The 72,089-nt window shown below is 43.3% G+C and overlaps 1 protein-coding gene across 2 annotated transcripts; it reads right to left on the reverse strand.

Annotated features, from left to right (window-relative positions):
- Positions 1-13,228: 13,228 nt before the first annotated feature.
- LOC122942276 (collagen alpha-1(XV) chain-like) lies at positions 13,229-49,540 on the reverse strand. Of its 2 annotated transcripts, XM_044299793.1 has the most exons (16): positions 49,493-49,540; positions 41,377-41,475; positions 40,522-40,584; positions 36,786-36,809; positions 33,552-33,689; positions 32,917-32,955; positions 27,950-28,021; positions 26,989-27,030; positions 26,874-26,901; positions 26,672-26,706; positions 20,810-20,944; positions 19,113-19,172; positions 18,787-18,855; positions 18,020-18,214; positions 17,054-17,169; positions 13,229-14,526 (listed from the first exon to the last, which is right to left on the reverse strand). In XM_044299793.1, the coding sequence occupies exons 1-16, from the start codon at positions 49,517-49,519 to the stop codon at positions 14,316-14,318; spliced, it is 1,353 nt and encodes a 450-aa protein (XP_044155728.1). In that variant the 5' UTR covers positions 49,520-49,540; the 3' UTR covers positions 13,229-14,315. The 2 variants fall into 2 exon arrangements, with proteins under 2 accessions (XP_044155728.1, XP_044155730.1); XM_044299795.1 differs by lacking the exon at positions 36,786-36,809.
- Between the last annotated feature and the right edge of the window lie 22,549 nt (positions 49,541-72,089).

Here is a 72,089-nt window from a genome sequence, read left to right on the forward strand (position 1 = left end):
GTGATGATCACGATCCAATTGGATATCTGCTCTATCAACTTTCGATGTTCTTTTCTGAGCCTACCATCAAGGTTAGCGGCGAATCAGGGTTCCACGCCGGAGAGGGTGCGTGAGAAAGAGAGACCACATCCAAGGGAGATCAATGGATGAAATTTAATTGTGATCGAGCGGAAATGTGAGAGAAGCTATTAAAACGGAAGAATTGAATGAAAAGGAGGGGGTGCACAGCAATTACCCACTCCCGACTCGGGGAGGTAGTGACAATAAATAACAATACAGGACTCTTAAGATGCCCAGTTATTGGAACGATTAATAAAAAATTATAGGGAATGACAGTGGGGTATTTTGGATTTGGAAATGTTAGACAGGAAAGGCCCTGCTGCCACTTTGTTGACTCTAGATAACTTCTGCCTGATCACACGTCCCTGTGACGTCCACCATCCATTTGGATATCTTCTCTATCAACTTTCGATGTTCTTTTCTGAGCCTACCATGTTGATCATGGTTATCGGGGAATCAGGGTTCCACACCGGAAGGGGAGCGTGAGAAAGGGAGACCTCATCCAAGGGAGGTCAATGGCTGCAATGGGATGAACGGGAAAAGTGGGACAAGTTATTAAAGCAGAAGGATCGAAGGAAAGGGCCAATTAAAGACGAATTTTAGAAATTTAAGTCCCTGTCAACTATGCAGAGCAGGGGTTTTTCATTGCCAGAAATGGGTTAATGTCACCCACCTATGGAACAGATTATTTAAAAAAATTCGGTCCCTGTCACCTATGTAGAGCGGGGGTTTATTCACTGCAAAAATGGTAAAATGTCACCCAAGAGTGTAACAAAAAAAATGTGTGAAATTTATTAACCTGTCTACTAGGTAGAGCAGGGGTCTATCACAGCCAAAAATTCTTGAATGTCATACGAAAATCTAACAGACAAATTAGTGATTTTTTTTTACCTGTCTACTAGGTAGAGCAGGGGTATATCACACCCAAAAATTGTTGAATTTCACCTGAAAATGTAACAGACAAATTAGTGAATTTTTAATACCTGTCTACAAGGTATAGCAGTGGTATATCACACCCAAAAATTAGTGAATTTCACCCAAAAATGTAACAGACAAATTAGTGATTTTTTTTTTACCTGTCTACTAGGTATAGCAGTGGTATATCACACCCAAAAATTGCTGAATTTCACCCCAAAAATTAACAGAAAAATTAGTGAATTTTTTTAAATATGTCTACTAGGTATTGCAGTGGTATATCACTCCCCAAAATTGGTGAATTTCACCCTAAAATTTAACAGACAAATTAGTGAAATGACAAAATATACATGTCTATTCTGCACAAGGTACGGACAAGTCCTGTGGGATCCATGCCTGGTTCATTTTAATGAACGTGAGCTTGTCCACATTGGCTGTGGACAGGCGGCTGCACTTGTCTGTGATAACGCCCCCTGCCGTGCTAAATACACGTTCAGATAATACACTGGCTGCAGGGCAGGCCATCACCTCCAAGGTGTAAAGGGCAAGCTCAGGCCATGTGCCCAATTTGGAGACCCAGAAGTTGAAGGGGGCAGACCCGTCATTTAGTACGTGTAGTTGTGTGCACAGATACTGCTCCACCATGTTGGTGAAATGCTGCCTCCTGCTAAGATGTTTCATATCAGCTGGTGGTGCTGGTTGTTGTGGCGTGCTGACAAAGCTTTTCCACATTTCGGTCATGCTAACCCTGCCTTCTGAGGTGCTGGTGGTGCCCCAGCTGGGTTGGCGACCTCTTCCTCGTCCTCTGCCTTCGCCTTGTGCTTCCACTATGCCCCCGCTGTCAGGTGGGAATGCCACCAGCACCGTGTCTACCAGCGTGCGCTTGTACTCGCGCATCTTACGATCACACTCCAGTGACGGAATTAAGGATGGTACGTTGTCCTTGTAACGGGGATCCAGCAGGGTGGCCACCCAGTAATCAGCGCAAGTTAAAATGTGGGCAACTCAGCGGTCGTTGCGGAGACACTGCAGCATGTAATCGCTCATGTGTGCCAGGCTGCCCAGAGGCAAAAAAAGCTGTCCTCTGTGGGAAGTGTATCATCTGTGTCCTCTGTATCCCCACAGCCATGCTCCAGTGATGGCCATGAGCTGGTCTGGGTGCCACCCTGCTGTGAACATGGTTCCTCCTCCTCCATCTCCTCCTCATCATCCTCCAGAACTGTGCCCTGGCTGGACAATTGTGTACCTTGGGTTTGTGGGTGCAGGAACCCACCCTCGGAGCCACTTGTGAATGATTGGCCGGAAACCCTATGAAATTATCCCTCTTCCTCCTGTGCCACATCCTCTTCCATCATTGCCAGCAGTGTTTTTTCAAGGAGGCATAGAAGTGGGATAGTAACACTGAGAACGGCATTATCGGCACTGGCCATGTTGGTAGAGTACTCGAAACAACGCAACAAGGAACACAGGTCTCGCATGGAGGCCCAGTCATTGGTGGTGAAGTGGTGGTGTTCCGCAGAGCGACTCACCCGTGCGTGCTGCAGCTGAAACTCCACTATCGCCTGCTGCTGCTCGCACAGTCTGGCCAGCATGTGCAAGGTGGAGTTCCACCTGGTGGGCACGTCGCATATGAGGCGGTGAGCGGGAAGGCCGAAGTTATGCTGCAGCGCTGACAGGCGGTGAGAACACCGAAAGCACGCACAGATGGTACCGCTCTGACATATCGGGGTACTTTTTAAAGAATCTCTGCACCACAAAATTCAGCACATGCGCCAGGCAAGGGATGTGTGTCAAACCGGCTAGTGCCTAGAGCAGCTACGAGATTTACCCCATTATCGCACACCACCAGGCCGGGCTTGAGGCTCACTGGCACCAACCATTCATCGGTCTGTTGTTCAAGGCCCGTCCACAGCTCCTGCGCGGTGTTGGGTTTGTCCCCCAAACAGATACGTTTTAAAACTGCCTACTGTCGTTTACCCCTGACTGTGCTGAAGTTGGCAGTGAAGGTGTTACGCTGACCGGATGAGGAGCCGGTAGAGGATGAGAAAGCGGAGTAGGAGGCAAACTGAAGCGCCCTGCAATCCTTGGTGGTGGAAGGACATGCACCAAACTGCTATCCACCTCTGGCCCAGCCGCCACTGCATTTACCCAGTGTGCTGTATGGAGATATAATGTGCCTGACCGTGCTTACTGGTCCACGTATCCGTAGTGAGGTGCACCTTGCGACAGATGGCGTTGCGCAGTGCACACCTGATTTTGTTCCCCACTTGGTTGTGCAGGGAAGGGATGGCGCGCCTGGAAAAGTAGTGGCGGCTGGGCACGACATACTGTAGGACAGCCCCTGCCATAAGGCTTTTAAAACTCTCCGTCTTCACCAGACGGAATGACAGCAGTTCAAAGGCCAGTAATTTTGAAATGCTGGCATTCAGGGCCAGGGATCGTGGGTGAGTAGGGGGGTACTTCCTCTTCTGATCCAGTGTTTGGTAGATGGAGAGCTGAACGCTTCCGTGGGACATTGTGGAGATGCTTTGTGACCCAGATGGTGGTGTTGCTGGCAGATCCTTTGTTTGCGGGGCGGCAGGTGGCACTGTCACTCTAGAGGTGGATGAAGAGGCTGAGACTGCAGCAGAAGAGGAAGCAGGAGATGCCAGAGACCTTTCTTGGTTTCTGAGGTGTCTACTCTACTGCAGTTTGTGCTTTGCACTTAAATGCCTTAGTCATGCAGGTTGTGCTCAGGTTGAGAACGTTTATGCCTCGCTTCAGGCTCCAATTGCACAGCGTGCAAACCACTCGTGTCTTGTCGTCAGCACATTGTCTGAAGAACTGCCACGCCAGGGAACTCCTTGGAGCTGGCTTTGGTGTGCTCGGTCCCTTGCTGCGGTGGGCAGTAGCAGGCGTACTGTCTAGGGGACGGCCGCTCCGCTTTTGCACCCTGCTCCCTCTTCTGCTGTGCTGATGGCTCTGTGCGACCACCACCTCTTCCGCCGAACTACACAGGTCACTTGCATGACCTTGATTCCATGTGGGGCCAAGGACCTCATCGTCCTCCACATCATCTTCCACCCAGTCTTCACCCCTGCCCTCCTTATCGGTCCGCACACTGCAGAAAGACACAGCAGTTGGCACCTGTGTTTTGTCATTATCCGAGACATGCTGCGATGGTCCTCCTATGTACTCATCTTGAAACATAAGTGGTCGGGCATCGGTGCACTCAATCTCTTCCACTTCTGGGGCAGGGCCCTGGGAAACCCTGCTAACAGAGTCATCAAAAAGCATAAGAGACTGCTGCATGACTTGGGGCTCAGACTGCTTGGCTGATTTGCAAGGGGGTGAGGTGAAAGACTGATGGACATCGGCTACAGGTGCCAACTCAAATTTTTCAGCAGGAGACTGAGTGGGAGACAATGTACTTGTTCTGGCCTCACCATTAGTAGAGCCGCATTAGGCCTGACCAAATACCGCTGCAGGATCTGTCGCCTACTCGCACCTGTGGAAGGTGTTTCACTTGTGCGTGTAGCTGGCACAGATCGACCACATCCTCTTCCTGCAACAGGAGCTCCACCAGCAGCACCACGACCTGGGCCACGTCCGTTATTTGACCCTCTCATATTTCTCAAATGTAGGATCTTTCCCAAAATGGGTGTTTTTTTTAATAACAGAATATGACAGCAGTATATAACGCTTTCATTTCACATGTACAGATGCAGCAAGGGCTTAAAAATTGAGTATTTTGCCCAAAAAGGGTGTTTTTTAAAACCCAAAAAATTATTCTGACTCAGATTGTTATAATAGCGATTTATCCCTAGTAAGATCTCTATGCCTGGCCTGTATAAGCAGATATAATCTCTGCAGACAATCCTTATCAGATAGCTTGAACTCACCAACACCGAGTTTATCCGTGTAAGTTGTTTTATTCTGTAAGCCAGATAACAGAGTACAGCAGAAACAGATGGATTCCGGTATTGTGCGGTTAAAAGATGATGCTTTTGTAAGCTTACATGAGAATACAAGTGTACCTGTTCAATGCCTGGAGCAGTATGGAGAAACAGGAAGTGAGGTACACAGAAGAAGGGGTGGAGCAATGAAATGAATGACAGATATAACAGAAAAAACAAGTGCAATACCAAAAAACGATCACTAGATGGGAGCATATGACCAAATATAGAATATATGACTGGTTCAACGAATGAAACTATATAAATTTTAATTCGCGTAGCAGCACAAAATCATAGCTGTATTTCTAGCTTAAATTGCACACTGACTAATCACAGATGCAGCAAAGGCTGCAATATTAAGTATTGTGCCCAAAATGGGTGTTTTTTTAAACCCAGAAAATTATAGCTGTATTTCTAGCTTAAATTGCACACTGACTAATGCGGCAGAGGCCCCAGATGGAGGGTATTTTAAGCTTGGATTTCAATGTCACAAAAGCACATATGCAGTGCAGGTGCACTGAGATTGCATAAAATGGCCGCCACCGCCTACCTAACTAACAGACGGATAAAAGTTATTTTCCTCTGTCACTGGGCTCAGGGCAGGGTAAAAAGATTGTGCACTGCAGCCACAAAACTACATCTATGTAGAGCGCTGAGTTCAATTGCAGTTCTGATTAAAGTTTCTTTCCTATTCTCTCCCTCACAGCATCAGCATCCTCTCCCTACACTAGTAACAGCAGAGTGACGTGCAGCGCTACGTGACTCAAGCTTATATAGAGGCTGCGTCACATGCTGCACTGGCCAATCACAGCCATGCCATTAGTAGGCATGGCTGTGATGGCTTCTAAGGACACAGAGTTAAACACTTGTTGATTGGCTGCTCTGCAGCCTTTCAAAAAGCGCCAATGAATCATCGAACACCGAACCCGAACTTTTACTGAAATGTTCGGGTCCGGGGTCTAAATATCCTAGAGTTCAGTACAAACCCGAACTTTACAGTTCGGGTTCGCTCAATCCTACTATATACTGATTGGGGGAGTGCCATATACCTTATTCTGCCAAATACTGATTGAGGGGTGCCATATACCTTCTGCCAAATACTGATTGAGGGGTGCAATACAATGGATGTTCAATGTGCATATGAGAGATATTTCTCTGCTGTCCATACATACATGCTACAGACATAGTGCTGTGATGTTACAATAATTAGTGCACCAATCACTAATATCTACTGAGACCTTATAAAATGTGAAGTTGTGTGTACTGCGAAAAAAAATCGCATCATTAGGGATTTTCACAATGGCGCATTTTTTTAAACACTCTTTCTGCATTTAAAGCGATTGCTCTGACATGCATGTGAAATGTAATCAAATACACTACTTTAATGTCAAATTACTTACAGTGATCAGGAGTTCTTCCTCAACGTTGCGAAAATTGCTTCCAACCATCTTTTCTGAACGCATCCAACTTCGGGTCGGTGGAAACCAGTTGCTGTAGTAGGCCATGCCTATTTTGCGCATGTGCATAGGCGGAAATTACATTGCCGATATTTCGCAATGAAAAAATAATGACTGGAGATTGCAAATTAGAAATACTGTACAACTGGTATGTCACTGTCCATGTCGTGGGACGATTTGTGCACTTCTAGTAAGTATTTGGTGGCTGCACATATGACCTGAAGGTTTTTCAGGTTTGCCTGCCATTAAAGTGAATGGGGCCAGCTGCAAACTTGCGGTTCGCGAACATTAGATCACGTTTGCGAAATCGTCCCGGCCGATCTTTGTCCATCACTACTCATAAATGTTAGGTGTGATTGGCAGAATGCATCCCCAACAGCAAAAATGATGCATACACATTGTTGGTTTTTAGTGTAACCGACTTTTTCCAAGTTAGTTACTTAGCTCGTCAACTGTGGCCATTTTGATAGGATATGTGGCTATTGTCTTTCAGCAAATCGTCTGTCCGCTGGGAGTTGCATATAATTCTCCAGCATACCCCTGATTGTGAAGGTGGACACATTGCTCTTGCGCCACATTCCTATATTTTTTCAAATAGGAATGCCTAAATTTGCTGTGTGCATGTTCCTTGACTAGCATCTGACCAGTATAATATGAAAATCTGTATAATTTATATCATGATTAATAACGGATTGTCAGTACACCCTTGGAAATCAAACCAGGGGTTCTCTTACACCATTGTTCTTGGTTTTCCCGAAAAATAAGTCCGTCATGACCCTTGAGCTGGACGAGTAAATGTTGTCAGGCACATCCATACTGGGACACTCTGGCAACATTTAAACTGCAACTCCCAGCATGTGGGGAGTGTTTTCAGCTATTAGGACATAAGGACATGCTTGTAGTGAAATTTTAAACCAATTATGGTGGCACATTGCTTCAGTACGGACGGCCGAGAAGGCCAGAATATCTTCTGTTGGCTAACGCCAAACCTGCAAGATTCCATTCTTGCTCCCAAACAACACCCCTTTGTTTTTTGGTTTAAACGTACGCTACTGAAACACTGTAGTGATGTTTGTCCATCACTACTCATAAATGTTAGGTGTGATTGGCAGAATGCATCCCCAACAGCAAAAATGATGCATACACATTGTTGGTTTTTAGTGTAACCGACTTTTTCCAAGTTAGTTACTTAGCTCGTCAACTGTGGCCATTTTGATAGGATATGTGGCTATTGTCTTTCAGCAAATCGTCTGTCCGCTGGGAGTTGCATATAATTCTCCAGCATACCCCTGATTGTGAAGGTGGACACATTGCTCTTGCGCCACATTCCTATATTTTTTCAAATAGGAATGCCTAAATTTGCTGTGTGCATGTTCCTTGACTAGCATCTGACCAGTATAATATGAAAATCTGTATAATTTATATCATGATTAATAACGGATTGTCAGTACACCCTTGGAAATCAAACCAGGGGTTCTCTTACACCATTGTTCTTGGTTTTCCCGAAAAATAAGTCCGTCATGACCCTTGAGCTGGACGAGTAAATGTTGTCAGGCACATCCATACTGGGACACTCTGGCAACATTTAAACTGCAACTCCCAGCATGTGGGGAGTGTTTTCAGCTATTAGGACATAAGGACATGCTTGTAGTGAAATTTTAAACCAATTATGGTGGCACATTGCTTCAGTACGGACGGCCGAGAAGGCCAGAATATCTTCTGTTGGCTAACGCCAAACCTGCAAGATTCCATTCTTGCTCCCAAACAACACCCCTTTGTTTTTTGGTTTAAACGTACGCTACTGAAACACTGTACATATCAGATTTTCAAAAATGATTAAAGTATGCAAAGTGTCATTTGCTTGAAAATGTCAAATTGAGGGTTTATTAGACCATTTGTGATATACAGGGAGTGCAGAATTATTAGGCAAGTTGTATTTTTGAGGATTAATTTTATTATTGAACAACAACCATGTTCTCAATGAACCCAAAAAACTCATTAATATCAAAGCTGAATATTTTTGGAAGTAGTTTTTTTTTAGTTTTAGCTATTTTAGGGGGATATCTGTGTGTGCAGGTGACTATTACTGTGCATCATTATTAGGCAACTTAACAAAAAACAAATATATACCCATTTCAATTATTTATTTTTACCAGTGAAACCATTATAACATCTCAACATTCACAAATATACATTTCTGACATTCAAAAACAAAAACAAATCAGTGACCAATATAGCCACCTTTCTTTGCAAGGACACTCAAAAGCCTGCCATCCATGGATTCTGTCAGTGTTTTGATCTGTTCACCATCAACATTGCGTGCAGCAGCAACCACAGCCTCCCAGACACTGTTCAGAGAGGTGTACTGTTTTCCCTCCTTGTAAATCTCACATTTGATGATGGACCACAGGTTCTCAATGGGGTTCAGATCAGGTGAACAAGGAGGCCATGTCATTAGATTTTCTTATTTTATACCCTTTCTTGCCAGCCACGCTGTGGAGTACTTGGACGCGTGTGATGGAGCATTGTCCTGCATGAAAATCATGTTTTTCTTGAAGGATGCAGACTTCTTCCTGTACCACTGCTTGAAGAAGGTGTCTTCCAGAAACTGGCAGTAGGACTGGGAGTTGAGCTTGACTCCATCCTCAACCCAAAAAGGCCCCACAAGCTCATCTTTGATGATACCAGCCCAAACCAGTACTCCACCTCCACCTTGCTGGCGTCTGAGTCGGACTGGAGCTCTCTGCCCTTTACCAATCCAGCCATCTAGCCCATCAAGACTCACTCTCATTTCATCAGTCCATAAAACCTTAGAAAAATCAGTCTTGAGATATTTCTTGGCCCAGTCTTGACGTTTCAGATTGTGTGTCTTGTTCAGTGGTGGTCGTCTTTCAGCCTTTCTTACCTTGGCCATGTCTCTGAGTATTGCACACCTTGTGCTTTTGGGCACTCCAGTGATGTTGCAGCTCTGAAATATGGCCAAACTGGTGGCAAGTGGCATCTTGGCAGCTGCACGCTTGACTTTTCTCAGTTCATGGGCAGTTATTTTGCGCCTTGGTTTTTCCACACGCTTCTTGCGACCCTGTTGACTATTTTGAATGAAACGCTTGATTGTTCGATGATCACGCTTCAGAAGCTTTGCAATTTTAAGAGAAAAAAACACCTAGAAATCTCTACAGGGCATGTTCACATTTGCATTTGTTTGCTGCATTATGTTTTCCGGGTTCAAATCCGCATAAAAAACTGCATTGCTTTCAATGGAAAAATGTCCGTGGGGAATGTTTTTTCCATGCATGAAATTTAACTCATAAATACAAAATAGACTTCACATGTTAATTCTTGGCACAGTTTTGCACAATTCTCGCATGGAAATCACGGCGGGTAGCTATGCGCAGTTTCCGCGGTAGTGCAAATTGCAAACCGCTCTGGAAATCTGAGGGTCAGCCTCAGATTTCTGCCGTAATTGCACAGCAAAAATACACACGAGAAAAATCTGTGTGTTCACATGACGTTTTTGCAGGCTGAAAATACATGCGTCTACTAGCTTATATTCATGTGTTCTGGATTTTGCATGTGATACATATGTTAAATCCACATCAGCCCCTCAGTAGGGATATTCCACGTATGGCTACCCGCCACATGCCAATGGCAGTTTTTTTTTGCGCATAACAAAAAAATGCAATCTAAGGGGCCAGATTTCTATTTAATTGTCTTAGGACGCTTATACTAAGGCCTCTTTCACACGGGCATCACGGACATCTTCACTGAAGTTCAGGTTTGGGTTCAAGGTTGTGTAGATGTAATTATTTTCCCTTATAACATGGTTATAAGGGAAAATAATAGCATTCTGAATACAGAATGCTTAGTAAATTAGGGATGGAGGGGTTAAAAAATAAATACAAATTTAACTTGCCTTAATCCACTTGTTCGCGCAGCCCGGCTTCTCTTCTGTCTTCTTTCTTTAGGACCTGGGTAAAGGAACTTTGATGACGTCACTGCGCTGATCGCAGTGACGTCACCACAGGTCATTTTCCTCCTGCACAGCAGAGAAGAAGACAGAAGAGAAGCCGGGCTGCGCGAACAAGTGGATTAAGGTGAGTTAAATAATTAGTAATTTTTTTTTAACCCCTCCAGCACTTATTTACTAAGCATTCTGTATTAAGAATGCCATTATCTTCCCTTATAACCATGTTATAAGCGAAAACAATATAATGATCGGGTCCCCATCCCGATCACCTCCTAGCAACCATGCATGAAATTCGCACCGCATACGCACTTGCTTGCGGATGCTAGTAATTTTCACGCAGCCCCATTCATTTCTATGGAGCCTGCGTTGCGTGAAAAATGCACAAAGTAGAACATGCTGCCATTTTCACGCAACGCACAAGTGATGCGTGAAAATCACCGTTCATGTGCACAGCCCCATAGAAATGAATGGGTCCGGATTCAGTGCGGGTGCAATGCGTTCACCTCACGCATTGCACCCGCACGGAAATCTCGCCCGTCTGAAAGAGGCCTAAGTGTTTTTTAGTTGCATGGATTATGGTGCAGAAAACACACCAAAATCCCCACTAAAAAGCACTGGGGGATATTGTAAAGTCAGATACCAACCAATCAGATCCCACCTTTTATTTTTCACAGCTCCTTTGGAAAATGAAAGGTGAAATCTGATTGGTTACTATGGTAAACTAAGCCAGTTCTACTTTACACCAGTTATGATAAATCTCTCCTAGTTTGTATCCTTAAAGTGTTTTTCTGAGATTTTCTAATGACTTTTCCTCTGGATCAGTGAGGATCCAACACCCAGGACCCCTGCCGATCAGCTGTATGAGAGGGCACTGATGTTCGTAGTAGCGCCTCGGCCTTCTCCCAGCAAACCATGCACAGCGGCGTACATTGTGCAGGGACTGTGCTTGGTATGGCCGCCCATTTACTGTAATGAGGTTGCGCTGCGAGAAGGCTGCAGCGTTAATGCGAGCTCCGGTGCCTTCTAAAATAGCTAATGTCGGACCTCCACCAATCAGATACTGATGACTTATCCAGAGAATAGCTAAACAGTTAAAAAATCTATGGCGGTGCAAACAAAAAAAAAGCCTGGTATGAACAGCGCCTCTGTGGTCTGTGTCTGGTATGGCAGCTCAGCTCCTTTCACTGTAATGGAAATGAGTTGTAATTTCAGACACTAGAGGGGCTCTGTTTTGAAAAAGCAAGCAGGCAGCTATATCATGTATTTTCTATTTCAGACACTAGCAGGCAGCTATATTGTGTATTTTCTATTTCAGACACTAGCAGGCAGCTATATCGTGTATTTTCTATTTCAGACACTAGCAGGCAGCTATATTGTGTATTTTCTATTTCAGACACTAGCAGGCAGCTATATCGTGTATTTTCTATTTCAGACACTAGCAGGCAGCTATATCATGTATTTTCTATTTCAGACACTAGCAGGCAGCTATATTGTGTATTTTCTATTTCAGACACTAGCAGGCAGCTATATTGTGTATTTTCTATTTCAGACACTAGCAGGCAGCTATATTGTGTATTTTCTATTTCAGACACTAGCAGGCAGCTATATCATGTATTTTCTATTTCAGACACTAGCAGGCAGCTATATCATGTATTTTCTATTTCAGACACTAGCAGGCAGCTATATTGTGTATTTTCTATTTCAGACACTAGCAGGCAGCTATATTGTGTATTTTCTATTTCAGACACTAGCAGGCAGCTATATCATGTATTTTCTATTTCAGACACTAGCAGGCAGCTATATCATGTATTTTCTATTTCAGACACTAGCAGGCAGCTATATTGTGTATTTTCTATTTCAGACACTAGCAGGCAGCTATATTGTGTATTTTCTATTTCAGACACTAGCAGGCAGCTATATTGTGTATTTTCTATTTCAGACACTAGCAGGCAGCTATATCATGTATTTTCTATTTCAGACACTAGCAGGCAGCTATATTGTGTATTTTCTATTTCAGACACTAGCAGGCAGCTATATCATGTATTTTCTATTTCAGACACTAGCAGGCAGCTATATCGTGTATTTTCTATTTCAGACACTAGCAGGCAGCTATATTGTGTATTTTCTATTTCAGACACTAGCAGGCAGCTATATCATGTATTTTCTATTTCAGACACTAGCAGGCAGCTATATCATGTATTTTCTATTTCAGACACTAGCAGGCAGCTATATGACGTATTTTCTATTTCAGACACTAGCAGGCAGCTATATCATGTATTTTCTATTTCAGACACTAGCAGGCAGCTATATCGTGTATTTTCTATTTCAGACACTAGCAGGCAGCTATATTGTGTATTTTCTATTTCAGACACTAGCAGGCAGCTATATTGTGTATTTTCTATTTCAGACACTAGCAGGCAGCTATATCGTGTATTTTCTATTTCAGACACTAGCAGGCAGCTATATTGTGTATTTTCTATTTCAGACACTAGCAGGCAGCTATATTGTGTATTTTCTATTTCAGACACTAGCAGGCAGCTATATCGTGTATTTTCTATTTCAGACACTAGCAGGCAGCTATATTGTGTATTTTCTATTTCAGACACTAGCAGGCAGCTATATTGTGTATTTTCTATTTCAGACACTAGCAGGCAGCTATATTGTGTATTTTCTATTTCAGACACTAGCAGGCAGCTATATCATGTATTTTCTATTTCAGACACTAGCAGGCAGCTATATCATGTATTTTCTATTTCAGTATTGTTTATTAAACTTTTACAAAAAGTGGTAATTACAGATCTTCACAAATCAATCACAGAATAAATCAAAATCTTCATTCTGGGTGGTTAAGCAGGATTTATTAATGTCATTTGCTTATATTATCGGTAAAGCAATACAATTCAATACCAAAAAATGCAGTGGGGGCATCGGGGGAAGAGTATAAGGGGCACAGATGTGTAATTGCCGTGTAGCCCCATATCTTGTAGGGCAGACTAGTCCTATTATCTGCCTAAAGTCACAAAGTTTGACACATGCTGTGTTTGAGCAAAATTTTGCACCCTGCTTGCAGGAGTTAAAGGGGTTATCCAATACTATAAAAATGTCCCGGATCCCTCACAGTGAATATATTTACCCTGCTCCGCCCCTGGTCCCCGAACTGCCGCTGCAGCTTCTCCGCAATGCTAGGGAGGCTCGTCCCCTGCCTGCCATTGGCTGCTCCCCCCGACACTGGATGTTTTCATCCGCGCACAGGGAGAAGCAGCAGCGGGGACCAGGAGCGGCGCAGGGAGCGAGATAAGTATATTCACTGTGAGGGGCCCCGCATATGGGGGGCATTTTTATAGTAGTGGATAACCCCTTTAATTAAAAAAAGAGTTGAAGTCCTATTTTATCCTTTATACTTTCTGTCCTTTTATGATCCAATCTTGATTTTGGTTTCAGGAAACTTGACCAAATGCCCCCTATGTGTGCCCATCTATAGCCTCATCTGTCTGCCCTTAGGCTGCAGGCTATAAACTGCTGTAAAACTGCCTGCCAGTCTGTAATCTGCGGGCTTCCCTGCTTCAGTTCTCTTCTGCTAGTGAAAATATATTTTAGAACCTCAGAAAATGCAATTACTGACGACTGTCTTGCAGTCTGTGCTGCCATGTACAACGAGCTGTCAAGGGGCGCAGCTGTTTTATGGGTTTGTATGACTAAATAACAAAGATGGTCACAGTGTAGTTCAGACGGCACCGCCAGCCCCTATGTCCATTACGCAATGTGTCCGGAACACATGCTGTATTATATTATTACTGGACTGGCGCTGCTCCTTAATCTACATTAAATCACGGGCACAGCGGTGGAGAACGGTTTTAGAAGTAATGCCCAGGAGTTGTGGTACAGGACAGCCACGTAGTGACATGTTTGCTAGTTACATATACAATATAAATATAGGAATATAAATATGCAGTCGGCAGGGAGGATGCTGGGGAACGGTGATCACCACATATAGTAATATGGGAAAGCTATTTCAATGCATAGGACAGCCAGTGTTTTGGTACAACTGAAGGAATCATTTTCTTGGAGCCATTGCCTTGTGAATGGTGATGCAAGGCCTTCTGCATTGACTTGGTTTCTCCATTCCTTGCAGTTCCTGCCACGTACAGAAGATCCCCTTTGGCCACAGCCATGCCAGAAAGCCTTATGTGGCCTGGAAGTGAGAGAAGAGAGTGAGTTATATGTGAATACTTATTAATCCTTAAAGGGGTTATCCAGCTTTTCCTCAGGATAAGCCACCACTAGCTGATCATGGGGGGTCGTGAGGATAGGCCATCACTTAGTAAAAGCTGGACAACCTCTTTAAAAACAATATGTTTATCCTTGGAAATAAGTACTGAATCTGGGATTTTGAATACAATTGTAAATTAGACTTTGTTAAGGAGATTACAAGTTACCATTAAAGGAGTTGGTAATAGGCTGGTGATAGAATAGGTCTGATGGGACTCTCATTGATCATGAGAACAAGGGGTCAACCAGTCCCTATGTGAAATTACACACATTCCCCGAAGAACTGCCTGTAAAGTTTTGTGTGTTTACAACAGGCACAACAGTCAGCAGGTGACTACAGCCTTCATGTATGGTTAGGTTCACATGGAGGATTTTGCTAAACCCAAATCTTCTGTGATTTCTTCTTCAAAAACTTCCATGGTTTCTGCCACTGATTTTCTCTTTGAATGCCGCAGACCCACCTGCAGTTTATCCCCAGTGAATGCTTCGAGATGCATCTTTCTGGACACTGTGCCAAAAAGGGACATGTCCCTTCTTGGCAATTTGCCAGCTGCGTGAACGGCAGCAAGGCCTCCCATTGAAAACAATGGGAGGTGGGCGCCACGCGGTAGCTGCTGGAACTGTAATGCCCTGGAGCAGGGGTGCTTTGAAGTCTGGACATTTGTGGACATTTGCCCCTGTTTCCTATATGCAAAGTCATCGGCACAGGACTAAGATTTCACTGTCACAGTGCCATCTATTGGAATTGTAAACTTGATCCTGTGTTAGGGTACTTTCACACTAGCGTTAAAGTTTTCTGGTATTGAGTTCCGTCACAGGGGCTCAATACCGGAAAAATTGGATCAGTTTTATCCTAATGCATTCTGAATGGAAAGCAATCCGTTCAGGATGCATCAGGATGTCTTCAGTTCAGTCCTTTTACGGTATTTTTCTCTCTGGCCAAAAATGCTGAATACATGCCAGGAATATATTAGTGCCAGATCCGGCATTAAAATTGCCGCATTGACGGATCCGGTCTTCCGGTCTGCGCAGACCTTTAAAAATGTAAAAAAAAATAAAATACCAGATCCGTTTTTCCAGAGAGACGGATCCGGTATTGCAATGCATTTGTGAGACGGATCCGGATCCGTCTACAAATGGTTTCCGTTTGCATAGAGATTGCCGGATTCGGCAAGCAGTTTCGGTGACTGAACTGCCTGCTGGAATCGAGCAACGCAAGTGTGAAAGTACCCTTAGCTGTTGGAAATGCGGAGAAGCACAGTGCCCTCTAGTGGACTTACAGAGTCACTGTCTGTTTAGTCAGGAATTAAATAACATTTTGCATGCTGCACCACGCCCACTACTGCTCATTTACATGAATCTGAATGTTAGTACAACATTAAAATGAAAATTTTGACTTTTAGCAGGGATAATGCCTGCAAGAGATGGAATTGAAATCTCAATCTACCATTTTCAGCTTCTACATGGTGTTTTCATTTGATTTTTTATTTTGACATGAAAAACCCACTATAGAAAGAGGAGAATTAATTGACAAAGTGGAAATTTAAAATGAAAAAGGCTTTTTTTTTTTTCATTTATTTTTGACACTTATTACCCACACTGGAGTTGGAAAAGAAAATTCTAATGGAGAAATGTAATTTTCTTTTTAATTTTGGCATGCATTTTGCAGACACTAAATGAAATTAAAATGTTAAAACGTTATTTTAATTATAATTTTAGTTTTTTCTATTTCATTTTAATTTTGTCAGGTTTTGCCTCCCATACACTCCACCTCTCTCATTAGAAGTTTCTAGTTTATCCAGAAACTGTATGTAAGGAGAGCAGTCAGAGCCCCTAGTGTTCTGCAGTTAGGGAACAGTGCTTAGAAGTAGAGACTCTGCCAGTCTATTCAGTGATCAGAAGAAGACTCTGAGACGGGGATACTCTGCCACAGACCTGGGATCACCAGCCTTTGGGCAGGGTACTAGTCTTCTAAGCAAAAGTTAGGGACAGCTAGCTCAGGCCTTTCTTCAGCATCAAATCCTTCTTCTGTCAGGGAGTAGACTGGAGAAGCCAGCCCTATGCTTCACCTGTACTGTTTTGCACCTGAATTCCTCCAGTAAAGAAGCACGGTGGTTTACTGCAGACCCTGACTCTCTGAACTTATTTCCCATCGGGGTGCACCACGCTTTAACATCCCTTATGGAGAGCAGCAACACGTGTCCAGGGGACCTAGCGTAGTGTTGGGGCCACCCCATACCTGGCCACTGCAATTCTGCAACATTATTCCGCCTGCAGTATGAACTAACTGTGGAGAACGGCATAGCCACATGCCACTCTAGAAGTTTTTCGCATATCAGGAATACATAATCAGGTTTCTAGGTAAATATGTGTGTCTAGTTTGTTTTTCATATGGCAGTTTTGTAGTATTTCAGATGGGCATGAGGGCAGATAGGAGAGATTTTGCTTACCACAGAGTGTCACTGAGAACATTTCTTCCATTGAAAGAATAAATTGGGACATCAGATTTATGGAGAGACAATTTACTATCAAAAAGAGAGTTCCAGTTCCTAATTAGCAGTTCACCCTACAAACAAAAAGAAATAGGATTTGTTGTACTTCTCTCAAGTTTAAAGGGGGTTTTCCCGATAGTTTCCGGTAGTTCAGTATTGATGGCATAGTCTCAGGATAGGACATCAATATCTGATCACTGGGCATTCAACTCTCGGAACTTTTGGACAGGGGTGGTGCCATGTTTATTCTAATTCTGGATGACCCCTTTAAGATGTAATACCAAGCACAGCCATTATACACACACATATATACCGTATTTTTTGCCCCATAAGACGCACTTCCCCCCCCCCCCCCCAAAAAAAAAGTGGGGGCAAAGTGCCCCTGCGTCTTATGGGGCGAATGCTGACACATATAGCAGTGTCATCCACAGATCCACTACCCCATAACAGTGCCATCCACAGATCCCCCCACCATCATAATGCCATCCACAGATCCCCCCCACCATCATAATGCCATCCACAGATCCCCCCCACCATCATAATGCCATCCACAGATCCCCCCACCATCATAATGCCATCCACAGATCCCCCCCACCATCATAATGCCATCCACAGATCCCCCCACCATCATAATGCCATCCACAGATCCCCCACATAACAGAGCCATTCACAAATCCCCCACCCCATAACAGTGCATCATCTATAGATCCCCCATAATAGTGTCATGCACAGACCGCCATTAGTTCCATCCCACCAAAAGCACACCTTTTGGTAAAAAAAAAAATTCTCTTATTTTTCTCCTCAAAAACCTAGGCGCGTCGTATGGGCCGCACCGGCCCATAAGACGCACCTAGGTTTTTGAGGAGGAAAATAAGAAATCAGTATTTAATTCCCAGAAAACCCCATTTAATGGAAATTGCTTACCTTCAAGTTCACAATGGGGAGACCTCTATCAGTCTTTTTTACTATAGAGGACAGTGATTGACTGGATGAAGAAAGAAGTGCTCTGAATGTCCCAAAAAGAGACATCTCTTGAGCCTGACGATAGCACTGTAAGTCAGCTCCCCGTATCCCGGTCATGTCTCCAGACAGAGGTATGTTTAGTGCTATTAGGCGAAGCTGGTGATTCAATAGAAAGAAAGCTAAAGATTACTACTCCTAGCTTGCTGCAGCAAATGGGCACATCCCTGTCAGCGATGCTGTGGAGTTGGAGTCGGATTCAGTTTTGGGTGGTGCCAGAGTCAGTTGAAGTGTACCAATTACAATTTTGGCTTCAACATGAAAATATTAAATACCATATATTATTGATGTTTTATAATGCATTTATTAAATGCATAGCTTCTTGTATATTTGCTTTAATTTAATGAAGTTCAGAAATTTCAATCATATTTATATACGTATATTGTGTTCTATCAAGCTAAGGACTGTATTTATCAGCTAGTTATTATACATGAGCCAGGAGTTGGAGTGTGAAAATATATGGGAGTCAGAAACGCACTTTCAGCTTTCTGACTGCAAAGCCTTGCCTTTCAGCTGTACCCTCAGCACGGCATTCTGACACTTATTAAAACCTTTATATACAGGATGCTGGAATGCTAATAATTAATTGATTACCATCCAGAAAGTGCCTTTGAACTCCCCTGAACCACTACAAGATCAATTTTGATAATGTGAACATTTAGGTCTCTTACTGAAGGAATTCTTGGAGGGATACTTGGCAGCACTGCTACAGTGTCCTCATGAATATCAGAGTCTTCATCCTGAAAATACAGATTTCTCTTACTAAAACCGGGTTAGAACCGGGCCATAGCAGTTGATATGTACAAATCTGAGGACATACAGCACTAATGGGTGAATTCATTATGTGACATGGTCAGCTCAAGTAAGAGTGGAACAAAGTGCACCCCAAGTTGAAAATAATACATATATGCATCTACAATATCTACTATAAAATTACATCTGAGCAAAATGTTGGATTTATTGCAGGTCTTTGTTAATACAGTTCTGCTCTACTCACCGTTACTTCCTCTGCCAATGAGGGGTCGTCATTTATTAAAGCCGAGTCAGACTCTTCCAGCTGAAAGAGACAGTTATCTGAGTAGCAACTAGGACTACAAATATATTGCATATACAGTGCATTCAGAAAGTCTTAATTAAGACCCATCCACTTTTTATTTTTACATTTTGTCATATTGTGGCCTTTCCCCCCATCCATCTGCACTCAGTTCATGTCACGGTCCCTTCAGATGTCAGGAGATCAAGGAGACTGGTGGAGCGTGGAGGAATCTAATAGCCTCTTTGATTACTCTTTATTCAGTTATTTGTTTGTGACCTCATCCCCTGTTTCAGGTGTAGCTTAGTACTCATTTAGTGTTGCACCACCCTTCTGACCGTGCGGTAGATAGCTTCCTTTGGGTTTGGCAGAGTTGGTGTGAGGTCGTCTCTGGTGTTCCTGCTCTTCCATCACTACAGAAGTTGTGTTGCGTTGGTGTGTGTTTTGTTTTCCCTTCCTTGCTTTTGTTACTAGGCTTCAGGGAGATGCCTGTTCCTTCATCTGGGAAGGAACGGGTTGCCTCAGCTCTGACAATATTTTTAGAGCTCTTTAGGGTCTCCAGGGTCCCAGGTTCCAGGGTGTGGGCATTTCTACTTTCAAGGGGTGCCCATACGGTTAGGAGTCATGGCCTGGAGTAGGGTCACTAGGAGGTGACCTTTTCCTTTCCCTAGTGTTGAGGCCCAGTGGCTTTCCTTTTCCCTCCTGGTTGTTAGTTTGGTGTTTCCTCCTATGCCTCATTCGTGACAGTTCCCCATTATAAAAAAGTGAAAATAGAATTTGAGAAATGTTTGCACATGGACATAGCTATTCTGACCCTTTGCTATGACTCTTACAATTTAACTTTGGGGCCTCCCATTTCTTTTGATCATCTTTGAGATGTTTCTTTACTTAGAATGGAGTTACATCTGTGGTAAATTCAGTTGAATGTACATGATGGGAGAAATGTCCAGAAGGTCAACCATCACTGCAGCATTCCTCCAATCTGGGCTTTATAGCAAAGTGGTCAAAAAGAAGCATCTCCTCAGTAAAAGACACATGAAAATTTGCAAAAAAGCACCTAAAGGACTGTTAGAAACAAGATTCTCTGGTCTAATGAAACCAAGAGTAAACTTTTTGGCCTAGATTCCAAGCGTCACATTCGGAGGAAACCAGGCATCCCTAAAGTGGAGCTTGGTGGTAGCAGCATCATGCTGTGGGGTTGTTTTCTCAGCAGCTGGGATAGGGAGAAGGGTCAGAGTTGAGGGATAGCTCGTTCATCAGGTACTCGCATCATTCATGTGGTCACCTAAATCATCTGCTGCTGGCAAACAACAAGTCTGTATGAAAACGAGTGATCGCATTAGAGATCACTCCTCCCCATACTGTGGAAATACAGCATTCTCCTTCACTGACGAGCAGGAGCTTGTCGGGAGGGAACGCTTCCTTCCCAACAATCGTCTGCAATATTGGCTGATGTAAAGGGCCTTAAGTCCTGAGTAAAGCATCTGAATACTTATGTCAATGCAATATAAGTAATGGGCATAATTAAGGCGAGTATGATTGCTTTAATTATTTTATGCCATATAGAGCCTTTAAAAAACATTTTAAACACCAAGACAAGTGAGAAAGTGGATGGTGTACAGAGCATTTCGCACATGACATCTAGCTAGTTTGAAACATACCATAATTTTACTCCATCCCACGTTGGTTCTGAAGAAAGCACTACTTGGTTCCTTCAGATACACCAGGCTGCCCTCTTCTACTTCCTCCCAAGCCTCAGTCATCTCCTCTTTGTTTGCAAAGACCCAACTCTGCACCTATTGCATCACAAGAAACAATATTATGCCTTCTCTCATGGAAAAATACATGATTGATATGCATTCTGAAGATTTTTATCCAGACATCAAGATCAGGCCAGCAAGAACTATCCAGTCCATTACTATATTCAGCTAAATAATTGAACACTCTCATCATAGTTGAGACTATCCATTGGCAGAGGTATAGCTAGGGGGTGATGGCGGATTATAAAGACCATAGGTAGGGGCAGGGGACAGGTAATACATACTGTATACCTCCGCCACAACTTTTAATCAATGGAGTGCTGTAGTAATGAATTTTGAATGTCACTACTAATGTTGTAGTTGGGAGCTCAAAGAGAAGCCACAGGTGAAGAGATGACATATTTGGGGTGATTCATTTTTATAGAATATTATTAGAAATGAATAATTATATACTGGAAAACTGAAGTACTAAAAGTCCTAGCAAAGCATAACACGTCCGCAAAATGGGTCCGCATCCGTTTTTCAATTTTGCGGAACAGGTGCGGACCCATTCATTTTCCAGCACCTTGGCATTCCTTGATGAAAGCAGTGTATGTGAGTGGATCTCTCTTATCTTTGCAGGCACAACAGACTCCTCCCTTGTGCTGACACCGCAGACTGCAGGGAGAAGTCAGCAGGGAGGGGGAGGGTACTACCTGCTGAGGAAAAGAGGGAACTGCAGGAGCTGAATGAGGCTGATGCTGCCAATGTGTGGCCTCAACCATGGTTCCCAGCTATCTGTAAATCCCTGGACAGTCTATAACAAGCATCCTCAAACTGCGGCCCTCCAGCTGTTGCAAAACTACAACTCCCTGCATGCCTGAACAGCCTACAGGTATCAGCCTAAAGCAGGGCATTGTGGGAGTTGTAGTTGTACAACAGCTGGAGGGCCGCAGGTTGAGAATGCCTGGTCTATAAGAACAGGTGACTTTTTTTCTAGTGTCTGTGAAATAAATAGATGTGTCTGTGATTTTATTTTTAAGATTGGTGGTGCTTGAGTAGGCCATTGTGATTGTAGTTAGCATTATATCAGTATAATGAGTTGAATGCATATATAGACAAATCTATTATTTGCCATCTATATAATTCATTTTGGTTTTCTGGTTCCCCTGTAAAAAGTGTTAGCTCTCCATGATTTTTGGACAAGTTGTCCAGAAAAAAATTGTGAACCAGACTCCTCCAATTGTTTAAAGAAATGCAATGGCCTCCTTTTGCTTGTAAAGACTTGAAAAGAAGGTGGATTACTGGCTTGGTGGCACCTCTAAGCATATGAATACTTTGGTTGACCATGGGCTCCAGGCGACCACCCAAGCCATCGATATAACCCACCACTACTGTCAGGGGCCTGGTGGTGTATGTGCCCCAGACATTCAGTACCAGAGGCGTGCCAATAATCAATTCTGACTTGGTCAGGGTATCTACATAAAGGCCTAGGGCAGCAAACTGAATCCTTGTCCCAGGCAGGGCTGGCCTTTGGGGTGTGCGAGCTGTGTGGCCGCACAGGGCGCCATGGCAACAGGGGCGTCCGGCGGCCGACACAGCTCGCAGTCGGTCTCTTACAGCAGGCCGGCCTGAGATTGTGTGAGGCGAGCTTGGCAAGTTGAGCCGCTGCAGCTGCCAGGTCAGGTTCCGGAGCGTGGAGGAGGAGCTTAGGGGCGCAGACGCAGTGTCCAAGTGCTGCGCCTTCACAGAGAGCCGCAGAAGGATCCGCTCAATGTGTGAGGGCGGCAGTCGGTGCTCTGCAGACAGGGAGGGAGCAGAAGACTTCAAATAGTGAGTACCTGTTCTAATTTTATTTATTTTTTTACCAAATATCTTTCATTAAATGGGAGCAGGGGACTGGATAAGGGTGAGAGACACTTGGTATGATTAATGGGGCAGGGGACTGAATAAGGACGACAGACACTGGGTATGATTAATGGGGCAGGGGACTGAATAAGGACGACAGACACTGGGTATGATTAAGGGGGCAGGGGACTGGATAAGGGTGAGAGACACTGGGTATGATTAAGGGGGCAGGGGACTGGATAAGGGTGAGAGACACTGGGTATGATTAAGGGAGCAGGGGACTGGATAAGGGTGAGAGACACTTGGTATGATTAATGGGGCAGGGGACTGAATAAGGACGACAGACACTGGGTATGATTAATGGGGCAGGGGACTGAATAAGGACGACAGACACTGGGTATGATTAAGGGGGCAGGGGACTGGATAAGGGTGAGAGACACTGGGTATGATTAAGGGGGCAGGGGACTGGATAAGGGTGAGAGACACTGGGTATGATTAAGGGGGCAGGGGACTGGATAAGGATGACAGACACTGGGTATGATTAAGGGGGCAGGTGACTGGATAAGGGTAAGAGACACTGGGTATGATTAAGGGGGCAGGGGACTGGATAAGGGTGAGAGACACTTGGTATGATTAATGGGGCAGGGGACTGAATAAGGACGACAGACACTGGGTATGATTAATGGGGCAGGGGACTGAATAAGGACGACAGACACTGGGTATGATTAAGGGGGCAGGGGACTGGATAAGGGTGAGAGACACTGGGTATGATTAAGGGGGCAGGGGACTGGATAAGGATGACAGACACTGGGTATGATTAAGGGGGCAGGGGACTGGATAAGGGTGAGAGACACTTGGTATGATTAATGGGGCAGGGGACTGGATAAGGGTGAGAGACACTGGGTATGATTAAGGGGGCAGGGGACTGGATAAGGACGACAGACACTGGCTATGATTAAGGGTGAGAGACACTGGGTATGATTAAGGGGGCAGGGGACTGGATAAGGGTGAGAGACACTGGGTATGATTAAGGGGGCAGGGGACTGGATAAGGATGACAGACACTGGGTATGATTAAGGGGGCAGGTGACTGGATAAGGGTAAGAGACACTGGGTATGATTAAGGGGGCAGGGGACTGGATAAGGGTGAGAGACACTTGGTATGATTAATGGGGCAGGGGACTGGATAAGGACGACAGACACTGGGTATGATTAAGGGGTCAGGGGACTGGATAAGGATGACAGACACTGGGTATGATTAAGGGGGCAGGGGACTGGATAAGGATGACAGACACTGGGTATGATTAAGGGGGCAGGGGACTGGATAAGGATGACAGACACTGGGTATGATTAAGGGGGCAGGGGACTGGATAAGGATGACAGACACTGGGTATGATTAAGGGGGCAGGGGACTGGATAAGGATGACAGACACTGGGTATGATTAAGGGGGCAGGGGACTGGATAAGGATGACAGACACTGGGTATGATTAAGGGGGCAGGGGACTGGATAAGGGTGACAGACACTGGGTATGATTAAGGGGGCAGGGGACTGGATAAGGGTGACACTGGGTATGATTAAGGGGCATGGGACTGGCTTTGGTTGACACTGGGTATGATTAAGGGGGGCAGGGGACTGGATAAGGGTGACAGACACTGGGTATGATTAAGGGGACTGGATAAGGATGACAGACACTGGGTATGATTAAGGGGGCAGGTGACTAGATAAGGGTGAGAGACACTGGGTATGATTAAGGGGGCAGGGGACTGGATAAGGGTGAGAGACACTGGGTATGATTAAGGGGGCAGGGGACTGGATAAGGATGACACTGGGTATGTTTAAAGGGGCAGGGGACTGGATAAGGATGACAGACACTGGGTATGATTAAGGGGGCAGGGGACTGGATAAGGATGACACTGGGTATGATTAAGGGGGCAGGGGACTGGATAAGGATGACAGACACTGGGTATGATTAAGGGGGCAGGGGACTGGATAAGGATGACACTGGGTATGTTTAAAGGGGCAGGGGACTGGATAAGGGTGACAGACACTGGGTATGATTAAGGGGGCAGGGGACTGGATAAGGGTGACACTGGGTATGATTAAGAAGGGCAGGAGACTGGCTATGGGTGACACTGGGTATGATTAAGGGGGCAGGGTCTAATTGAGGGGGCAGGGGACTGGGTAAGGGTGACACTGGGTATGATTAAGAAGGGCAGGGAACTGGGTAAAGATGACAGGGTATGATTAAGGAGGGCAGGGGACTGGGCAAATGTGACAGGGTATGATTATGGGGGGCAGGGGACTGGCTATGAGTGACACTGGGTATGATTAAGGGGGGCAGGGTCTAATTGAGGGGGAAGGGGACTGGGTAAGGGTGACACTGGGTATGATTAAGAAGGGCAGGGAACTGGGTAAAGGGGGCAGGGGACTGGCATCAATGACTGATGACAGACTAACCTCTTTATCAGTATTATCAATTGAAAGCGATGTTTTGAAGACGTTGGACATGAACAACGTGATTGATGAATTTGCAAAGACAAAAGCACGTAAAGTTCTATTTTGAGCTTCAGATTAATATTACTTGTCAGGAGGTGTACATTTTGTTTACCAGTGTTCACAGTTATTATTGCATTTGCACATTATATTATCTCTAAAAACCAATGTTAAAAAGATTTAAGTTAGCTGTTTTTTTCAGTATTTAATGTATTCAATATACATTATTACCAGTCAATCCAGTTATTTATTATTGTACTTGTTTGCACTTAAATTATCTGTAATTTTAAAAAACTGTTTGTTACAAAGATTGTTTTCCTCTTTGTGTATGTTTAGGTGAACCGAGGGGGGCCACAAAATTCGCTCGCTCAGGGCGCCTGAACACCTAAGGCCAGCCCTGGTCCCAGGTGAAGGGAGGAAATCCTAGTTACAACTCTGCTTATTGGTTTACACATAATTTGGATCAAGAAAAAAACAAAAATTATTTGAAAATGTAATTCAGGGTTATTCTACCACAAATAGTGACACACTTGTCAACAGTTTGTATGTGATCTAATCGCGTAATTGGAGCTAAGCTGCGACAAGGCTAGAGCCTCACGAGCACTTGTGGCCTCACGACCTAATGATAGTGAATGTGGTGGTACAGAAATCCTGCAGATTTGGATTTCTGCCAACTGCCAATTCACAGCAACTTGTGAATTACTATCCTTAGGTACAGTGTAGTAATGCAGTTATGGCTAACCTCTGGCACTCACGGTGTGGTGAAACTACGACTCCCAGCATGCTCCATTTATTTCTATGGAGTTCTGAGAGCAGCCAAGTTTTACCAACGCTGGAGTGCCGGAGGTTATCCATCACAGTAGTAATGTAATCTTACGTCACTCAACTACAAGTTGCCTTGTAGCTGAGTGTAGACTAAGGCCACATGCACACGATTGTGTGACGGCTGTAGCAGTTTTTAAGACCACAAACGCTGACACCGACCATGTGTACCCCGCATCATGGTGCGGAACAATTGACATCAGTAGGTCCGCAATCAGTTGGATGCTGCCAAAGATAGGACACGTTCTATCTTTTGTGATGCAGAGGCATGGGCCCAGAAGCACATGGAAGGGCTTCTGTGTGTTTCCGGGTGCTTCTGGGTTTGTGCCTCCGCGCAGCAAAAGATACAACATATCCTATCTTTGGCTGCGTCTTGCGGATTGTGGACCTAGTCAAGTCAACGGGTCCACACTGTGATGTGCACATGGCCGGTGCCCGTGTTTTGCGGATCTGCAGTTTGCGGTCAGCAAAACAGGGCATGGCGTAACATGGTCATGGAAGTATGGCCTTACAGACAAACCCCATGGATAAGTATGCTGCTGATTCTGCAAGAACTCAGCCATGTTTTTGTTGTTCTATACCACCCATGTATAGATGGTGACAATGTGGCCTGGTCTTACCTTCTGATCAAAACGACGTTCAACTGGCCCAGAGTCTGATGGCAACAAAAACATCTAAGTTAGATAAAAGAAAATTTGAAGGCCAAAGCCCTGACAGGTTATATTGGATGAGGAAGGAAACAAAATAATGACTTATTGCATTCATGTCCAAATGATATGAGAGCATGATCAGAAATGAGAACAAAAAGAATAATATAGTTACCTGGGTCCTCAGTTTTTCCATTGGGAACCTGTTTAAAATGAATAAGAGGTAAATTGTGGGACTGTACGTAACCTACCATTTTCTACATGTTTTTGGTCATACAAGTCCACGTTACCGTCTGCTTGCAGTGTGGTCGTGCTGGGACAGGGAACACTCTCTGCAGAGAGATAGGTATTCCAAGTAAAAACACTTCCTATTTTAAGATTCTCTCTATCTTAAGCCTCATTCACACGTCAGTGATTTCCATCAGTGATTGTGAGCCAAAACCAGGTGCAGATCTTTCACTTACACCTTATGTTTCTGGAGACTCCAATCCTGTTTTTGGCTCACAATGACCGATCGAAATCACTGACCGAAACATTGGCATGTGAATGAGGCATTAAGCTGGTTTCAGACCACATCCATACTTTTTAACAAAGAATAGGAATGGACCCAGACACAAGGAAGAAGTAAGAAATGTATCCCTTTTCCCTGGGTCTGCTCCTAAGTTTGATGAATAAAGACGTACAGGAAAGGCGACTTTCACATCTGCGCTTTCCCTTTCCATTTTTGAGATTAGTCATAGGATCTCAATACCAGGGGAAAACGCTTCTGTTCTGTCCCCATTCATTGTCAATGGGGGCAAAACTGAACTGAATTAAACGTAGTGCAGCAGAATGCATTCCTTTCTGTTTGGTTGTGTCCCCATCGAGGACAGAATAACTCTGAAAGCAACGTTTTTCTGTCCGCGATGTGATGCGGAACAAGACGGATCCGTCATGACTCACAATGTAAGTCAATGGGGACAGATCTGTTTTCTCGGACACAATAAAAAACTGATCCGCCCCCCATTGACTTTCAGTGGAATTCATGACGGATCTGTCTTGGCTATGTTAAAGATAATATAACCGGATCCGTTCATAACGGATGCAGGAGGTTGTATTATCATGACGGCGGCGTTTTTGCTGATCCATGACGGATCCAGCAAAAGCACTGGTGTGAAGGTAGCCAAAGGAGTTTCCCAGAATGTGGTGTGAAATAAGCCTAATTGATCTGTAGTGTGCAACTGAATGATGCAAGAAGTACATAAAACTTACATTTAGATAAACAACCCCAGGTGGTCCAGGAGGACCTGGTGGGCCGGGCATTCCAGGGTTTCCAGGAGGGCCCTGTGTGGAAAGTCATAATTTACAATTTTAAACTTAGCATTATAGAAAGATCTGTCTGCTTTTTGTATCACAAATTGTATCCATGCAATTTCTATGTGTGATTCAGGCCTCTTTTAAACTACCGTATGGCTATTTCAGTGTTTTGCGGTCCGTTTTTCACGGATTGGTTGTTCCGTTTTTTTGTTTCCGTTCCATCTTTCCGTTCCGTTTTTCCGTATGGCATATACAGTATACAGTAATTACATAGAATAAATTGAGCTGGGCATAACATTTTCAATAGATGGTTCCGCAAAAAACGGAACGGATACGGAAGACATAAGAATGCATTTCCGTATGCATTCCGTTTTTTTTGCGGACCCATTGACTTTAATGGAGCCACGTAACGTGATTTGCAGCCAAATATAGGACATGTTCTATCTTTGCACGGAACGGAGATACGGAAACGGAATACATACGGAGTACATTCCTTTTTTTTGCGGAACCATTGAAATGAATGGTTCCGTATACAGCACGTAAAAATGGCCCGCAAAAAAATGGCAGAGATTTTTTTGAAGGGTAACTAAACCTTTCCAAAAAACAAAGAGGCAGAAGTGCTGCTCTGAGCACCCTTTAAGCCTTAAAGGAGTTTTGCCATCTTAGACAATGGGGGCATATCGCTAGGATATGCCCCCATTGTCTGATAGGTGCGGGTCCCACATCTGGGACCCCCACCTACAATGATAACGGAGCGGGGAAATAAACATAAGCCGCACTGCGCATGCGCAGCCGTCCTCCATTCATTTTTATGGGGTCGCCGAAATTAGCCAGCTGGCTCGGCTGTTTCCGTCTACCCCACATTCACTTCTATGGGAGCAGCGCTTGTTGGTGGACGTACTCCGGGAAATCCGGTGTCCTCCAGCCACAGCTCTCTCCGCTCCGTTCTCCTTGTAGGTGTGGGTCCCAGAGGTGGGACCCGCACCTATCAGACAATAGGGGCATATCCTAGCGATATGCCCCGATTGTATGTGATGGGAATACCCCTTTAAACAGTTTTACTTGGCTACCTGAGCATGTGATGTAGGGGTTCCGTGTACTTTCTATTGATATATACTTAACATATTCAGACAGCCAAGCAGAGCTGATTAAAGACAAAGGGGCACAGTGCTCAGAGCAGCGCTTCATCCTCTTTGTTTATGTAGAATCATAGAATCATCATCACAGTGGTGTATGGGAAGCTCCTGACTTTTTCCCAACAGATGATGCTGGAAAGAAAAGGATCAAGCCAACTGAATTTTTTGCTAGACCCCAGCCATACCGAGGGTGTATGTGTTATAGGGTAATCAGGAAAGATAGCTGTTGATTGAACATGACTTCAGCCAACAGCCATTGAAGGCATATGGCCTGCCTAACCCCTTTAATGAACGCCATATACTGTTTTTACGGAAGCAGCTGATGGTAATTTGGATGTGCCACTTTTTTACGGCAGCTCTTTAAAAGAGGATTACAATACTATGCACTCTGCCGTTCCAATGCCGAGGCTGTTGCTAACAGCATTGGGTACTGAATGGAGACCAATAAATTTGGTCTCAGATCATGTTAAAAAGTTAGGTCAATAGTGGCTACACATCAAAGGTTTATGACCCCAGGTCACTATGATAGCCAGGGCCTAACAATGGCCCCCAGGCCTGCCATGTGTATTTGCCTATTAGGACTAGCCAGAAGCATGGCCTAATTGGCTGCCTGTCAGTACAGGCAATATTGCTTTGTAATACTATGTAGAAGCAATCACAAAATCACAGGCTAAATTCCCTTGCAATCATAGCAAAATAAAGTTGATTTGTTATTTTTATTGAGTGAGAAAAAACACACAGTAACCAACCAATTCTGCACAAAACAAGCCCACATAAGGCTACTTTAACAACATTCAATTTACGGCTCTCTCAGTACAGGACAAAAAAAACATTTCACTTTTTTTTTTATTATGCAAAAGTGCTAAAATGTAAAATGGTAAACTGACCATATTCATTTTGACCCATAGAATAAAGTTATCGTGTAATTTTTAGCAAACAAAAAACTGCAAAAAAACAATAATGGAAATGCATTTACTCTCCGCTTTCACGGAAACTCGCCATTGGCAGAGTGCAGCTCATGAAGGAAGTCACATGTCATGAGCTGACTTGGTGGGTATATAACTTGTACAGTAGGCTGTCTGCACACATATTCCTTGTTGCTGTCATGGCTAAAAGGGGCGAGTTGCAAAAAGGGATGATTATTGGGTTTCGGTAGATGGGTGGCAATATTTCTGCTATGGACTTTGTGAACTGGTTCACATGCTTCGGTCTTGAAAGTGTATTGTGAGTGAACAAATGGCACCATTGTGAATAAGCAATGTGGAAACTGCGTAGCACCACTTGTCATTCATGTCAAAGGTGAACATTGGCTATGAAGGTGCGCAAGGGTTGACTGACACACTTCAGTTGAGAAGCTCACCACCAAAATGAACCAGGAGGCGAACCCTACTACGTAGGGTGCTCTGGATAGTCATTGCAACTCTGCTAACAAAGTTGGATCAGCAGAAAAAGACTTCAATTTTTGCGACAATATTGAAATTGGATCTTTGCTGATGAGTCACGTTTTCTGCTTCATCGAATGGATGGATGTTTGTGTGTCAAATTGTCACGGCTGCGGATGGGGGAAACCCTCATCCGTGCGGTACCCGTAGATGTTTGGTCACTGCTTGGCCAAGACCACAGGATCAGGGAGCAGGTCACCTCCTAAAGCCTCCCTGATCTGACCCTAACTCCTAGCGGCATGTGTTGACCTTAAAGGTAGGAGGACTCATGCTCTGGAACCTCGGGTCCCTACTATCCCTCCGCAGGTCCCTAAGCTAGGAGCTGGATAGACTACCGGTTCCTCCTGAACATGGAGGAACAGGAGCCTAGAATGGCCAAGCTGTAATTAAGGGGAATCCAATACAACTTATGGCAGTGGCAGGTACGTGGAAACTACAACCTCACCTACCTGCCACAGACACACAGCCTGGAACCCATGTAAAAGTGCTGTTTGTCCACAACAACAGAAATGACAACAGCACACACCATACATCACACGGGAAACCAGGAAACCATAAGGTGCAATAAACAAGCAACCACATACACATAAACATAACATCAGACAAGGTAACAATTTTTATGACCAGAAGTGTGGCCCCCACTGGCAGTTGGTAAATAACCAGGAGGATGTCTCCAGCAAGCATGGCTGAAGCACCCTCTGTGACTACTGCCTTCCACTGAGGCTTTATAGGGCCAGGAAGCCACACCCAACAGTCAGACACACCCAGTGCACACACACACTAGGAAGGAAGTTAACCCTTCACACACCAGGGAAGGGAAGTCAGCAACTTAAAGGGAAAAGCACACAAACACACTCACCTGTTACCGCCGGCAACAGCATGCGTGGCAACCGTGTCCTGAAGAACAGCCAGCAGGCCGAGACACTACCACCACATGCACACAACACCAGACGTTGCCGCGGACAACCGCAAGTGAAGGGAAGTGTCTAAGTGCATACAAACATGACCTCGTGCACAACAAACAGACAAAGAAAGTGCACACAAACACACATTGCCACGGGCAACCGCACGCATGCCTGTTGTCTGGGGCAACCGCACCTGAGGCAAACCACTAAGTGCCCCCAGCTGCGGTTGACACAACACCAAACCGCGGGCAACTGCATGCGGCTCCCAAGGAGTCACGACCATGACCAAGGGTCGTGACACAAATGAGAAACATCAGAGAACAAACAGCCAGTAACCAATGGTGGAATAACACAAGCTGGTGGTGGCAGCATTATGGTCTCAGATATGTTTTTGTGGCCCCTCATCCATGTGGAATTACAGTATAATTCATCCTTGCAGATCATGTACTTCCATACATGTTGATTGTCCTCCCTGGGGCGGATGGGATCTTCCAGCAAGACGTTACAACATGTTACACAGCTAGAAATGTCCAACAATGGGCATGAGTAAGATGTCCAAGTACTACCCTGGCCCCCTAATTCCCCAGACTTTAACCAAGTTCGATCATCGATCACTCTAAGGATCCTCTCCTTTAATTAACCCTTCAGCAGTTGTGGGATGCACTGCAGTCAGCATGGCTCCAGATACCTATGACAACCTACCAGGACCTAATTGAGTCATTCCCAGCCCATGTAGCTGTGGTCAGTGCTATACACGGCGGTTAGATGGTGGTCATAATAATGTGACTCGACTGTGTATGTATCTGGAAAGACACCAAGCTATAGGGTTGGATAAATAAAAAGTCACTGACAAATTGCCTGGTCTTTAACAGCCAAAAACACGTGCTGTATTAAAGTGGTTGTTCACCCTTAATGACCTTCTCTTCAGACCACCAAGCATGGTCAGACCTTCTGTGGAAGTCATACTTCCCTGATCTCTGCCAGTGTGTTCCGGCTCCATTGCTCCCACACTGACTCTGCAGGTCCTGGGTCTCTGCCCTTGTCAATATACTGTTTGACGCAGGTCATGTGGCTGTTGCAGCCAGTGACAGGCCGCAGTGGTGATATGTCACACATGCATTCTGTCATGAAGTCACATTACTTGTGAGTGTAATGTCACCGCTGAAGCCAGTCATTGGCTGGAGCGGCCCTATGACCTACGTCAAACCAGATGTTGATCAAGGGAGACTCGGGACCTGCAGAACTGGTGGGGGAGCAATGGAGCTGGTATGCAGTGGCAGGGATCAGTTAAGTATGATTCCCACTGCAGGTCTGCCCACACTGGGGGAGGGGGTTTGCAGAAAAGGTCCCCAGGTGTGATCAGCTCCTTTAAGGTGTTAAATGCATCTATAATCAACATTCATGATAATCATATACACATAAAAAAGTAAATAACTCACAGAATATATTACTGATCCATACACTTCAGATCTGCCACTCTGTAAAAAAAAAAAATAATCATTAGAGGGGTTGTGCGCTTTTGACAATCTCTTTTTGTTAGTAAGGTGCATTATCATCAGGACCAACCCCAGTGATCAGTTGTAATCTGTGCACTATTAAAGGGGTTGTCCTGTTTTAGGATGAAAATAGACAATCCTCCAGATCAATCTGCCATAAAGATCGGGTAAGCACTTACCTGCCATATCCCAAGCCGCCACTCCGGTTCTTCTGGCTGACCTCTATTTACCTGGATAGAACACACAATCACTGCATTGATTGGCCCACCTGTGAGAACCGGAGCAGTGGTGTGGGATCTGGCAGGTAAGTACTTATCCATTCTTTATTGCAGGTTGATCAGGATTGTTGACCGGCTTTATCCTAAAACTGGACAACTCCTTCAAGTGTTTCACTTCCCTGAATTGCTACCATAGTAGGAATAAAGCGTTACACATATCCTCTGAAATCAGTGATCTCTCTGTATAATGTAGGTAACGTGAGAAATAACTTGTTCAGATTTACTGTAAAATAACCTGATTTAGAGTCTGTGGAAATGAGTAGCTGATTGCAGGTCAGGTTTGTTTATGATGCTGCTTACCTGTTGGTATATCATAGGGGGTTTTGCTTCAGATACGGGCCCAGGAGAGCCTGGAGGACCCGGTGGACCAGGAGGTCCTACAGGTCCTGGAGGACCAATGGCTTGAACCATCCTTTCCCCATTACACAAATCACAGCCCTTTCAATATGAGAGAAAATTATTAGCAAGGTTAATACATAGTGAAATACAGTAAGACATTTTTTTAAAAAAATGTTTTTTTTTTCTCAGGTCTGATGCTGTTGTTTACATGCTTGCATCTTCAAAGAGAGTGGTCCTGTTGCACTTCTGCATTTCCCAAGAACTGTTTACTTGTTCTGGTGAGTGCACCTTCTAGTCATACATGCATCTAATCAAGTCTTTGCATTGTCCCCACTCTGTGTTGTGCAAGCTGTCCTTGTCGTGTCTCATGCCCTGTCCTCCATCTTCACTTTTATGTATGTATAAGGCTACTTTCACACTTAGTAACATAGTAACATAGTACATGAGGCCGAAAAAAGACAATTGTCCATCCAGTTCAGCCTGGTATCCTGCAAGTTGATCCAGAGGAAGGCAAAAAAAAATTGTCAGGTAGAAGCCAATTTTCCCCACTTTAGGGGAATAAAAAATTCCTTCCCGACTGCATATGGCGTTATTTGCTTATTTCCATTGAGATGCTCTAAGATAGCATCTCTTAGAAAACCTTCAAACAGTTTACCCACAACAGATGTTAAACTTACCGGCCTATAGTTTCCAGGCTCTGTTTTTGGACCCTTTTTGAATATTGGCACCACATTTGCCATGTGCCAATCCTGTGGGACATTCCCTGTCAGTATAGAATCTGCAAATATCAGAAATAAGGGTCTGGCTATGACATTACTTAATTCCCTTAGGATACGGGGGTGTATGCCATCCGGTCCTGGTGATTTGTCTATTTTAATCTTTTTAAGTCGCTGATGTACTTCTTCCTGGGTCAGACAGGACACTTTTAATGGGGAATTAATTTTTACATTCTGCATCTCATCTGACAGTTTATTTTTCGCAGTGAATACATTGGAGAAAAAAATATTTAACAGCTTTGCTTTCTCCTCATCGCTCTCTGCGACTCCCCCCTCATTACTCTTTAAAGGGCCGACACCTGCAGATTTATAATCTCTCAGTCTTTAGTTTGGCCACTTTTATTAGTTTTTTACATGTTCTATTTTTTTTCCTTATAGTTTTTCAGTGCTTCCATGCTACCCTCCTGTTTTAGTGATTTATATGCTTTCTTTTTTTTATCATTTATTGCTTTCTTTACAGTTCTATTTATCCACATTGGTTTCTTTTTGTTCCTTAACCTTTTATTCCCATACGGTATGTACCTCTCACAATGAGATTTTAGGATGCTTTTAAAGATATCCCATTTTGTGGCTGTATTTTTTTTTTTTTTTGAGGACTTTGTCCCAGTTAGTTAGGCCTATGGCCTCTCTTAGTTGGCTAAATTTAGCTTTTTTGAAGTTTGGTATTTTTGTTCCTCCCTGTAGAAACACTCTTTTGAATGATAATTGGAAGGTTATTACTTTATGGTCACTATTTCCTAGGTGTCCCCCAACCTGCACGTTTGTTGTTCTGTCAGGCTTATTGGTTAATACTAAGTCCAGTATGGCCGTCCCTCTAGTCGGGTCCTGAACCAATTGGGAGAGGTAACTGTCTTTGGTTATTGCCAAGAACCTGTTTCCTTTATGCGATATATAAGTTTCAGTTTCCCAGTCTATATCTGGGTAGTTGAAGTCCCCCATAATAACCACCTCATTATGATTTGCCGCCTTGTCTATCTCGTTTAGTAGTAGATTTTCTGTGGACTCTAGTATATTAGGTGGTTTATAGTAAATTCCTATTAGTAATTTATTATTGTTTTTAGCTCCCTGTATTTCTACCCACAGTGACTCCACATGTTCATGTCCCTCACTTATATCGTCTCGAACTGTGGGCTTTAGACAGGACTTTACATAAAGGCAGATCCCCTCCCCTTCTCCGGTTTTGAAATAAAAAAGAAAAAAAACGCATCCATCACTAAATACATTGAAAGTCAATGGGTGACGGATCAGTTTTTTCAGGCTCCTTAAAAAATGGATCCGTCGCCTTTGATTTACATTGTTTTCAGAGCCAGATCCATTTTTTTTATGCTTTTATGACTGGACACAAAAACGCAGCTTGCAGCGGTTTTGTGTCTGGTCACAAGACGGAATTCTGGTGGAACGGAAGACATCCTGATGCATCCTGAACGGATTCTCTTTCCATTCAGAATGCATGAGGACTAAAAGGAAACTTTTTTTTTTAAGTATTGAGATCCTCTGCCGGGTTTCTATACCGGAAAACAACCGGAATGCAAGCGTGAAACTAGCTTTATATATCATTGATGGCAGCGCAGAGTGGTTGCACTCGGGGAGAAGTTTGCCCTCCTCTGCTTAAGGCATTGCCACTGCCTTCCCTGCATGTAGCTGCTGATAATTGCGGCCATTCCCTGCTTCCTACATTGATAGATGTAGGGTGAAAGGGTGAATGGAAGACAGAATATGAGACATAAAAGAACAGTCTTGACAAGACTAGAGCTCTTTCATATCAGCGCAATCTGCTCCGTAAGAGCAGAAGGATGAAATAAGTGCTAGATATGGCGCATAACTGACAAAACCGAATCTAAAAGACCCCATTGGCTATAATAGGATCCGTTTGGTTTCCATTCAGGAGAACATTTTTTAGCATGCAGGACTTTTCTTTCCGCTATTTTTGACGAACGGAGCCTCCAGCACAGATGTGAACATGCACTTAGTCCAAGCATGCAGGGAGCTGATGAACTACTGATTATACTCCAAGCACAATGTTTTGACACTATCACTAACCCTTCACTGGCTAATTTCTGCCAGGTCTTACTTGAAGGGTGTAAAATAAAACATTGCCAACTGTGCCCATTTATTCCATCCCCCCTGCAACATTTCATTCAGGGGGAGTTGCGTAGAGCAGAGAATTTATCACACATTCTGTTATTTTCCATATTATGGGTGGCGTAAGAGCTGACCGGTCATACGTGATCTAAATATGCAACATCACTGAGCCTAGGAGTGTGCAGTGCCAGCGGGGTCAAATAACGGGGCAGTTACATAATGAATAACACATTAGTAAATGTGTTATATTAATGTTGTGGATTCCAAAAATACATTTTTAAACGCTGGATAACTCCTTTAATATATTTCCATCAATTGGAAAAATCTTAATACAAACCTCTCCTGGGTCTCCCTTTTCACCCTGAAAGCAAAACACAAAAGAGGTGATAGACAATAACAGTCATTTTTTGTTAGCAGAGTTGGTATAGTAAGTTGGAGGTAAGTTGAGGCTGTCATCTAGGGTAATAAATATATTGGCTGGTGCAGTGAGCCCCTGAGGAGCCAGTGCAGAGGATGGGAGTGGTAGTGGCCCTGATGAGTTGATGTGTCACAGTGTGCTCCCACAGGCCGTTGCTCCCTGGGGATTGGTGCAGTGAAAAGGTGGTATAAGGAATCAGGCCAGATGTAGAAGAATAAAAGTCTCTTTACTAAGTGCAAAATCGAAGTTGTAGTACATCCAGCGGTAGTTTGTACACAGTGCAATTTCTCTTCCCAGATGATGAGGTATGGGGGCTGGCAAAGTGGCGGAAAAACTGGCACTTGTGGCTGTAGATGTCCACTGTTTAATGCATGTGTGATGAAAGCACATTCGTCACTGGGAGTTGGAGAGGCCTGCTTGCCAGCCTCTTGCCCTGTGACTATGGCCCCTGGGACACTATTTGGGTATATTGGATTTCAAAGGCTCTGTTTCTGCCCCTTGGACTTTTTACTGGAACTATTTGGGGCATGTGACCATGTGCATGGTGGGGCAAAAATAAGACTTCCAGGAAATTCCTTAACCCCTGAACCAATCTGGGTGATTTTTGGATAGGTTATTCACCCAGATCGAGGCTATCAGGAGATGTGATTTATGGGGATATGTGGTGTTTTGGGGTGTTTTCTGTGGCTGGGAAAAGATTTGTATTTTATGCCTGTAAGTAATTAAGTCATTGTGTTTGTTAAATATTTCACAGGCAGAGTCCATTGTGTTTGTTAAAGGGCTTCTGTCACCCCCAAACCCCTTTTTTTTTTTTTTTTTTTTTTTTTTTTTTGGGGGCTTGTTAAAATCGTTATTTAATGACTATTCCCTATATAGGTATCTTACCTTTATCTGTGGCTTCTTTTCATTAAAAAACGATCTTTTAAAATATGCAAATCGCTTCACTACCAGCAAGTAGGGCGTCTACTTGCTGGTAGCCGCCGCAAAAAACCGCCCCCTCCTCTTGTTGATTGACAGGGCCAGCAGCGATCTCCTCCTCCGGCTGGCCCTGTCAGCATTTCAAAAATCCTGCGCCTGTCTTCATTCGGCGCAGGCGATCTGAGAGAAGGAGGCTCGCCTCCTCAGCACTCCCTCAGTGAGCCTGCGCCGATGACATCACCTACTTGCGGCGGCTACCAGCAAGTAGCCGCCGTTTCTGTTACAGAAGCCCTTTAAATATGTCTCAGGCAATGCCATTGTGTTGTTAATTGCATCACAGACAATGCCTATTCTGTTATTAATTGCGTCACAGGCAATGACATTGTGTTTGTGAATGTATCGTTTTTGTGTTTAAACTGTAAAACTGTAAATTATTGGCTGCTATGTTATGTCCTCAGTTCCCAACCAGGTCCACAGGAGTGGTAACCTTGTTGTAAAATGTGTATAAAAGGCAATGCTTGTGTGGTCAATAAAGTGAGTTCCTGTTTTGCCTTCAACATAGAGCCTCATCTCATGTGTGTGGGGATTGCTATACGCTGCATACTCCCCTGGCTATAACCTCTTGCTCTTGTAAGAGCTGTTCCTGTTCCTTGTTCCTGTGGTGGTTACGGTGTCGAGCAGAGTGCTTGGAGCCCTCAGGAAGCACTAGGAGCATCTATCAATGAAGGTACCCAGGGGTGCCAGGAGATCAGTTACAGTGCTGGCAGCAGTGGGATGGCGTCCTAGTGCGAGGAGAAGCAGCTCGGAGACACCGTTCATGGAGTATATTGAGGGCAACGCTAGTATCCGTACAGTGCCCCTGGCTACAGCAGGATGGAATCGGCTAGTCTTTGGACAGCGTTCCACTACGAGGAGGAGGATTACCCAGACTGGAGGGATGCAGACCCGAGGGTGAGGATTATGATGGCCCTGGCCTGTTGTTTGAGGCCTTCGCAGAATCGGAGTTCGGAGATGCTGGAGAGTCCCGGTTCTGGGATATCCATGACTACAGGGAGGCTATGCATAATTGGGCTACAGCGAGAGAGGTGAGACAAGACCTGGCATCTCTAATGACAATGGAGTGGGAGCTGGAGCAGGATTACTAATACTTCCTCAGCTCAATTCGGCCCCAATATACACTGCCAGAGAGCTGGGTGGCAGTCCCAGACCTACAACCCTACAGCTGGGAAGACCCGACTGAAGTATCCCCTGCTTCAGTACCAGCTGCAGCGGTAGGGGACCTCATAGACCGGTCCTGGGGGGAACCCCATATGGCAGGTGGAGATGGTACCGAGGTCTCCAGGGGCAGCCGGAGTTTCAGAGAGTAGGGACAGTCGGTCCTGCTCCCCAGCGGCAGTATGTTAGGGAGAGGAGAGCATCGTCTCCATTCCCCAGCAGCAGTGTACATTGAAGGGAGAGGAGACAACCGGTCCGATGGTGCAGATGGGACCGCGGTCTCTGCACCAGGCCTACTGGGATGCTGGACGGCTGGTACAGATCCCCCACAAACCCCGCAGGAATGCCAGAAGGAGGAGGTAAGCAATCCCTCCTCTCCACAGCTGATCCGCAACAAGGTCCTGGGGGTAGGATTCCCTGACCCCACCCCAGTGGAAGAGTTGGCATCTGGGAAGAGCGCAGTTGGCCTCTGCCCTCCCCTATCCTCTTGTCCAGAGCCTGACTCCCCACAGGCCACCCCAGCGGAAGAGCTGGCATCTGGGCAGAGCGCAGTCGGCCTCTGCCCTCCCCTTTCCTTTTGTCCAGAGCCTGATTCCCCACAGGCCACCCCAGCGGAAGAGCTGGCATCTGGGCAGAGCGCAGTCGGCCTCTGCCCTCCCCTTTCCTTTTGTCCAGAGCCTGATTCCCCACAGGCTACCCCAGCGGAAGACCTGGCATCTAGGCAGAGCGCTGCTAGCCTCTGCCCTACCCTTTCCCTTGATCCAGAGCCTGACTGCTTACGGTTGTCCTAGCAGAAGTGCTGGCACCAGGGCAGAGCGCAGTTGGCTTCTGCCCACCACATACCTACAGCTCCATGCCTGGGAACACAAGGAAGATCAGGGGCAGCAGACGTACCCTCTGCAGCCTAGGACAGACCGAAAAAAGCTTGACACTCAAGAACTACAGGTACAGTACTTGATTGTGGGTTGGCTTCTCGACTAACTCAGGTACTGACCGACAGGAGGTCAGGTACCTGGTTAGTCTCTCCCTGGGAGGGAAGATGTGTGACGAAAGCACCTTCGTCACTGGGAGTTGGAGAGACCTGCTTGCCAGCCTCTTGCCCTGTGACTACGGCCCCGGGGACACTATTTGGGCATATTGGATTTTAAAGGCTCTGTTTCTGCCCCTTGGACTTTTTACTGGAACTATTTGGTCTAGGTGATGGGTGTCTAAGCTGTTGTTACTCACCTGCAGCAAGTAGTTCTTTGGTATCTAAGGCCCTTGGAGCAATAGAGCATGCTTCCTTATTCCTCACTGTTCTAGCTAAGACTTGTCCCTCCTGGCAGGACTCAATCTTGTCTCTGGAGGCATGGGGTTGAAGATCCCAATGACCTATTGATCCAAGGGGACTGGCCTTACCAGAAGACATTTATAATAAGTACATACATTGACTTGAATGACCCAGTAGGATGAATAGTTTGGGGAAATTGACCTTGCCATTAGACCTTTTTTATAAGTAAATACTTTGACTTGAGGTGCTCACCTTAGGTCCTGGGGGTCCAAGAACTTGTACATCTTGTGCAGAAGATACAGAAAACATATCACCCTGTGTAGGAGATGAGAAAAATATATTTTTTATAATTATTAGTTTCTTATCAATAGTACAGTGATCCCTCAGGATACAATAGCCTTGGGATACAATATTTTAAACATACAATGGTCTTTTCTGACTGATCGTAAGTTAAAAGTAGACTCAACATACAATGCCTTAGACTCAGATCCAACCAACCAAGGCCACTTCTCTAGTAAAATTGCTGTATTAGTTGCTAGTTATCAGCTATTCCTAAATGTTATGTCTAAGGATTTGTTTTATCTTAGTTATCTGCTTATTTTTCTTAAATCTCTAAATTTCCTCTTATCTTGGATGACAGTTTGGGCGTTTGGAACTGATTACTCAAGTTGCAGTGGTTTCAACATATAATGGTTGTCCTGGAACCGATTAATATTGTAACTTAAGGGACCACTGTACATAGTTAAGTAGTAACAGTAAGACTGGCTATACTCAATAAATAGTTGGTGGACGATCACTGTTCCTCCTACCACTTACAACACATTAGATGACCAGCTATATTGGGTTGCCTATTCCTTTTCTATTTATGGCCTAGCTGCAAAATATCTGATCAGTTGAGTTAATAGGATTAGGCGTCCAAATCTCAATCTTTAAGCAGACTGTAAACATTTAAGGACTAGGAGAATCAACATAAAGTCATGTACTAAAGGCTGTATGCACCCTTCTCTAACTGGAAGTCCAACACCTGGAACATGAAAAGGTTAAGTGTTCCCATCATGTGTGTGTGGGAGGGTGGGGGAGTAATATATTTAAAGAGAAGATATTTACTTTACAGCATGAACCTCCAGAAGGTCCTGGTGGGCCCTTTTCACCAGGTAGTCCTCTAGCTCCTGGAAGACCAAGTGCCCCAGTGTCTCCTTTATCTCCCTGTTGAGGTGAAGAGCATATTTATTTGAAAATCAATTTTTATCCAAAAATGTAATATTGTTTATTACAGAAGAAATTAGACTTAAAGAGGCTCTGTCAGCATGATCAACTCTATTAAACCAGGCATACTGCCTGGTAGGGCTCATCATGCTGATTAAAACAATAATTTCCTTTTGTCTGTATGCTAAACAGCTGCAGAGATATCTGTGATTTATTCATATGTAAATTAGCTCATTGTAGCACCAAGGGGCGGGCTGAATCCTTGGAGTACTGCTTTGTAACACCCTCTGTGCTCTACATTCTCCCCTAATTGTCAATGCTAGACATTAGCATGCTGAGAGCAGAGCTGTGTCCTAGCATGTACATATCATAATATCATTCTGCTTGAAAAAGACTCATTGTAGTCGAAACATCGCATTCTTGGTGAATAAATTAGGAATTGCATTGAAGATATTAAGTGCTGCAGTATTTCTCCCAAATCCATGTACATATCATATACACTACTTACTGTAGCCTTACCACATTGAAATATACTTAGAAAGGTAATATACATATTACTGCTTTATTCATAGATACAATATATGATTATAAAGCCACCAGTAATATGTGTTAGCTTTCTAAGCATAGAAAAAAACATTCTTCTATATGTAGTGATGATATAGCTTCGTAGTAAGTGGTCAGCCTTGCATGTAGAGATCCTAAGTTTAAGTCCCAGGTGAGACTTATATATATTTTTTCAGTTAGTTTTTTTTGTTTCTCATTTAATGCAATTTTTATTCTTGGAAACCTAAAACCTATTACTGGCTTATTCACAGGCACAATATATGTTTATAAAGAAACCAGCAGTACTTTATATGGGGACACATCTCTGCCCTCAGCATCCTGATGTCTAGCCTTGACAAGCAAGATCAGAGGGGTTGTGTTACAAAGCAGTTCTCCAAGGATTCAGCCAGGTTACTTGGTGCTCCAACTTGCTTATTTGCATATGAATAAAAATGCAGATACTTCTGCAACTGTTTACAATACAGTCAAAAGAAAGGTATAATTTTCTTCAGCGTGATGATCCCTACCAGGCAATATGCCAGGTTTAATAGGATTGATTATGCCGCAGAGTGCATTTGATTTAAATCAAAATGATTAAAATCACGATTTAACTCACTAGTCAGTAAGGCTTGATTTAAATCATAGTTTTCTACATAAAGACTAATTCTAGCTGGTATAACTTATAATATGCAAGTAGATGAAGATTTCTACAATAACTTTTCATATTAGTTTGATTAGGTTGATTCTGCATTCCTAGGTTTGTAGAAGTTAGGATTAAGGTATTTTTCTCAACTCTGTTCATATTATAACATTTTTGCTGTGAAGAAGAGGCATATGATCTCTGCGGAGTCAAATTCAGTTTTGAGAACTGCAAAAGTAAACCAAGCATCTGTGATAATATCTTGTAGGCAGAGAAACTGCCCAATAATCTTACAAAAACCTCTGGAAGAGCATGACATTGTGAATGGATTAATGGAATTTATTTACCAAAAAAATTACACTTATAGAAACATAGAATGTGTCGGCAGATAAGAACCATTTGGCCCATCTAGTCTGCCCAATATACTGAAGACTATGAATCGCCCGTGGCCCTATCTTATATGAAGGATGGCCTTATGCCTATCCCATGCATGCTTACACTGTATTTGCAGCTACCAATTCTGCAGGAAGGCTTCCATGTATCCACTACTCTCTCAGTAAAGTAATACTTCCTGATATTACTTTTAAACCTTTGCCCCTCTAATTTAAAACTATGTCCTCTTGTAGCAGTTTTTCTTCTTTTAAATATTCTCTCCTCTTATACCTCAGTTTCTATCATATCCCCTCTGTCTCGTCTTTCTTCCAAGCTATACATGTTGAGGTCCTTTAATCTTTCCTGGTAAGTTTTATCCTGCAATCCATGTACTAGTTTAGTAGCTCTTCTCTGAACTCTCTCCAAAGTATCAATATCATTCTGGAGATATGATCTCCAGTACTGCGCACAATACTCCAAATAAGGTCTCACTAGTGCTCTGTAGAGCGGCATGAGCACCTCCCTCTTTCTACTGGTAATGCCTCGCCCTATACACCCAAGCATTCTGCTAGCATTTCCTGCTGCTCTATGACATTGTCTGCCTACCTTTAAGTCTTCTGAAATAATGACCCCTAAATCCCTTTCCTCAGATACTGAGGTTAGGACTGTATCACTGACTTTATATTCTGCTCTTGGGTTTTTACGCCCCAGGTGCATTATCTTGCACTTATCAACATTAAATTTTAGTTGCCAGATTTTTGACCATTCCTCTAGTTTTCCTAAATCCTTTTCCATTTGGTGTATCCCTCCAGGAACATCAACCCTGTTACAAATCTTTGTGTCATCAGCAAAAAGACACATCGAGGCCTTCTGCAATTTCGCTGATAAAGATATTACCCCTTAGGGACGCATGACGTACCGGTACTGCATGTTTCCTGAGTCCTTAAGAACCCATGACGTACCAGTACGTCATGGCTTTAAATCGCGATTCCGGCACCGCGGGGGTTAATCGGAACAGGATGCTGTCACGGAAGGTGTACAGAAAACTAGAAGACACAAAATGAAGATCCGACTGACTGGATCCAAAACTAAGGAATCAAAGGGAGAGCCCTGCAACAGACCTGGCTCTCTCCCTAACTGCTCAGCCTATGCAAAAATCTCAATGGTAGATGATCGCATATCCTCGTTCCTCGACTGTATAACACCTGAACACCCTATAATAGTGAGGGGACACGACCACCGGCTCCTTACACTTGATACGGAGGGAGTCAGGGTCACCTGGGATCCAGCAAACAGAAAAACACAAATGAATGAACAAAACTTATCTGTAGAAGACTCAGTAGTAGCATCCAGCATGCACACACTCCAGGAAGTAGTATAAACCGCAAAGTGATGCAGTATGGGAAGGGATTTAAAGGGATGCAATCAATGCAACTACATGACAGCTGAGAGAGGCTAACGAGATGAGAAAACTAAAGCAAAACAAAAGGAACCTCAAGGAGGAGGTTCTGAAGAACGTCTGTCAGAGCTTCTCAGATGTCTGGTGGTGACAGATGCCGGCTGAAATCAACCCCCCCCCCCCCCCGTATCGGCGATCGTAGAAAACCGCAGGTCAAAAGTTAGTTAGGAAAGATAAAAAAGCACTTTTATTCAAAACTTTCTTTGTTTCAGCTTTCAGACCCCAGACCCCCCCTGCCAAAAAGTGTAATAGCGAGCGATCAAAATGTCATCTGCGCCCCCAATCTCATCCCGGAAAAAATGAGCCTCTACATTAAATGGTCGCCCAACAAAAAACAAAAAAACTGTAGCTCCCAGGCTATGGAGATACTAAAATATTTTTGGGGGTTCCTAATATGATAATACAGTGTAAAATCGAAATAAATTTGAAAATATAGACATATTAGGTATCGCCACGTCCGTAAGAATCTGCCCTATAAAAATAACATTTGCCCAAACCCCTCGGATGAACAGCATTAAAAATATAAAATAAAAACGGTGCCAAAACACCAATTTTTGGGCAAAATTTCCATTTGAATCCTTTTTTCTGGTAATAAAGCAAGGGTTAACAGCCAAACAAAACTAATTATTTATTGCGCTGATTCTTTAGTTTGCAGAAACACCCCATATGTGGTTGTAAATGGCTATATAGCCACATGGCAGGGCATAGAATGAAGGAAACTCCATATGGTTTCTGGAAGGCAGATTTTGATGGACTGTTTTTTTTTACACCATGTCGCAGACTAGAAACTCCCAAAAAGTGACCCCATCTAAGAAACTACACCCCTCAAGGTATTCAAAAGTTACTTTACAAACTATGTTAACCCTTTAGGTGTTCCACAAAACTAAATAGCGAATGTAGAAACTATTTTAGAATTTAAATTTTTTGTTACCTTGACTCAAAAAAGTGTAATATAGGGCAATCAAAAATCATATTTACCCCTAAAATCGTCCCAAAACAACAACCACCTTATCCCGTAGTTTCCTAGATGGGGTCACTTTTATGGAGTTTCTACTCTAGAGGTGCATCAGGGGGCTTGATAGGGTACATGGTGTAAATAAACCAGTCCAGCAAAATCTGCCTTCCAAAAACCATATGGAGTTCTCCTTCTTCTATGTCCTGCCATTTAGCCAAATAGTAGTTTCCAACCACATATGGGGTGTTTCTGCAAACTACAGAATCAGGGCAACCCATTTTGAGTTTTGTTTGGCTGTTAACCCATTTTTTCCAGTAATAAAGTAAGGGTTAAAATGGAAAATTTTCCCAAAAATAGAAATTTCTAAATTGTTTCTCCATCTGCCATTAACTCTTGTGGAACACCTAAAGGGTTAACAAAGTTTGTAAACCCAGTTTTGAATACCTTGAGGGGTGTACTTTCTTAGATGGAGTCACTTTTTTGAAATGTCTATTCTAGGGGTGCAACAGGGGGCTTCAAATGGGACATGGTATAAACAAAACCAGTCCTGCAAAATCTGCCTTGCAAAACGCATATGGTGTTCCCCTCCTTATATGTCCTTCCGTTTGGCCAAACAGTAGTTTACGACCACATATGGGGTGTTTATGCAAACTACAGAATCAGGGCAACCCATATTGAGTTTTGTTTGGCAGTTAACCCTTATTTTATTCCTGGAAAAAATAGCTTAGATTGGAAAATTTTCCAAAAAATAGAAATTTCTAAATTGTTTCTCCATCTTCCATTAACTCTTGTGGAACACCTAAAGGGTTAACAAAGTGTGTAAACCCAGTTTTGAATACCTTATGGGGTGTACCTTCTTAGATGGAGTCACTTTTTTAAAAAATTTCTATTCATGGGGTGCAACAGGGGCCTTTAAATGGGACATGGTATAAACAAAACCAGTCCTGCAAAATCTGCCTTGCAAAACCCATATGGTGTTCCCCTCCTTCTATGTCCTCCCGTTTGGCCAAACAGTAGTTTACGACCACATATGGGGTGTTTCTGCAAACTACAGAATCAGGGCAACCCATATTGAGTTTTGTTTGGCAGTCAACCCTTGTTTTATTCCTGGAAAAAATTGATTATATTGGAAAATTTTCCCAAAAATTTAAATTCTTACATTTTATGTCCATTTGCCATGAGGTCTTGTGGAAGACCTAAAGGGTTAACAAAGTTAGTAAAAACAGTTTTGAATACCATTTTTGGGAGGTTTCTATTATCTAAGCCTCACAAAGTGACTTCAAACCTGAACTGATCCATAAAAAGTGGGATTTTGAAGATTTCTGAAAAATTTAAAAATTTGCTTCTAAACTTCTAAGCCTTGTAACATCCCCCAAAAATAAAATATCATTCCCAAAATGCTACAAACATGAAGTAGACATATGGGGAATGTAAAGTCATCACAATTTTTGGGGGTTTTACTATGTATTACAGAAGTAGAGAAACTGAAACTTTGAAATTTGCTAATTTTTCAAAATTTTTGGTAAATATGGTATTTTTTTATGCAAAAAAATGAAAATTTTTGACCCAATTTTAGCAGTGTCATGAAGTAAAATATGTGATGAAAAAACACTCTCAGAACGGCCTGGGTAAGTCAAAGCGTTTTAAAGTTATCAGCACTTAAAGTGACACTGGTCAGATTTGCAAAAAATGGCCAAGTCCTTAAGGTGAAATAGGGCTGAGTCCTTAAGGGGTTAAACAATATGGGTCCCATAACAGATCCCTGAGGTACCCCACTGGTAACAAGACCATGATCTGAATATACTCCATTGACTACAACCCTCTGTTGTCTGTCCCTCAGCCACTGCCTAATCCATTCAACAACATGGGAGTCCACGTACAGCCTTTTTCTACATAATTACAAAACTAATATTTATTTCATGATGAAATAACCTTTGCATGGTAATATATTTTCCTTAAAAAGCATTTTATATAAAAAAAAATCTGATTTAAATAAAAAAAATCCGCATTTTTTTCCACCCTGTTATGCTGACAGAGCCTCTATAAATGGATTATTGACTACTTTTATATTTATGGATTATTTTCAGGAATTATCAATATATGCATCAATATATTCTCAATATCTCATTGGTGGGGGCCGACATTCTGCTGTTCCGCCAATCAGCTACATCCATTGTGTAGTGCTGTAGTGCTAGTCACTTCAGTGGTAGCAGCACTGCAGTAACCAGTTCTGACTACTACATAGTGGAAATGTGCAGTTCTAGCTTCTACTTCTGGAGCTACTCCAGAACAGCTAGTCACAGGGGTGTAGAGTGTTGGACCCTAGCTAATTAGATATTGATGGCCTATCATTAAGATAATTTCACCGTACTCTTCTGAAGCAAATTTAGTCCCAAACTTCTCCTAGCTACCTTCCTGGATGTGCATACCCACTACTCACAAAAAGTTAGGGATATTTGGTGTGAAATTTATGGAGAATGAAAAAAGTTCACGCTACAGTGATATTATATCATGAAAGTAGAAGCATGCAATGGTGATTTCCTCATCTCAAACAATTCAGGCTACTTTCACACTCGCATTTGGTGCGGATCCGTCATGGATCTGCACAGACGCATCCGTTCAGATAATACAAACATCTGCATCCATTCAGAACGGATCAGTTTGTATTATCTTTAACATGGCCAAGATGGATCCGTCTTGAACACCATTAAAAGTCAATGGAGGGCGGATCCGTTTTCTATTGTGCCAGATTGTGTCCTAGAATACGGATCCGTCCCCATTGACTTACATTGTGTGTCAGAACGGATCCGTTTGGCTCAGTTTCATCAGACAGACACTGCAAGCAGCATTGAGTGTCCGCCTCCAAAGCAGAATGGAGACGGAACTGAGGCAAACTGATGCATTCTGAGCGGATCCATTTCCATTCAGAATCCTTTAGGGCAAAACTGATCCATTATGGACGGCTTGTGATAGTCCATGACGGATCTCACAAACGGAAAGCCAAAACGCCCTTGTGAAAGTAGCCTTATTGAAACAAAAACCAACAACAGCCCCAAAAAATTTCAATGTCTCAAAAGCTTTTCATGCGGCCTTGAGTATCAATTACAGCTTGACAACGACATCTCATGCTCTTCACAAGTCGATTTATTGTCTGTTGAGGCATGGCTTCCACTGTTCTTGAAGGGCAGCCCTCGGGTCATTGAGGTTCTGAGGTACAAAGTTACAAGCCTCTACACAGCGACTCAGCTGATCCCATAGGTTTTCAATGGGATTCAGATCTGGAGAAAGTGCAGGCTACTCCATTTGAGATACCCCAGTCTGCAGCAGCAGTTTCCTAATGATGCGACCTCGATGAGCTGGCACATTGTCTTCCATGAAGGTGAATTTAGGCCTATGTTGTTCATGCAGGGGCACAATAGCTGGATTAATGATGTTATTCAAGTAGTATTGGCCGGTCACTGTACCATTTAAAAAGTGTAGGGCAGTTCTGTATTGACTAGACACCCACACCTGCCCACACTGTAACACCACCAACACCAAAGGTTGTCTGGTGACAACAGTGGCTGATGCATAGCACTCTCCTTGACCTCGCCAACATCGGTCATCTATCCAGGGGAGAAATACAGCACATCAACAATGCTATGCTTAGATCTAATTAAACTCGCTTCTCAGCGCAATATTAAAGTGTACAGCCCCCTACACTGCATGCTGTACAAGAGGCATTAGTGTACGTTTTGATCAAAAGGCATAAGCCCACTCACCACGCCATGGTTGCCTCTTTGAGTGGGACCTACTCTGACAAAAAGGTGCATCACAATGTGGTGACAAAGCGGCACTGCCCTAGTAGGCGGCAGAAGCCAGGAGTCAAACAGCAACCCTGCTGTCTGACAATGCCATAGTTTGCAGCCATCATTTATGCTCAGCGTAAACTTGTCCAGCGTAGATGCACCCTGGCCCATGCAGGTACCCTTGCAGGTCATCTAGCACGCAGATCACGCTGATATAAACGGTTTCAAATGGTCTGACGTGACACTTGGGTGCCTCTCACCTCCCTTAAATGTGCGACATTCATCATCTGGTTCCGCAGGGCATTTTTCACAATGAAGCGGTCATCAGTGTGGCCAAAGGACGTTCACTTCTATGCCTTTCTGTGACTCTTACACTCTGTTTGTATCTCTGTTGCAACCTGCTGATGACACACTGTGACACTTTAATCTCAGTGGCCACTTCCGTCTGAGAACATCCTGCTTGAAGCCTCGCAATGTAGAGGTATTGTTGATCAATTGTTAGGTGTCATCTCGGTATCATGATGTTAAAATGTGAACAGCATGATGAGGAGGACTGTTTAAATACCAATTCTAGTTGAACCAGAAAATTTATTGGGCGATTCATGGATCAAACACCTGTTGTGAATTTTGCCATTAAGCTCCTTGTTGGGGAACAGCAAAATGTACTGAAACATTGAACAGTTGGACATGTGCATTAATAAATTTAGAGAAGGTCAGATTAAGTTCACCTGTAAGGTCGCTTTCACACGAGTTTTCCGCACAGGTGTAATGCATGACAAACGCATAGCACCCTCACTGAATCCTGACCCATTCATTTCAATGGGTCTGTGTACATTAGCGTTTTTTTTCACGCATCAGTTCTGTTCTATATTCTGCGTTTTTCATGCAGCCCTGGCCCCATAGAAGTGAATGGGGCTTCAGTAAAAAACGCATTGCAACCGGAAACCTTATGGAAAAGCACGACAGGAAGCAGGTGCGGATGCAATGCATTTTTCACTGATGGTTGCTAGGAGATGTTGTTTGTAAACCTTCCTTTTTTTATCATACGTGTGAAAAACGCATTAAAACGCATTGCACCAGCGTGGAAAAAACTGAACACAATCGCAAACAAAACTGACTGAACTTGCTTGCAAAATGGTGCGAGTTTCACTGAACACACCCTGAACGCCTCCGGACCTAATCCGTATTGTTTGTGTGAAAGGGGCCTAAAGGTTAGAGTGCATTTTAAGTTCGCCTGAAATTTCACCCACAAACCAAATATCCCTAACTTTTTGTAAGTAGTGTATGTAATACTACTGGCATGATAAGAATGTGGAACCAGCTGTTGGTCCATCTATGGAGAATCTTGATTTCAATCTGTTGCTCATAGAAAAATTAATGTAGGGACACAAAATATTAATTTACACATCAACACTGTATTACCTTTGGTCCCGGAGGTCCTTGAATACCAGGGATTCCATTTTCACCTGCAAGTCCTGGCAAGCCCTGAGGCCCTTCTATGCCTGGTATACCTAGTGGCCCTGGCAGACCAGGCCTGCCTTCTGTTCCTGGAAGTCCATGCAGACCTTGAGTTCCTTGGGGACCCTGTGGACCCTGTGGTCCTTCTGGTCCTCGTAATCCTTCTGGTCCTTGTTGGCCTTCAAGACCTTGAGGCCCTGGTGGGCCTGTAAATCCTCTTGTCCCAGGGATTCCCTCAGGTCCTTGGTCTCCCTTTAGCCCTGGTGCTCCTGGTAGACCAGGAGATCCTGGAAGACCTGGGGGACCAGGTGGACCTTGTGGACCTTCGGGGCCTAGTAGTCCAGGAATGCCCTGGGCGCCTGGCAGTCCAGGATGACCCACAGGTCCTGGTGGACCTCTGAGTGTTGTAACCTAAAAGAAGAAAATATGAACATTGAAACTGCCATTATATTTCAATACACTAAGTATAATTTCGATTTACAATCGCCAAACACAATTACCCTTTCTTCCTGCAAATCACTAATTATATTTGCTGTACCAGGCTGCCCTGGAATTCCTGGTGATCCTTGTGGTCCTGGTAGTCCTGGTGGTCCAACTGGCCCTCTTTCCCCAATGCGTCCTGGACTTCCTGGGAGTCCTGGTAGCCCATCATCTCCTCTGTCTCCCTAGTAAATGCAGAGTTTTAAGACATTCTATTAAAGGGAACCTGTCATAAACTTTATGTTGACCTCACTGAGGGTAGCATAAAATAGTGACAGAAATTAAGATTTCTGCGGTGTGTCACTGATGAGCTAAAAGTAAGTGGTTGCTTAGAACCAGTCCAGTATCATAATCATTGCAGCACAGGCCTTAAAAAGAGTCAAATCTACATAAGAAGAGTCATGGTTATTCAAAATCCCCTGCACTCTCACCCATCTACTGATGATTGGCAGTTCTCTCCAAGAGAGAAAGGAAGCTAGTTAGAAGACTGTCAATCATCAGCAGGGAGAGCAGGAATTTTTGAATAACCATGAACCTTCTCAGGTGGCCATGACTCTTTTCCAGGCCCAGTCTGCAATGATTGTGATGCTGGTTCTTGGCAACCACTAACTTTTAACTTTTAAACGACAGACTAATGAAATCAACTCACCTGTCTCTACTTTATTCTGCCATTAGTATGGACAGCATAAAGTTGATGGCAGGTTCCCTTTAAATTATGAGTATGTTCTAATGAAAATTTTCAAAGTAATTTTCAAAGTAATCAAAGGATCAGGAATTCTCATTAAGAAAAATGCATTGTAGATAGGTATTGATATTTGTAGATATACAAATTGTGCATTTTGGGTAAGTTATAACCCAACAATATCCTTTATGCCCCAATTTTGTTACTACTTACCTTTGGCCCTTGGGGTCCTGGTACTACAGGGCATGTACATTGAGAGAGGTTGACCTAAAGGAGAAATAAACTGTTCATAAGATCTTGCTCATCTTGATCAATGGATGATATATTTACCAGGGGAGAGGCTAGCTCAGGGACCAGCAACCAGCTGTTCTGAAACTACAACTCCTAGAAGCCTCCTTATACTTCTGTGGGAGTTACAAGAATAGCCAAGTACGTATTCATGCTGGGAGTTGTAGTTTCACAGAAGCTGAAGTGCCAAAAGTTACTGACCTCAGGGCCAGCTTACTTTGAGCCCAAGGCAAGGCTTTTAGAATATTATTTTCCACCTTCAGCTGTTGAAATTCAACATAACTGTTGGAAGTAAAATTCTCTAGTCAATAGCTCCCAGCCCTGTTTCATCCAGTAACATTTATGTATAAGATGTGCATGTATACGTCTATATCTGTGATTTCTGTGCTCCAAAAATTGCATCCTATGCCAGTAGATTTCAGTTATAATCTTTACCAGTTACACCTCTTCCACTAAGCTCTGCCCACTTGTTTGGCAAGACCAGTGGAGAAAGGGAAAAAGTTACAAATGTTTGCTCAACATTTGTGACTTTTACAGTTAGGTCCATATATATTTAGACAATGACACAAACATTAGTTTTTTTACCTGTTTACTAAAACATATTCAAGTTATAGTTATATAATGGACATGGACATAAAATCCAGACTTTTAGTTTTAATTATCCAGGGGTATCCACATTAAAATTGGATAAAGGGTTTAGGACTTACATTTCTTTTACATGTGGCACCCTGTTTTTAAAGGGACCAAAAGTAATTGAACAGTTAACTCAAAGGCTGTTTCATGGGCAGGTGTGGGCAATTCCTTCATTATTTCATTCTCAATTAAGCACATAAAAGGCCTAGAGTTGATTTGAGGTGTGTTTTTTTTATTTTGTAAGATTTTGCTGAGAAATAAACATGCGGTCAAAGGAGCTCTCCATGCAGGTAATACAAGCCATCCTTCATCTGCGAAAACAGAAAAAAAAAACATCCGAGAAATTGCTACACTATTAGGAGTGGCACAATCTACAGTTTGGTACATCCTGAGAAAGAAGGAAAGCACTGGTAACCTCAACAATGCAAAAGACCTGGACGCCCACGGAAGATAACAGTGGTGGATGATCGCAGAATAATTACCATGGTGAAGAGAAACCCCTTCACAACAGCCAACCAAGTGAACAACACTCTCCAGGATATAGGCGGATCAATATCCAAATCTACTATAAAGAGAAGACTGCATGAAAGTAAATACAGAGGGTTTACTGCACGGTGCAAGCCAGAAGAATAAGAAGGCTAGATTAGACCTTGCTGATAAACATCTTAAAAAACCAGCACACTTCTGGAAGAACATTCTTTGGACAGATGAAACCAAGATCAACCTCTACAGATTGATGGAAAGAAAAAAGCATGGCATGGTACAGCTCATGATCCAAAGCATACCACACCATCTGTAAAACTCGGCGGAGGCAGTGTGATGGCTTGGGCATGCATGGCTGCCAGTGGCACTGGATCCCTAGTGTTTATTGATGATGTGACACAGGACAGAAGCAGCCGGATGAATTCTGGGGTTTTCAGAGACATATTGTGTGCCTTAATCCAGCCAAACTGATTGGTCAGCGTTTCATAATAAAGATGGACAATGACCTGAAACATAAAGCTAAAGCAACTCAGGAGTTTATTAAAGCAAAGAAGTGGAATGGCCAAGTCAGTCACCTGATCTGAACCCAATAGAGCATTTGACTTGTTAAAGACTAAACTTCAGACAGAAAGGCCCACAAACAAACCGCAACTGAAAACCGCAGTAGTAAAGTCATGGCAGAGCATTAAAAAGGAGGAAACACAGCATCTGGTGATGTCCATGAGTTCAAGACTTCAGGCAGTTGATGCCAACAAAGGGTTTTCAACCAAGTATTAGATATTAACATTTAATTTACAATTATTTAATTTGTCCAATAACTTTCGAGCCCCTGAAATGAAGGGATTGAGTTTAAAAAATGCTTTAGTTCTTCATTTTCATGTAATCATTTTGTTCAACCCACTGAATTAAAGCTGAAAGTCTGAACTTCAAAATCCATTGTGGTAATGTACAGAACAAAAATTAGAAAAATGTTGTCTCTGTCCAAATATATATGGACCCAACTGTATATGCCTGAAGACTTTTGTAAACGACCCCCCATTGTATTACTTTTTGTGGACTTGTCTGAGCTGTTCCCGTCATCTCTTCAATCATTTCAAATATTGTTGGGTCTTCATGCTTTATGGGTGGCATTGAACCTGTACAAAGACAGATTTTAGGAAAAAAGTTGTATGTAGTGAGGATTTGACTGATAAATGTGAATATCAGTGATTTAATAAAATACAAAGCACACAGACTTAAATAACAACAGGTAGAAAATTACGGCTCTCACCTGCCCCTTCTCTGCTGTGAGCACAGAAAAATGCCGCACTTGGATGCGGATAATTTGAAGTCCAAACAAAAAGCAAAGTCCAGCTCAGTCTCGCAGAGGTTCAATGGTACTTTATTAGTGCGGTTAAAAATACATCCAGTACGACCGGTCTTTGTCTACATGTTTTGGGCTACCGAGTATGTAAACCCTTACTCATGACATACTAAAGACACAACTGAAAGCAGCAGATAATAATGGGTCAACACCTGAGCCCCTGATTGGGCTGTCATGTGACCCAAAGAAAGGTGGCGCTACTCACATGCATCAAACCTTCGATTAAAAAGTTTAACTTGTTAAAAAACATATCCATATTCAATACAAAAAAGACATCTGGAATGGGAAATATATAACATTGCAACACATCCTCTTATTGTTGTAATATCAGATCCAATCTTTTACTAAGTCCCTCTGAGCTGGACTTCGCTTTTTGTTTGGAAAGCACAAAGACTATATCAAACTGGTGAAGGGAAATAGATAAGAATAAAAAGTAAAGCGGATCTGTCATCTCTCCTATTATGTCTATTTTGCCCATCAAAATACCAATTTTAGAGCTCCTTAACCCCTTAGTCACCAGCCTGTTTTAGGCCCTAGTGACCAAGACATTTTTTAGAATTTTTTTTACCATCGTATTCCAAGAGGCATAATTCTTTTTATTTTTTCATTCACAGGGCTTGTTTTGTAGGGGAATAATTGTAGTTTTTATAGCGCCATATTGATTTACACATTGATTAACTTTCATTAACTCTTTCTGGGTGGAAGGGGAAACAGCATTGCTGCCACTGAGTTTTTATGTTATAAATGTTGCTGGACGAATTTTCATTGGTGTCATTTTGGGTAACATACCGTAATACTTTTCGATCACTTTTTATTCCCTTTTTTGTGGAATAAGCAAAAAACAGCAATTCTGCCACAGTTTTCTTTTTTATAGCATTCATCGTGTGGGATCAATTATTTGGCAATTGGGTAGTGTGGGTCGTTACAGATACCAAGTACGTAGAGGGGATTTTCTTTTTTTTATTGAATTGATATATGAAAAGCTTTTTTTTTAAATGGAAAAGGTGGTATTTTTTAACTTGGAGATTTTATTTGTTTAATAAAACTTTAAAGGGATTCTGTCACCAGGTTTGGGGCTATAGAGCTGCGGACATGCATGGCTAGATCGCCGCTAGCATGTCGGCAATATATGTGTCCTATAGGGCTGTGTGGTTTTAATTTCTTTAAAAAAGGATTTTATAGATATGTAAATGAGTGTTGAATGTGTCCAAGGGGCTGTACGAACCTTACTTGTGCCCAGCCGTCCCAGCACCGCCTATGTCTCCTCCTTTCATCAACGATAGATAGCTGTAATCTCGCGATGCGCGAGCTCACGCATGCGCAGTTCTTTCCCTGAGGCTGATGCCAGCACAGGGAAGGAACACTATACCGACACTGCGCATTGCGAGATTGCGCCTATCTATCGTTGATGAAAGGAGGAGACATGGCTGGGCACGGCTGGGCACAAGTAAGGTTTGTACAGCCCCTTGGACACATTCAACACTCATTTACAAATCTATAAAATCCTTTTTTAAAGAAATTAAAACCACACAGCCCTTAAGGACACATATATTGCAGACATGCTAGTGGCGATCTAGCCGTGCATGTCTGCAGCTCTATAGCCCCAAACCTGGTGACAGAATCCCTTTAACTTATTTTAGCCATTTACTAGTCCCACATGAGGACTTTGACAGATGATCTTATGCAGTACAGTGTATCATACTGTCAGTATTATACTGACAGACACAATCAAGCGCAGCCTGATGGGCATGCACTGCAGGCAATGCTTGGAGCCTTCATTAGGCCGCTGGCTGCCATGCAAGACAATCAGCACCACTTGATCTCATTCGCAGGGTGCGAATGCCCGAGAGAGGGAGCCCACTCTCTCTAAACCACTTAGATGTTTCAGTTGCTATTGACCACAGCACAGCATACATTTGAATGCAATATGGAGAAGGATCTCCGTACAACATTCAAACAAAGTTTTGACTAAAGCGACTCCAGATCTATGATCCAAAGCTCACTTTGCTCAACACTCACCTTCTAATGGCTCTAAAGGGGGGATCTTGCTCCTTATTCACAAAAAACTGTCCCATAAAATATTGTTAAACTCAGAGGACCAGGAGGGCAGACTCAACCACATACACCTCAACCTGACAACGGAAGCCTTGAGCATATATAACATTTATGGCCCAAACGATAACAATTCAGATTTCTTTGTGGATTTAAAGAATATCATACTGAATGACCTAGCACCATGTAAAATAGTGGCAGGATACATGAACGCAGTGATGGTCCATGAGGAAGATCGCCACAGTGCAGTGGGAAAACAAATAACACCCAGACAGAGAGACACAGCCCTATCTAAATTAACGTCCGACACCGGACTTCATGACGCATGGAGACAATTCAGTCCAGAGGGGAGGGAATACACTCATTTCTCAGCAGTGCACAACTCTTGGTCCCGTCTCAATTATTTCTTAATAACAGACATGGTCCTTCAGAAAACGGTACAGGTAGATATAGGGGATATGATCATATCGGACCACTCCCCAGTAATATTGGAAATACCAGAGCATATACCCAAAGGGACAGATTTCTTATGGAGATTTCCTTCCGACCTGGCCTCCAATGAGGAATTTGCAGGAGCTGCTGAACCAATGGTGGGAGGAATACTGGGACATAAACTCAGGGTCCGGGGATTCACAATTAATCTGGAGAGCAGGGAAAGCGGGGATGAGAGGGAAGATCATAGCCTACATAAAAGGCATAAAGAATAAGTCACACCAGAGATTAAAAGATTTGACAAACAATGGGTTGACACCAAAACGGAGTACGACAGATGGCTTAGGATAAAAGAGGAACTAGCTGGAAAAAGGAGGGAAACACGATTATTCAAATATGGGAATAAATCAGGGCAAACTTTTAGCCTTACTAGCAAAAGGAATGAAACCCCCAGCTCTAATTCCTACGCTAAAGAACCCAATAGGAAACTTATGCCACCACCCAAAAGATATATTAGACATACTTAGTGATTCTTATGAAAACCTATATGCGACCCCCAGGAATGGATTTAAAACAGGGAAACCTTGGTTAGAAAATCTTAATATGCCCCAAATCTCACTGGATGATCTGAAATTTTTGAACCAACCTATCACGGAAGCAGAAGTCCAGATGGTCACACACCAATCGAGTAATGGCAAAGCCTCAGGCCCAGATGGCTATACCAATGAATTTTATAAAATACTAGCCTCGAAAATAGCGAAAGTCCTCACGTCCCTATATAATCAGGTGCTCCAAGGCAAAACAATACCACTTGACATGAACACAGCATTTATCAAAGTACTCCCAAAACAGGGCAAAGACATTACCCTAGCTTCTTCATACCGCCCTATCTCTCTTGTTGACAATGACCTTAAGTACTTGTCTAAATTAATGGCCGATAGATTGGCCATGTTCATGCCCAAAATTATAACATCTCATCAGGTTGGCTTTATCCAGGGAAGATCAGCAGTGTATAATCAGATCGGCAGTGTATAATATTAGAAAAGTACTGGCAGTGCTGGATAGCGTAAAATTAAACCCTCACCTTCACCCATCCCCAGCTCTCCTGGCCATAAATACAGATTTTTTTTTTTGATAATGTGAGCTGGGGATGGCTGAATGAAGTACTTAATGCCATGGAATTCTCAGGCCAGTTGTTACGCTGAGCGCTCCGGGTCCCCTGCTGGCCGCGGAGCGCTCACAGCGTATGCCCCCAGGCAGCACTCCAGTGTCTCGGCGTGTGCGTCCTCGCTCTCTAGGGCGCGCGTGCGCCGGGACTCTTAGATTCAAAGGGCCAGTGCACCAGTGATTGGTGCCTGGTCCAAAAGGGATATTAAGGGATAAGGTTTGTGAGAGGCAGTGCTGACTTAATTAGGCTGCACCTGTGCACTGCCCATTTATACCTTCTCCTCCCACAGCTTCCTGCCGGATCTTTGTGCCTTGTGCCTCAGAGAAAGCGTTCCACAGTGTTTGTTTGCCTTGCCTGTTGCCGAACCCGTTGCTACCGTCTACTCGCCTTAGAACCTTTGCCGCCTGCCCTGACCTCTGCTACGTCCGACTACGCTCTTGCCTTCTCCCTGTGTACCACGCCTTATCAGCTGCCAGAGAGGTCGAGTTGTTACTAGGGGACACGACCTGGTAGTTACCGCCGCAGCAAATCCATCCCGCCTTGCGGCGGGCTCTGGTGAAGACCAGTAACTGCTTAGAACCGGTCCTTTAGTACAACCCGCGCCATCGCCTCTCTGGTCCAGAGGATCCACTACCTGTCCTGCCGGTTCGTGACACCAGTTCAGAACATATATTACATCTCTATACCATTCCCCAATGGCAAGGATCTCTATCCCAGGTTTCCTGTCACGTCCCTTTGCCTTACAAAAGGGCACCAGACAAGGGTGCCCACTCTCACCTCTCTTATTTAATCTTGCTCTGGAGCCACTGTCGAGGGCTATGACCCTTAATAAGAATATCAAGGGCATCGCAATAGGTAAACATACAATTAAACACGCACTGTTTGCAGATGATCTGCTGATGTTCTTGGCTAAACCCCAGAGAGATCTTCTAACCTTATTCAACCTCCTGACGCAATTTGGCCAATTTTCGGGGTTCAAGGGAAATTTGTCCAAATGCGAAATACTAGATCTTTCCCCATCACAACTGATTCATAGGGGAGGATCTCTGGATGCCTCTGTTACGGTGGCCCCCAACCATTTTAAGTATTTGGGAATCAAAATAGGTAAGACGCCAGAGTCCCTTTATATGCTGAATTATCCTCCACTAGTCAAGAAAGTGATCTCTGAGATCAATTCCTGGTCAAACCTGCCTATCTCATTCTTGGGTAGATGTCATCTACTGAAGATGATGAGTATTGGAAAACTCCTTTACCCCATGCAAACGCTCCCTATTCTACTGAAACATGCTGACATACAAGCACTACTGAAAGCGTTTCGAGCCTTTATTTGGCTAACTAAATGGAGCAAAATATCTTTAGCAACTTTGAAAAGGCATAGAAGCAGAGGAGGCGTCCGCTTTCCAGATATCAGGAAATATAATCTAGCCAGTCTGATGAGATATAGTCCAGACTGGTTGAATAAAACCTCACACTACTCAGTGCTACCCTTAGAGGAAGAGATGGCTAAACCTTGGAATCTAGACGCCCTATTACATACCAAATATGCCTTGTTACCTAACTCGATAAAACACAGTACACTAATGCGGGACACAATAGCCGCTTGGAAAGCGGTCAGAAAAACCTTACAATCTTCCATTTCTGATATCCAAAAAGATGACAATATGGAAACACCTGGAATTTAGAGCAACTTCAATAAATAAACAGTTTGCTAATTGGGAAGAAAGAGGACTGAAGGAAGTTAGGCATTTATGGAATCTATCAGAGAAAAGATACTATAACTTCCAAGAATTACAATCCTTGTACGGGTTACCCCCCCCGGTCATTTTCTGGCATACCACCAGATCATGGCATTCCTATAGCCTAGGGTGGTGAATCTGACACGAGAATTTACCATTATCACCTTTGATATATTCATTGACTCCAACAACATTAGAAAGGACCTGACGACCATATATGGATCTATGAGGGATCTAAGCTCTAAACTAGGAGACTCCTACCTATTCAAGCCTTGGCTTAAAGACTTCCCGAACCTACAACTCCCAGATCAACTATTGGATGGGTGGACATTGATCAGGAAAATCGTGAGTAGCGAAGTCTGGAGAGAATCATATTTCAAAATGATCTATAGAGCCATAAATAGTTTTTATAAACCCCGCGACAGCACAAAGGGAAGGTCAGGATGACAGGATAACTCAGTGTCCAAAATGCCAACTACCCAACACACATATTACACATGGTATATGGTCCTGCACAAGTGTGCACATTTTCTGGCTTTCCTTTATCTCAATGATCAATCAAAAATGTCACACTAAGATTCCGATGGATCCAGAAATAATACTATTTCATGTAGGGAGAGACACAACCATCACTAAAATACTGGCAGCAATACATGTGATGTTACTGGCAGCCAAAAGATGCCTTTTAAGTCATTGGCTTAAACCTGACACTCCTCCATTGAATGAGGTCATCCAGCAGACGACTAAGTGTCTAACATTACAACGTATAGAATCAGACTACTGTAAATACTCAATGACCGCCCCTTTTTTTTAACAAGTGGAAAACGTACATGACAACAATTTTCTCGAACGTGGAGATTCTTGCGACTGTTAAGCCGTTTATAGCTACGGAATGGTTTATCAAGCTTGGGATCTCAGTAACTGCAGACCCATAGTACAAAATGTATAAGGATCAAGGAAAAATGAAAAATGAGACATTCGAGACATAATCTAGAATGTGATTATTGACATATTTTATATTACAGCCTAATCACCATATTCATATAGGTAACAAACATCACTATGCATAAAGTTGGCATTCTCCATTTCTGAGATGAGTGGGGGGGGGGGAAGGGGGGGTTGAAAAGGGAAGGGGAGGGGTTGAGAGGGGGAGTTTAGGGGGTTTCTAAATTGTTAAATTTATAACATTTTACTGTTGGAGAACAACATGTGTACCTACTTATTATATGTCTTACTTTATGTATCTATTGTTATGATGGAAACCTGAAATAAAATATGTTTTACAAAAAAAAAAAAGCTAGACGTGTCAGGCAAATTCCGAGTTCATATTTGTAATCAGCACGCTCATTTTAGTATAAATCAATTTTTTTTCTCTCAGTAGCAAAATCATTGTTGCGCGGTGTTATGATGATAGATGCTCATTGTGTGTCTGACATTGTAGGTATTGATCTGACAGCGTGAGAGTATATAAAAACACAGCCAATTGAGAAAGTGAATGTTAATACCCAGCTGTCAATATATTCATACATTCTGTAGTGTAATAACACAGGAATTGCACAACACAGAGTAGTAAGAAAGAATGCAAGTATTTAATATAGCAGACATGTCAGTAGAACTGACAAGATTCTCTTAAAGGCCCTTTTTTGCCATCCGCTGAACATATATGTTGGGGGAAAAAAGGATACAAAAGCATAGTACATTAAGTCCAAGGCTGGTAAAAAAAACATATACTTCATTTTACAATGAACCTCTGGTGAACGGATGCCACTGTATGGCATCTGTCTGAGGCATCCTTTAACATATACTTTTTTTGTATCTGTTAGGCCTCCTGCACACGACCGTTGTGTGCACCCGTGGCCGTTGTCCCGTTTAACGTGTTTTTCTGCGGTCCCATTGACTTTCAATGGGTCCATGGAAAAATCGGAAACTGCACCGTTTGGCAGCCGCGTCCGTGATCTGTGTTTCCTGGCCGTGAAAAAAATATGACCTGTCCTATTTTTTTCACGGCCAACGGTTCACGGACCCATTCAAGATGCACACAAGATTGTCATCCGCGTCCGTGATCCGTGTCCGTGATCCGTGTCCGTTTTTTCCTATCATTTCAATGGCAAACTTGACTTAGATTTTATTTTCATTTTTCATGTCCGTGGATCCTCTAAAAATTACGGAAGACCCACGGAAGAAAAAACGGACACGGATCAAGGTACAACGGAACCACGTTTTGCGGGACGTTAAAAAATACTGTCGTGTGCAGGAGGCCTTAAACGGATGGCAAAAACCCAGCCTTAAAAGGGTTTTCCGAGACTTTAAGGGTTCATTCACACGTCTACAATGTGTTTTGCGGATCCGCGGCATTGCCGGCACTAATATAATATGCTTATTCTTGTCCGCAATTGCGGACAAGAATAGGACATGTTCTATTTTTTTTCGGGAACAGGAATTGCGGACTCGGAAGTGCGGGTCCGCAACTCCGTATCCGGGCAGCACATCGTGCTGCCCCATAGAATAGAATGGGTCCGAAATTCCGTTCCACAAAATACGTGTGAATGGGGCCTAATACTTACCACCTATCCTCTGGATAGATCATCAGTATCTGATGATCAGCTGTTTGAGAAGGCTTTTCCTAGGCCAGTGACGACACATTCATCGGTCACATGGCCTAAGCGCAGCTCAACCCAATAGAAGTGAATGGGGCTGAGCACGATTCCAAGCACAACTGCTATTAAATGTATGGTGTTGTGCTTGATGAGCAGAGAGAAGGACCGTAGCACTCACAGGAGTGCTGGTGCCTTCTCAAACAGCTGTTTGGTGGGTGTCCCGGTTGTCAGACCTCTACCGATCAGATACCGATGACCTATCCTGAGGGTAGATCATCATTATTAAAGTCTTGGAAAACCCTTTTAATTATGCCCAGAAATATTCAATCAAAGATTCAGTCCTGAAATGCTCCTTTTCTTGTCCTGGATTTTGCAAATACCTGTATATAGTAGTGCTTGAAGTTTGAAGAGAACTGTTTTTAATATTTTTGTTAGATTTTAGTTAAATGGAATTTTCTCTCACCAATGTTTCCTTTCTGTTTCTTTTGAGTAATTAATGCTTCTGGTTCAGATGGTGGCAGCAGTAGGGTTGTTTCTTCTATATTAGCCTATATGTAATAAGATAATATATCAGTATAGTTAATTTATTTTTCTTTAATAATACTGATTGTATACTTTTTTATAGAATCTTCTCATCATGCATAATACATTTCTGCGCATTTGCAGTTACATGTAGTGGGAGCTCACTGCATACAGATTTAAACAGTCCCCATATGCAATAAGCTCCTACTAATGGTGGATGCTATCTGTCAGAACTGCTGATGGCCTGTTCTCAGGATAGACCATCAATATCTAATCGGAGGAGGTCCAACACACCACATCGCCACCAATGAGCTGTTCCCAAGTAGCTATATAATGTCCCCATTGGAGAAAGTAGGAGGTTCCTAACTACTGTTGATAGGCAGGACTGGCACCACCCCTTCCTCTCTTGGAGGAATTGAGTTCGTGAAATCCTGGAATATTCCTTTAACAATTGATCTCTTTAGCCATGAGAAGAGAAGCAGGACTTTTTTTTAAGCTTTTATTTACAAAGAGGGTATACAGTTTAGATATATGCTATTCATGGGACTGATAGAGATGTGTGAATATCTTTGCTTCATAGATTTTCCTATGTAGTTACCTCAAGCTGCTTCTTCCTTATCTAAGCAGTGCCTTCCTCTCCCCCCTTTGCTCCGTGCTGTCTGTATCTCCGCAGTAAGGAGATGGCTCGCGGGGGGCACTCAGCTGTGGGGGGGGGGGGGGGAACGCCCCCCCCCCCACTGAAGATGTAAAACGGCTTTACTTATTGTAATAAACAGAGAGATTGTCTTTGACCAGCTTGTGTCAGTGTCTAGTCTCTTTACTACGCAGTGGATATTAACTCCTTGGGGTACCCTGATTTGGAGCACCAGAGTGTATCTTAAATGCTTTAATTAAAGCAACTTCAACAGGACCATACCATTCCTTTTACATTTTCTTATTGATCCACGCAGTCTAGTGCAATGACTAGGTAGTAGTGATGAGCGAGCATGCTCGGCAGATCTGAGTGCTCAGCCGAATAATTCGGGTTCTCGAATACAATTTAATACAATGGAAGTCAATGGGAGACAACCAGGCACCCCCTGCTCGGAAGAGAAGAGGGTGTCTGTTTCATAAAAAAAGGTTAGAAATTGATGGAAACCTCATCAGAAAGGTTTGGAAACAGCATTAAGAGGATAGCTGGATGCGTCTTAGACTCCTATCATGTACGACATACAATAGACAACCACACAAAGGCTATATGCCAAAAGCCAGGTATGTACAAGCCATCCATCTATCCATGAGACAGATAACAGCCAGTATATCTTACCATGGCAGCCTTGTGCACTATGAGATATTCCAATACGACTCTCATCTGACTAAGAACCAATAAACCTCAAAGTTATTTTGCATCTGTTGGATGGCTTGGGTGGACCTGCACACCTAGATCAATATCATTAGGGCGTCAAAAAGTTTTCAGATTGTCCTAACAATTCTAATCGTGAATTTTCCATGCTAATGGCTACACTAATAAGCTTGTCATAAGACTCAGTCTAATATTCTTGTCAGAAGACTATGAAACCAATAGAGAGCGCTATTGAGTTATGAACAGCACCCTCAATTGGTTTCGCAGTCTTATGACAAGACAAATATTCTTGTCAGAAGACTATAAAACCAATAGAGGGCACTATTGAGTTATGATTATGAACAGCGCCCTCTATTGGTTTCACAGTCTTATAACAAGACAAATATTCTTGTCAGAAGACTATGAAACCAATAGAGGGCGCTGTTAATAACTCAATAGCGCCCTCTATTGGTTTTCATAGCCTTATGACAGCTGAAAAACAAGGCAGATTCTGCTAATTGGCATGTCTTTTCCATATGCCCATGTTTATGTAAATAAGTTTTTACATGACAAAACTGTATAGAAAGGTTATTGAATATTATGTTAGGACAATCTGGAAACTTTTTGTTGCCCTAATGATATTGATCTAGGTGTGCAGGTCCACCCAAGCCATCCAACAGATGCAAAATAACTTTGAGGTTTACTTGTTCTCAGTCCGATGAGAGCTGGTTTGGAATATCTCATAGTGCACAAGGCTGCCATTGTAAGGTATGCTGACTAATCCTGTCATCTATCTCATCAATAGATTGATGGCTTGCACATACCTGTCTTTTGGCATACAACCTTTGTGTGGTTGTCTATTGTATGTCGTACATAATAGGAATCTAAGACGCATCCAGCTATCCTCTTAATGCTGTTTCCAAACCATTTTGATGGGGTTTCCATCAATTTCTAACCTTTTTTTATGGACCAGGCACCCTCCCCTCTTCTGAGCAGGGGGTGCCTAGTTGTCTCACATTGACTTCCATTATACTCGGGTGCTCGGCCAAGCACACGAATATAGCAATGTGTTCGGGCCGAACACCCGAATACTTTGGTACTCGCTCATCACTACTAGGTAGTAGTCACATCTACTACTAGGTAGTATCACATCTTGTCGCTGCCTCATCCAGTGGTTGTAGGCTGTGCAGACATTCGCAACTGTGATGTCTCATAGACAAGTCATTGTCACTTCTGCCATTTTACACCTGTTATCACACCAGAGTGTGACTGACCACTCTTGAGAGCAAATATATTAGGTTATCAGGTTTTTTATAATCCTGGACAAGATTCAGAAAACTCCAGAAAATTAAAATGAAGCACAAGAAACCAGTGAAATGCAAATATTCAATAATGTACTACCTATTTGTAACCACTTTAGTAAAATATCTAGTGCACTAGACATTTGAGGGAACTATATTAGGGTTTATATGAAGAACACGCTCTGGAGTGTGTTACTATAAATGTACAAGGGAGCGTGTTTCTAAAATTGTATACAAAGAGTTGGTTGCTGCCTTATCATAAGACTTTGCTCCTTGTTAATTTCTGGTAATAATTTCTGAGATTAGTATGACTGCAAAAATGTCTCTACTAGGGTTGGGTCTAGTAACCTGAGATGTAAAGTCATGCATTTCTTCAGAAAACAGATCCATTTAAAACCATATCTGGGAGGGACACTTTACAAAATCCACAATACTTTCTGCTGATATCTACAAAATGGCCTTGATGGAGTTTTTTATACCTACTTGCTGTTGTACCATCAATAAAAAAAGACTGTCAATAAATGTTCATGAATTTTAAATATCTTATCCCATTGGTGCCATAGAGAGAACAGGTATTGGTACCATTATTGGTCCTATCATAGTTGTGTACAGTGGGGGTGTTCCAACTAACTAGTCTGACTTTGGGCAAGTACTGAGGTTGTTATTTTGGCAGCCCCCTGATTTTCACCCTTTAACCTTTATACAGGGATCTGGCCTTTGCTGCAGGGGACCCACCAGGCCACTACCGCTTGGAATAGTCCCAGTATGGCTAGCTGTTGACCAACAGGGGTCAGAGACACCGGTGAGAACCGCCAAGGAATCAGGCAATACATATAGTCAGGAAATAGGCAGAAGTCAGGGCAGGCAAAGTTCATTCAAATTCCTGAACCTAATCCAAGATCAAGGCAGCAAAGGGTCAGTACAGTAAACAGGCAGTGGTCAGGTCAGAATTGGTAGACAGGCAGCGTTTAGTACATAAGCAGACAAACAGGAACAGCACACCTTCTCTTGGAAGTAGCAAGCCAATATAGAACAACCTAAAACTCAGGCACCCTCCCACTGGGGAAGGTGCCTTATATATCTTGAGATGGCCAGCTATAGGCTGGTGAAGAATTAGAACACAGACACGATGGGCCATTAGGAGCCGGGAGGCATGCACAACCTATGGACGGCATAGGCGTGCGCAGCCTATTGCATTAGGGTGTGCACCCTAAGGCACACATGCAGCGTGCGTGTATGTATAAATTATATACACATATACACACACATATATATATACACAAATACACTCTGCATGCATACATACAGACCCGCACTATCTTGTACAGTCTGCTGTGTGGGTGTGCGCATAGTGTGAGGTCACCTGTGAGTTTCCCCTGAAGACGCCGAATCGCTCGGCGAAACATGTAGGGAAGCAGGTTTCAGTTTTTAGGCAGGAAGGCTGTGTAGGGATTCTGAACTGACACATGCTGGCATTAAGTGTGCGATCCAAACCCTTTTAGGGTCACATTAGTATAAGAAGTGAAGTACATCTTAGCCATAAAGACTGATATCCCGTTCATGACCGCTTCCTGATAGTTTTAATTGTTTGATCCCTAGACTTATATGTTCTTTTTAGTATAAACAATAAAGATTAGTTTTAACGTACTGCCGGTGAGGTTGCAAAAACACGCTAAGGTCCTAGAGACCACCTGATTTTTCCTTTCCTGTTCGATTGATTAGCGTGGCAACCTCCTGTGGGATCCATTTGTTTGTCAATAATAGTAGTGTGAGGTCACAGCGCGGCCTCACACTGTGCACAGCCCTCACAGTGGCGCGCCGAGGACCAGGAAGGAAGAGGGGAGTATAGCGCTTTCAGTGCTTCCTGGCGCTGACAGAACCTTGAGTCGGCTTGATTAGGGTGTGCCCAGGCACGCCTATGATGGGCGGAGAGAACAGTCTGGGCAGCAAAGCATAGGCTATGGCTTGCGTGGGGAAAATAAGACTCTGGTGGCCAGGCCCACTGTGGGCAAAGAAGAGGAGGGGCAGCAGATCCGGGCCACCGGACAGGACAAAAGGGGCGAGTAAGGCAGCTCCTGTGCCTGCCTTAGAGAGTGGAATAGTGGCGGGCAAGGGCCTCCCTGCTAACAATCAAGATATTGTAATAGAATAGGGTATGATTTTAATACCAGTTAAATCAGACCATAACCAAGCCTGAATGTATAGTGCCACTTTTCTCTATAACATGTGTCTAGTATTACAGCTTAGTCCCATTACTTGCATGGAGCTACAATACCACAGTTCATGGACAAAACTTACCTTATTTGTCCAAAAAAGACAGGCTTTTTTCTAATCTCATACAACTATCAATGCATTATTAGGGACCCAAGCTAACAAATAGTCAAGTGTTTGACATTGACTACATGTCTTACACTATCTGATTTTCTTATACCTAGCTTAGATCTAGACCGTGTTACCTTCCTTGTAGTTTTACCATCAACATGATGTTGGGTAGATGTTATAGGAGGTGTTGTCTCTCTCTTAGTGGTGGGATGTGTAGACTCCTCCTTGATCTCTAGTTCTGGTGGTCTAATGGAAGGTCCAGTATCCTCTGGCTGCACTCCTTCCTCCTCATCTAGTTTTGCAGAAGAAGCCAGTATTTCTTGTTTCTCTTTTTCTTCCACAAGTTGAGATTTGGTTGAAAAAGTGGAATGTTGTGGCTCCTCTTTTTGCTCCACAACTAGAGGAGTGGAGTGTCTGGAATCATATTCTTCCCACTCCTCCTCTAAAAATTTTTCCAAGACCTTTATCTTTTGATAACCCTTGGGGTCATTCCACAAGCCTTCATCCTCCCTCTTGATTGTAGACTTTTGTGACACTTCAGTTGCTTTTTTAAGTGTAGTAGGTTGTTGTTCAGTGATTGTTGACTCTCTGACATCATCAAGATGTTCTTCCTGATGAAAGTTCTGTGGTGTAGAAGTCACTATAAAGTCATCCTCCCAGTTGTCCTTTTCTGTGTCTAGGGAAATTATGTAAAAGTATAATAGTTATTAGAACCGATAATAATGATGCTTATTTTTTGTTTATTTTTTACTTTATTTAGCCCCCCTAGGGGACTTGAACTTGCAGTCATTAGACTGCTTCTACCAATGGCTTACTACTGCAGTCTGTGGCAGCTATGGCAGGCCTTGAAGTCTTCACAAGGCACCCTGCTGCCTTAGCAACTGAATGGTTCCAATTAACTTGTGGTGCTTGGTCACCAGGAGCATCCCGCTCTGTGTAAGTGACTGCTTAGATACCATGGTCTCAAATAATTATGGCATATGAGAGATTAAATGTCCATGACTGGAGTTGTCTCATATGGTCATGGACAGTGCCGGCAAGTGTCTGCTGTGTAAAAAAGGAAGCAACTGCCGACTATGGCAAATACTTAGCTCCTCAGCTGTAACACCTTTTAAGATCCGATATTCACCATACAAGCATGGCATATGTTGGGAAGGAGTCAGATAGTTTGTGTTTAGTGAGCTAATACTATGATTATTTTATACTGTATTAGAATGTTCTGAGTTATTAGAAAGATATCCCTCAGTCATAACAGAGAGCAGCTACAAAGTGTTTTTTTCTGTGGAGGACCAGCCTGTCCTGACATTACACAGACAGCCGATTAATTTCATTGATCACTGTGCAATGCCTGATTTCCCCTAAGGTAAATTAATTACTTCCAGCAGGCACAATCTTGAGGTGTTTCGCAGAGTAGATTTATTTGAAAAAGCTGTATATAGAAGGTGGTAATGATGGCAGTATTACTCCCTGAGTCACTCTCTAGATACAAATTGCAATCTATCCAAATAACCCCAGGTGTGCAACCACTCTCAATATACTTCAGTTCCCAGTTGCAGGGTGCAGTCAGGGATCAGATGAGCAGTCTGTCCCAGAAGTGTGATGGGCGCCTGAAGCAATGAACTCTATCAACGTGCAGTAAAGTCTTTTTTCATATACATGCATCCATTTTACTGACTCAGTCCTGCACTGTCTTTAAAATGGTTCTCAACCTTCTGTAAATATTCAATGCTTTCTTTCTCTCTGGGGATAATCCTTAGTAAAATTGCTTTCTGGCAGTTTTCCACTCTCAGGAATGGTGCCTTCCTGGATAAGGCTTCTCTTCAGGCCCATGCCCCAAGAGCACACAGCAATAGGTCTTGTCCCTAGCTTTGCTGGCTATGCACTCCCTTCTCTACAAGCCAGGGGTGGACAAGACCAGCCAGTCTCCCAGCAACTAACTAAAGACTACCAGTTTAACTAGTTCCTACCTACAGTATATATAACCTTTTGGGATACATGGTGCTCAGTGGTGAGCCTGAATATAAACCTGTTTAACAGTGAATCTGCAGGGAACCTTATGATATAATCATAACAAAAAGAGTTTGGACAAAAAAGTTTTATTGGAAAAAACAGAAACTCAAGTACTGTCTCAATATGAAGGTGAACATCACAGCTGTAATGCATTGTATTACAAACTGTTGCTTGTTGTACTGCTTGTGAGATTTTCTTTGACAAGTGTACCCTAAGCAAAAGTGGAAATTTCCATAGTTCTGTGTAAACTGTATGGATATTGTGTAGTGACTCCAGCTGACACCTGTTACTTTACTATCTATTAGTAGACGTTCCACACATCATATACAGTTTTAAGTCTCTAAAAATGGTACCAATCAGAAAAGAGGATTAGCATAGAGGCACTGAGCAATATTTAGACACTGTCATTTTACACTACCAGAATCTTGCCGCCCCCCCCCCCCCCCCCCCCTTTCATTTTGCCATTCTGTACCTGTGTCCTGTGGAATCTTATGTACAGTTGTGGCTTCCTCCTTTGCCCGGTTTCCAAATATCCACCACTGTGCCTGTCCTGGTACTAGCAAGCCTTCCAATATGAAAAACAATAGCAAAACAGTCTTCTTATAGCCTGTTCCTGCCATTGTAGGTAAGGGAAGGCTGATTCCCAGATACTTCGATCACTTTTGTCATATGTCCGAGAACAGACTTATTCATAAGCTGAATACAGCACGAGTGTCTTAATAACCTTTGGCACTTGGCGTTCTTATCTTTTTGTAGACTACAACAAAACACACCCTGAGTTCACCCTTTATCAGCTCAGGCCATAGAATGGAATTAGAGCCCTTTTCTCAAATACATTTACTTTACATTTAAAGTTAAAGGGGCTCCAGCCATTGCAGTGGCATACAAACGGTGTAAAAAATAACAGAATTTTTACTCATCTCACCGATCGACTGCCACTGCCTTTTTGACAATGCCCTAATCTCCACTGCACTCCCCTTCCTGCTGACATCCTGAAGTAAGACCCCAGAGCGGGCACTACCCTTCCTACCTCCTGCTACTGTCTGTAGGTTAACCAATAATGTAATCTGTGTATTTATTTCAAGTCCTCTTATACTGTGCCTTAATAAAAGTGCTACGTAACTGTTATTCATTGTATGACATGTACTGTGCCTGGTTGTACAGCAGTTGCCTTTGTATCTGGCAGAAAGAGATCTTTAGATAGAATGAAATTTACCATTCCATTCTTCCCCCCTTTGGGCAGAAGTGGGCTAATCCAGGGGAGGGGTTTCAGGAATATAGGGTGAGTTGAGAGTTCGAAGGAGAGCAGACATGGCACAGTGAGGGGAGAGCCCCTACTCCTGCAGCAGGAGCCTTCCAGGTGAAGCAGCTCGTAGAGCACCACGGCTCCAGGCAGTTCACAGACAAAGTATTACGAGGGGGTCAACATTAAGGCACCCCATTCAAACGTATCCGAACTGTTAGAAAGTCCAGTAACCAGACGGAAGCCAGAGATTAGTACAGCAGAGAGGGATAAGGCTACTTGCTGCAGGATCCGCCGATTTGGATGTGTATCCGTCTCACAAATGCATTGCAAGAACGGATCCGTCTCTCCACTTGTCGTGCGGACAGACGGATATGTCTTGTATTTTCTTTCACATTTTTACCGGTCAGAGCATGCGCAGGCCGGAAGGACGGATCCAGCATTCCGGTATTTTGAATACCGGATACGGCACTAATACATTCCTATGGGGAAAAATGCCAGATCCGGCATTCAGGCAAGTCTTCAGTTTTTTTCGCCGGTGGTAAAACAGTAGCATGCTGCAGTTTAGGGCTCTTTCACACCTGCGTTATAGTCTTCCGGCATAGAGTTCCGTTGTCGGGGCTCTATGCCGGAAGAATCCTGATCAGTTTTATCCTAATGCATTCTGAATGGAGTGAAATCCGTTCAGGATGCATCAGGATGTCTTCAGTTCCAGAACAGAACGTTTTTTGGCCGGAGAAAATAACGCAGCATGCTGCGCTTTTTG

This window comes from Bufo gargarizans, chromosome 6 (assembly GCF_014858855.1).
Source record: "Bufo gargarizans isolate SCDJY-AF-19 chromosome 6, ASM1485885v1, whole genome shotgun sequence".
Lineage (NCBI taxonomy): Eukaryota > Metazoa > Chordata > Amphibia > Anura > Bufonidae > Bufo > Bufo gargarizans.

Excerpts from the sequence above, each read along its gene's own strand:
- LOC122942276 (XM_044299793.1), bottom strand. The coding sequence starts at position 49,519 with ATGATGAATGTCGCACATTTAAGGGAG. Across the intron at positions 26,707-26,873 it reads TGGAAAAACTGAGGACCCAG|ACTCTGGGCCAGTTGAACGT; the intron begins GTAACTATATTA and ends TGTTGCCATCAG. Across the intron at positions 19,173-20,809 it reads TGGGATGGAGTAAAATTATG|CTGGAAGAGTCTGACTCGGC; the intron begins GTATGTTTCAAA and ends TGTCTCTTTCAG.